Below are 71554 nucleotides of genomic sequence, written 5' to 3'. Positions count from 1 at the left end.
TATCTTCTTTGGCACATTTGCTGATTGTAAGAACAACTTCCGTCTTTTCCAACCATCGTAGAGCAGCCGTGGCACCTTCACTGCCCGCGAACTCGGTTGGTTTACAGGCTAGAAATTTTTTGTAGGTACACCCGAGAGTCATCGCCTTCTTCTTCTTAGGAAATGGGGTTTTGATAATATCATTATTATCACTATTGACACTATGGTTAAAACTATCGTCACGGGTATGCTTACTGTTCATAGCTTTGGTGGGTTCTATGGGATTTTTAACAGCTTTAATTATTAAAGGTAAAGCATTAGCTATTCCTTGAGCTATTAGATTTTCTATAGTATTTTTATCCAAAGGATTTTCATTATTAGCATGAACTTCTGGATTATGTGATACTTCATTCGACATCTGGATTGCAAATATTTTCACTTATTAATATCACAAAATAATTAAAACAAAATAATACCTCCAGGATATTATATGTGCATATTGACATATACATATTCATGTATAACACATAAGTTAATTTGTATTAGTTTCCTAACTTTATTGTTTAGGTATTAAAGAACACCTAAATAGCTTAAATAAGTGGCTTAACTTATACTAAGGCATCTTTTCTTATTCAACCTTTAAATATTATCAGATGTGCTACCAGTTAATAGCAATCTCCTAACTCTTTTATTTAAGTTTAAATATTATTATCACAACACTTATAGGATCAAAGTAGTGGCTTAGCTCTGATACCACCTTCTGTCACGACCCCTGACCCACCCTGGACGGAATCGGGTGCCGTGAGCAGTCCCGTGGTACCGGTGATTATTTTTGAAAAACATTGCAGCGGAATTTTCATCAGGACCGTGAGTTAGGAAAAATATCAGAGTTTAGAAAACACCGGATTTGATTTAAATAGATGGGATAAATCCCTATTTTAAAAAAGATAAGTTTTATTTTATAAAACAATATTTCTTTAATAAGCCATTTCTTGATGCCTTTCAGTGCCGTATCCAACCTTATGATAATTACCTGAAACATGTTTGAAAAAGGTTTTGTCAGCGGGAAATGCTAAGTGAGATCATTCCATTTTTATAAAATATATTGTTATACCTTACAGTATTAAGGTTTTATATTTATTTGCATTTACCTTACTCAATCAGTATTTTGTCACATAATGGCAATTCCAATATAACAGCAATAATATCACTCATTGGTTTACTTTCATCCAATAGTGAATTAATCAATTAACTATACTTTACTGTTATTCAATTTATCTGTCATTAGGCGATTCCTATGACTGGGTCATATCACTGTTCATAACACTGTTGATCATTCTTTCAACTAGTGTTCCTGGACATTATCACTGTTGATCATTCTTTCAACTAGTGATTCTAATTATAACACTGTTGATCATTCTTTCAACTAGTGTCTTTGGACATATCACTGCTGATCATTCTCTCATATAGTGACTTTGGACATAATGATGTCTCATAACCTTATTTTGTCAATATATATTATCTATAGCACAAAATCATGCAATCCAGAATAATGACATTTTATATCAATTATTATAACTTATCAAAATATGTTAATTTACTAATTGTAATATCAGGGTATAGTAACCTGACTAAAAGTATTATACTTGACTATTTTATTATGGTATGCATCATTTAAATTTATACATAATAATTTAATGTTAAGAATAATATTAGTTATAATTGTGGTCATGCTAACTTCCTGGGTAATAGTAACGAGAATCAAATAATGTATAATACCTCCCATACCAGTAGTTATTTATAAAATATAATAACTTAATCACTGTAAGTATAACTGGTAACCATTTAGGATTTTAGAAAGCATTTTGTAATATAATTGTTTCACAAAAAGTGATAAAACTGTGATAAAAGAGTATGGACTCACAAACGGTGAGAAAAGAGAAATGAACTCACATTGCAGATTTCTACGGGCAAAGTTTAGTCTACAGATATCCTTGATATATTGCTGATTCAATTTGGGCAGAGTCTAATCTACTGATTAGCCTAATTCACACAAACGGGGTTGTAACTAATACAGCAATTACGACAATTCACGAGATTAAACCTTCACAACGATTAATCAGTGCAATACTCGATAATTCAATCGGATTCACAACGAATAACAGAGCATAGTCCGAATTCGAACAACACACTAATATTCAAGTCGAAATCACGACGAATAATCAAAGTACAAGCTCAATTGAGCAGCACCTGGACTATCGTTGGATAGTTATAATCGATCGGACTTTGAATCGTAATAGCGATCGAGTTATTACCCTGATTGTGGCAGCGATTCGAGATCTGTGTGTGTTTGTGTAGTATATAGCTGATAACTCAGCGTGTATTTTGACGTTTTACGTCGTTTCAACTCTCAAATTCAAGTCCCAGACACCTCTATTTATACACGAAATTTGACCCCCGTCGCGTAGCGCGAGGGGTACCCCCATGGGCGTCGCGCTACGCGAGGGGTCACCCTACTTCATAGGGTAGCCCTTCGTGCATGTAGGCTGGATGAGTCGACAGTTTCTTAAAATTCGATTTTGACAGATAGTTATTAAGATAGTCGTTGGCTAGGGTTTATTCCCCCCTGAGTTTTAGGGGCCCTGATCCTGATTCTGATTGTTCTGGAAATTTTAGGGTTAGTGCAGAATTACTTGGGTTTCTTAATTAGGGTTTCCTTAATAGCTAATTACCATCCTAATTATGGATTTTAGTGACAGTTGTTACACCAACCCCCTTCCCCGCCCTACTGGCTAAAAACATTTAAAAACTGTATAGTCAGCTTACACATTATAAAACAGTCAATTTTTAAGGCTATCTCTTATTGGCTTACGCTTATTCATTTAACATCACTACCACCTTAAAAACTAACTGTTATCTCACTGATATACTACCACCACACAGTGGCGGATCCAACCCTATTTTGCGGGTTTATATGAATCCACTCGGTTTGAAAAAAATAGAAAAAAAAATTAGTGAAAACTCGTATGAATTGAAAAAAAAATAGTGAGAATATATCAAAACGAACCTACTAAAAAAATTTATGAATCCGCCACTCCCACCACACTTCCATTCACTTTCTCTCACTTAAACCTACTATGGTTTTACCTCTTTACTAATCGATACCCTTTAAAATAATTTTGATATTAAATAAACTTAAAAACATTAAAATAAATAAAATATTTTGATTGGTTGAGAAAGATAGGACCCACCACAACACAGCCCTTCACGCCAACCCCCTTCCCCGCCCTATTGGCGGTGTGCCCCGCCTTCCACGCCAAGCCCCTTGCGACCATAAAATACAACCTAAAAACATCAAAAACATTGCGACATCAACACCACTTTCACACTCCTAGCACGCAATTGCCGATTCATTAAAGTGCCATGTCGTGTCTTGTTGGCCTACGTAAGAACTCGGAAGCGTATATTTTACATACCGTTTCGCAGAAATATTCTAGACACTCGCGGGAAGTCCTTTCGGCCATATGTAAATACTCGTCGTTCTCGTCTAGAGGGTTACCGGTTGCAAGTTGTTTAATTGTCGATGTAACTTTTTGCAACGGTGTAAAACCCTTCTTCATTCTCGCATCTATGCCCTCTTCAAACCACGGGATATTCGCTTCCACGCCGTTCACAATTTTTAGAAACAAACAATTTGACATATGCCCTCTTCAAACCACATCACCCATTTTTTTTAGTTAAACCACTACACTATTGTGAATGTGTACTTTAGTTAGAGGCCCAATGTCTACATGGCATGAGCTTTCACATTTTTTAGTTAACCCACTATACACAGTCTAACGCTGCTAATTTTCTGAAAATTCAAAGGTAAATCCAAACATAGTAGTACGCAGAGTATATGGGCTAGTAAAATTGATGTTCAAGTATAAGAAGGAAAGTGTGAATAGATGGCTAGTTAAGTGGAAATTAAAAGAAAAAAACTATATAAGAAATAGTAATTTTTGGAGTAAAGGATAGAAAAACCATACATAAATCACTATGTTGTTACTAGCGGATATTATTAGGTTTAAACCTGTTTGTATCAACGGATCATGAATGACATATATGCTTAAGTGTCTGAATTGGTTTTCCTGCAAAATGTATAAGGAAACCAATACTGATTCATATTTGCAAAATCGCGATTGTTTGGTTTCTCGTCACGGCTTTGATGGTGTACGGGGAGGACCTTCGCACAAGGCCCGCAATTTCGAAGGGCATGCGATTTTAAAAAAATTCGATATATATACATTATTTTTTTTTAAAGTAAACACATACCAATTCCAATATAGCCCCATTTACAAATCACTTTTTATGGTTTAGTATTTAACCCACTTGGCATTAGGTTTATTGAGCCTAATACTAATTTGATTTTTTTTAAATAATAATAAAACATTACGGAAGGCACATTTTTTTCGAGCTCGAACAAGATACATGAATTATCAGAGATGCCTCTGTTTCTAATTAACATGATCAAATCCATTATAGGTTTTTGAAAAGATATTAAGAGAACCTAATCAACAGTCGAATTTAGAATCTAGAATGATCTTTATTTGGTTCTTTTGTGTATTTGTTTTAGATCAAGGTTTCTACAACGCGTTAGTAGTAAATATACATATAGACATTCCTATAGATATCATCAATTTTTAATCTACATATAAATAGATATTCCTACAAATATCATCAATTTTTAATCTCTAGTTTAAGATACGCATGTGAAAATGACATAAATAAACAATAACAATAACATGTTATCATCGCGTGAGATTATCATGTTTTCTAATTAGGGTGGAGGGTATCTTTCAATCACTTAGGGTGTTTAAGTTTTTTTCTAGCCAATAATATCATGTCATGTCAAGTCCTCATTTCACTCCTCATTTTGCACTCAATCACTGACAATGGTTCAAACACCTAGAGAGTGGTAAAAATTTTTTTAAAAAATTATGATTGGTTGAAAGGGGTTGGACCCACCATTAAACCCCCCCTCTTTCCTCCTTCCCTCCTCTTCCCACATCGGTGAGTTGTCACCAAAATCACCACTCCCCACTCACCGATCCACCACCGGCAATCGTTCCCCGTGCAGCAAACCCCCTCCCCAATCAAGCTCACTAAAGCCATACCATGTACCCTTATAATTTACGAAAAGTATAGTGTGAAAATGACATATAATAAAAAAAATAAATTGAGGATATAAAGTAAATAGAATTTGATTTAATAATTAATATGTACAAAGATTAAAGAAGAAAGGAGAGATGAAACAAGTGGTGGGAGTGGGGCAGGACAAAAGAACCAAACCTTAGAATATACCCTTATCCCACTTTTCCTTTTGGATGCTTTCTAAAGTTTGAAATTTTTAAGGGATCTTTCATAATATGCTCTTCTATCTCATCTATTAACATTATTAACATGACAATATCTTATAATATATATTAAATAACACTACACTAGCTGCAATAATGTTATATTCTTTTGGTTTTGGTTACTTTTTTCATTTTATACTTTAGTCAAATCAAATGAAATGTAGACATTTTTTATTTGATTTTTATAAACTAAATAGGAAATTAAATAGTTATGAATTTTATACTCATATTTTTTGTCCTATGTTTTTCTATCAAATACGTTAAACAATTTGTGTGTTATATTTTCTATACTTATTTTAGAAAGCCACGTGATCTAATAGACGTTTGACATGTGATCCAATCAGATTATGCTAATGTTCAACTGAAATAACAATTGTTGGGCTCATGGGTCATGGGTGTGGTATTAGGGAGCAAGTCGAGAAGCCTGCGTGGCATGATAGGGACCCAGAGAACACCACCCTCCTCCGATAATGACTTGGCACATTCGTGTAGAATCCACCGACTTCTTTCTCCCTCTCTTAGGTCAACCATCGGTTGTTAGGGGAAAAGGCAGGGGAAGGCGCCACACCTCTTGATGGGGATGGAGGATGGGAAGATGATGTGAAGCTTAGGTGAAGAGTAAGGGAAGAGAACGAGGAAGACACCACATTGTTTAGCGTTATTGTAGTAATTCCAGCGCTAGTTATTTACGCTATATATTTTTTGATTTTATTAATTATCACTCCTTCCTCTACAATAATAAAGTATTTAAATCGTTCAAGTGTGTAAACAAAAGCAATTCCATCAAATTTTTTATTTATGCAATCCAGTTACATTTTGGTTTTTACGGTTTGACATACTACTATTCCAACCCATGATTTGAATCTTAGAACATGCGTATAAGCCGAACTGATCACTTACCTTCTTATTATTTAATTTTTTTATTTCTAAAATATAAAACTATTTTTAACAACAACCTAAAGTTACAATATTTATTCACACGGAGACTTGAACCTTCATCAAATTAAAACCCCATATATGTATCAAATTAGTGAAAACCATCTTTATCAACTAAAAATTTCTAACTCTTTTCCAAAATTACAAACCGCACCTTCAACAAAAATATTTTCATCAAAACTAGCCAAACCAAACCGTTAACCAAACCGCTTAAACATAAAAATATATAGAGTTAAATGTCATTTTAGTCCCTGTTGATTTGGGCCATTTTGCCAGTTTAGTCCAAATGTTGCATTTTTTCGTCCGTGGGTTCAAAAAGGTTTCACCGTTGCCATTTTAGCCCACTAGGTTAACTTTATTCATTTTTTCTGTTAACGAGAAGACAATTCGGCCATTTTATATGGTCGAATTGCCCGTCTAGTTAACGGAATTACATATAAAATGACCGAATTGCCCTTCTCGTTAACAGAAAAAATGGATAAAGTTAACCTTGTAGACTAAAATGGCAGCACTGAAAACTTTTTGAACCTATAGACAAAAATAAAATATTTAAACTAAACTCTAAAAATAGACGAAACCTAATGAATTAAAATGACATTTAACTCGAATATATAAGACTATCCACATCAAGGATGTTTGTAGGTGATTCTTGGTCTATGTGGAGAGCATTTGTGAGAGGGATGGATTAGTGGGTGTTGTAGAGGATGACATGGAGGGTGTTCATTCTTAAGGATTCTTGGGGAAGAATTGGGGAATGGTGGGTCCTTTCTTTTTTTTATTTAGTTTAAATTTAATAAAATAATTATAATAAGGTTGTTTGTGGGAAGGATATATATGTTATTGTTGTGGGTAAAAAGTGTTTGTGGGAAGAATAAATGAAAAGCTGATGTGGCATGCTGATTAGGCCTGTTTGTAGAAAGGATAGCCTTTCACTGATGCGGATAGTCTAACTAAGATTAAAACATTTTTATAACATTTTAAATGTTTAATAATAAAAAAAACCCACCATCACCACTTGATTCTCTCTCTTCCAAGAGAATAAAACCACAAATATTCTCCAGAATATGCTTTTTATCCCCTCTCTTATATTCCACCTTCATCTCCACAAACAACAAATCAAAACTCATTTCAATTCCCTACAACAACAACAAACAAACAATAATGAAATTCGGTAAGAGTTTAAGCAACCAGATTGACGAAACGCTACCTGAATGGCGAGACAAGTTCTTATCCTACAAAGAGCTCAAAAAACGCTTGAAACTCATCAGATCCGCTGACGATTCTCACCGTCCGACCAAGCGCACGCGGTTTTCCGACGAGGATTCCGCCGGTGCTGAAATCTCCGACGAAGAGGCTGATTTCGTTCAGTTGCTTGAACAGGAGGTTGAGAAGTTCAATTCCTTCTTCGTTGAGAAGGAGGAAGAGTATATTATTAAATTGAAGGTATTACAATATCAGATCTGGATTCGTTTCACATTTTTTAGATTGTTTGCGAATGAATTTTAGGCAAAATGTTGTAATTAGGTCATTGAATTTAGGTTTTTGATGCGTAGTGTGCTTATAATGTTATATCGTTAATGTTGAGTTTATTGAATTAGATTACTTGCTGCTATTCATCATTAGGTTATGATTCTGGTATTGTGTTGTGAATTCGGTTTCCTATAGCTTAGTGTGCTTATGAGTTATAATCTGTTGAACTGTGTTCGTATATTGATTATTTGCCAGTGAATTTTAGGCGAAATGTGTTATGCGACTCATCGTTAGGTCATGTTTCTGTTAGTTTGTGTCTGAATTCAGTTTTTGATGCGTAGTGTGCTTATAATCTCATATCGTCACTGTCAGGTTTGTTAAACTGTAGAGTGTAGATTATTTGTAGCGATGGTATAAGATTATACGCTCACTATGCATCAGAAATTGAATTCAAAACATACTGACAGAAACATTTTCTACGATTCATCATTAGGTCATGTTTCTATTAGTATGTTCTGAATTCAGTTTCTCCGATGTGTAGTATGCTTATAATCTTATATCGTCACTGTCAAGTTTGTTAATGATGAATCGTAGAAAATGTTTCTGTTAGTATGTTTTGAATTCAGTTTCTGATACATCGTGTGCTTGTAATCTTATACTGTCACTGTCATTTCTGTTAAACTGTGTTTGTATATAGATTATTTGCAAATGAATTTTAGGCAAGGCGTCTTCTACGGTTAGGTCATTTTTCTATTAGCATGTTCCGAATTTAGTTCATGATGCATGGTGTGCATATATCATGATCATCACTATTAATCGGTGATTAATAATTTTAGAATACTGGGAAGAATTGCATGACAGACGGATACAGGGCTTCTAGCTAGAGGCTAAAAGCATTCATGTTTATGAGAATATTATAAATTGCTTTTTTTTCATTGTTATCTTATTAAAGGAATTGATGCTATGGATATCAGATTCTCCCTTTTTTGGTATTTTTAATAATATTTAAGACAAAAGAGGTTCTTTATGTTGTAAACCACATTGGCAGCCCCTCAATACCTTCAAGTGGTGGATATAAATATGATGTGATATGAAACTTTTGGTCAATTCTAAAAGTCAAAACATGACTTTGAAGTCAAGACTTGATTGTAGTTAAGCATGTTTGTTTTTGCTTTTGGCTTACAGGAATTTCAAGACAGTGTTATGAAAGCTAAGGATTCGAACGAAGAGATGATCAAGATACGAAAAGAAATAGTCGATTTCCATGGAGAGATGGTATTGTTGGAGAACTATAGTGCACTTAACTACACAGGAATAGTAAAGATACTAAAGAAATACGACAAAAGAACCGGGGCCCTCCTTCGTCTACCTTTCATTCAAAAAGTCCTACAACAACCGTTCTTCACCACCGACTTGCTTTACAAGTTAGTGAAGGAGGTCGAGACGATGCTCGACCACCACTTCCCGCTAACCGAACTACCACCTCCATCTCAAGAAGCCGACAATGATACTTGCGGTGGAGATGGTGAGGGACCCTCCATCAGTGCGGCCGACGTCAGTGATGCACCGTTGAAAGCTAAAGAACTAGCGGAGCTAGAGTACATGAAAAGCTTGTACACAAAAAGTACCATTTCGGCTTTGAGGGCTTTGAAGGAAATAAGAAGCAAAAGCTCGACGGTTAGTGTCTTCTCGTTGCCCCCTTTGCAAGTAAGTGGGATTGAGGAAACTTGGAATAAGCTTCCTCTTCATGAGCAATTAGCAAAATGACATGAATGTGTTGATGTTGTTTGTTATACATTGAGTGCACAATGGTGCTTTAAATTAGATGCTAACTATGGTTGTAAAATACATAGATAATGATAATTAACCACAAAGATTTTGCACCTTTTGGCTTCTTGGTGCTTGTATTTGTGTTTGTATAAAGGCTTGATTAGTTGAATCATATTGATGGTATTAATGTGTTAGATTATGATAACTAAAATCATACCGTTATAATAATATAACATTTACATTACATGCGCTAAAATACATTATATTTTTTTATTTATTTCATCGTTGTCATCATCATCATCATACTCAGTACATCCCATCAATAGCAAAGCTAAGGTAGGGTCTGAGGAGGGCAAGATGTAGACAGCCTTACCTCTACCACGTAGGAATTGAGAGACTGCTTCTGGTGAGACCCCCGGCTCGATAATATTTTTTATTTATTTATTTATTTATTTTATTCAAATGGCCTATGATAAAGGTATAAAACGAGTTAAGAGGCGTGAAGGACAACGAACGAATGCCTAGTAAATGGTAGAGCTCAAGGGGTTACCGATGAAGTTTGTAAACGTTAATGGTGTTGATTACCATGTACCGACGTGTACAACTCGACTATAACTTTTCGTCAAAAACAAGTGAAAAGGTACTAAGGTTTCAACGTCGCACATCTATGGTTACAAACTTTTATGAAAAGGTGATCACTTGAATTCATGTTCGGTCATTAAATTCCTCTAATTTATTAGAACTAAAGAATTCCATTTAAACATCTTATTAGTCACAACTTTAGTTGAAAAAAGCTTATTTGAATTAGAATCTGGTCATTCACCGGGACCCACTAAGCATCCATGGCTAAATGGTTAAAGCACCAATTTTCACACCGTAAGAAGTGGTTACCTGAGCGTATCTAAGTAAATGTTATGTTTACATGGATCAAAATAAAAAATTTCCTTGAATCATGTTGGGATTAAAATCATTACAAAACTCTTCACACAATGTCCTCTAACAACATCAACAAAGACCAAAATTTGTAACCAAATCAAAACATAACAAAATTGCATCAAATCTAAGAACTTGACTCATTCTTCCTTGATCCATCATCACCTCTATTTTCCTCCAAAAGCTTCCCAGCCTCTTCAACAACCTTCTTTTCGGCTTCTTTCGCCTTAAGCGCTTGCAACTTCGCATGATTATAATAAGCAACACCCAAAAAAGCAATCCCATACCCAAACAAATTAACCGGTGTAACCGTATCCTTAATCACAGACCAAGAAAACGCGATCAACAACCAATCTTTAACCACACCCGCGACATTCATAGTCAAAGCCGACGTCTTCCCAACAAGCAAAAACACCGCGAGATTCAAAGCAAACGCACAAAAAGAATTCGTCCCAAAAACCACAAAATCCAATTCAAAATTCGACATCTCTCTTAACCTCGGAACCTCAACAATAACCCAAGGTATAGTTAAAAACACAAGACAACACGGCGCAACATAGTACAACGACGTAATGGGATTAAACGTAATCCCTTTACTCGTCAACAAAATTTGAATCAAAACGAGTCTAGTCGCTTCAAAAACCACCGCACCAAGCTGCAACATAACCCCCCATGTATTAAACCTCGCCTCACCGTACGCAGCAATCGCCACACCAAACGAAATGGACGACATATTAACCATGGTTTGCGATTTAAACCCTTCTTTCTTAAACAAAACTCCAATTGAGTAAACCGCAACAGGCATTAACGCCTTGAGCATTTGAATAAACGAAACGGATAAGTAAATGTACGCCGAATTCGACAGCCATAAGCTGATAGAGTAAAGCAACCCGATGGGTACGACGGATTTGAAATAAATATCGCGGGTCATTTGAACGGGCTCCACCATTTTTAAAATTGTGACGAGAAAAAAGGCGATCGAAGAACAGAAACACATGTGGATCATGGTGAGGGAGATTGGGAAGGGCCAGTTGTACATTTTGCGGTCGAGGATGAATTTGTTGTAGATGATTACGGTGAAACTGAGGAAGATCCAGATGGTTACGTAGGTGTAGGAGAGGATTATGTTTTTTAATACGCCTTCGCTTAGTGATCCGCCTTTTCCCATTGTTCGAATTTGATCTGATTGATTGATTTAGGTGGTTGTGATTGGTTGAGGTGATTGAAATGAATTGAATTGGGTGTTTGTGGGATGAATTTGGAGTTTGTGATCAAAGGGTTTGAGTGGGAGAAACAGAAACAAAGAAAGAAAGAAAGAATGAGTCTGTGTTTGTGAAAGAAAAACGCGGGAAAGGTGGCGGTTAGTTTGGAAGGGGGAAGATGAAGTGTAACTAATAATATTAGAGTTGAATGTGATTTTAGTCCCTCTGGTTTAGCTTATTTTGACGGTTTAGATTAAAGGTCTTATTTTTCGTTTGTGGGTTCAAAAATGTTTTATCGTTGCCATTTTAGTCCATTGGGTTAACTTCATCTATTTTTTCTGTTAACGAGAAAGGAAATTCGGTCATTTTATATGGCCGAATTGCCCTTCTAGTTAACGTAATTACATATAAAATTATCGAATTGCCCTTCTCGTTAACAGAAAAAATGGATGAAGTTAACCCAGTGGACTAAAATGGCTACGATGAAACCTTTTTGGACCCACGGACGAAAAATGAAACCTTTGGACTAAACTGGTAAAATAACCTAAACTACAAGGACTAAAATGGCATTTAACTCATAATATTATTATAAGTTTATAACAGGGGAATTTCTGTTTTGAGAGTTAAAAAGACAAAGATGTTACCCAAAATAAATGGAGAGATGTTATTGAAACATATAAAAGCTTTGTATTCAAAGATAAAAATTATCACCATTGGTTACAAAATATGTCAAATTCATCAAGAAGCCATATAGCCGATTTATATATAAACGCTTAGTATTCAAAATCAAACTTATTCAACAACTTCTAATCATTGTTATGAATTATATTGTTATTATCGAAACTGATACCATGAAAGGTTGTATAATTCCTTGATCTTTCTCATTCATAATGATCGTATATAAAGATTACAAGAGATCTCCTATTGTGGGGAGAATATTTACATACAAATAAACAAATATGGTTTCCTATTATATATCAGCTATTAGTTTTTATGGTTTACTGTCGACATTGGTATCAACGTTGTTATTATGGTTTTCAATGTAAAACTCATTCTTTTGCGCACATCATGACTTCAAACCGAATGCCAATACCATACCCATCACAAACCGAAACGATACCAACTAAATTCCCGTCACTACGCGCGAAGTAATCCTGCTAGTTAGATACATATGAAGTAATTTGAGCTGAGACACGCTGACTATGTTTTGTAAACAAGCTAAACCGACCTGGCTAAGTTTTATAAATGATCTGAATCAAATTAGCTTAATTTACAAACGACGAGCTTCAGGTCAATGTTTTAAAATCCGGTTTTTTAATCATACTGGATTAGGCACAAAAATGGTTTAACCGGGTTGTGTCGGGCGGTTCAACCGGGTTGATTAGTTAATTGTATAATTTCATAAATTACAACATTAACTCAAAAAATAATCCAAAATTGGATTAAAATGGAAATCTGGAACGAACGATGAGGTGATGGAAGTCTGAAACAAGTCACGAATGATGGAGTGATGAAGCAAGTTTTGAAATTTGGTCGATGGAGATAAAATATTAAAAGCTGTTAGGTTAAAGCTAAGAGTAAACATGGAGATGGGACGATAAAAAGTAAAATCTTAACACAAAAACAGATCTGAGACGGTACCGGTATGACGGTTCAAACCGGTATACCAGATTTAACCGGCGGTACAAAGTCTATGCCGTTTCTCCTACTTACCGGGGTGTTTCGGACCGGATTTACATCCGAAAACGGTAATACCAGTATAACCAGCCGATATTTACCGGTTTTTAAAACATTGCTTCAGGTTACGGGTTTTCAACTAGATTTATCACATGTATTGTCATCAATTCTTTATGATTTATTTTTTTTAATTTTTTAATCATGAGTATAAATAACCCTAACAAAGTTGTGAAGGTACTAGGTAGGGGTGTAAACAATCTCAAAGACTCGAGAGCTACTCGTTATTGGCTCGGTTAAAAGCTTGAACGAGTCGAGCTTTAACGAGCCCAAGCTCGAGCCTGAATTAAAAAGCTAGTTTAGGCTCGCGAGCTTAAACAAAAATTTAATTATTTTATATATAATATAACAATAATGATAAAAACATTGGCGAGCCGAGCTCAAGCCAAGCTTTAGCTCGTTTAAGAGATATTGAAGGGAGCTCGAGCCGAGTTTTTAGCCTGTCGAAGGTTGTTCTTAAAATAGTTTGAGACGAGCCGAGCCGAGCTGAGCTTTGGGTTTTACCCGCGAGCCGAGCTCGAGCTCAAATAAGTAGGCTCGAACTGAGCCGAACTTGAGCTAGAGCTTCATAAAAACATAAAAACATGACGAGTCGAGCTCGCTCGAGCTTCATGAAAAAAGGTAGATATGTAGTCAAACACAATGCAACTTCACTACCCGTCAGAGCCAGAGCCTGTTTTTCAATTCACAATTCTCGACGATCATAAGTTGTTCATATTGCTTCCCATTCATCATATCTAATCCCCTTGCAATTGCCCTAATTTACCCATACCCATTTTTCTTGAAACAAATAGATGAACACTTTCATTCCAACAACATCTGAATCCAAACAAAACACACCCATTAAATTCATTATCATTTCTTTATCCTAATCTAATGATCACCCGCCAATTATTTTTCAAATATTTCCACACTAAAAGTCCATTAAACTCCCATTCATTTCACAATGCACACCAACTGTTCGACAGAATGCCCCAACCAAACTTCCCCTCTCTACACCACTCCATGCTCGATCTTTTGCACCAAAACCGCCCCTTTCAAGCCCTTAACATGTTCAATAAACAGATTTACGAAGCGGGTGTTGCTCATATCGATGAAGTTTCGACCGCTCTTGCTGTCAAGGCATGTCGTGGAGACCCGAAACTCGGGTCTCAAATCCACGCATTTGCATTGACATCTGGGCTCGATTCGTTTTTGTCTGTTTCTAACTCTTTGATGCACATGTATTCGAAATCCGGACAGCTTGATCGCGCGTTGGTGATCTTTAACAAGTTGTCTAACCCGGACACTGTTTCTTGGAACACGTTGCTCTCGGGGTTTAAAGATAACAGCGACGCGTTAAGTTTCGCTTGTCGGATGAATCGTATAGGGGTTACTTTCGATGCAGTGACGTACACTACTGCATTGGCACATTGTGCAGATTGTGAAGAGTTTATGTTCGGAACTCAGTTGCATTCGCTGGTACTGAAAAACGGAATGCAGGGTGAAGGTTTTATCGCGAACGCACTTGTGACGTTGTACGCGAAATGGGAGCGTATAGCGGATGCTGAAAAGGTGTTCGATGAAATGCCTAGCAGAGATTTAGTGTCGTGGAACGCTATCCTTTCGGGGTATAGTCAAGAAGGAAGTTACGAGGTGGAAGCGTTTACGACGTTTGTCGAAATGGTTCGATTAGGATTGAAACTTGATCATGTTTCGTTCACAAGTGCGGTTTCCGCTTGTGGGCATGCTAGAAACTTACGGCTCGGGAAACAGATACACGGTTTCGCTATTAAAAAAGGATACGGAACACATGAATCGGTATGCAATGTTTTAATCTCGACGTATTCGAAATGTGATCACGTCGAAGATGCAAAATTGGTTTTTGACGGTATGGTGAACCGTAATGTAGTGTCGTGTACGACTATGATATCTATAAGCGAAGAACACGCGGTATCTTTATTCAATGACATGAGAATGTACGACGTTTATCCGAACGAGGTTACGTTTGTCGGCTTGATTCATGCTATATGTGCGAATAATGCGGTGAAAGAAGGCGAAACGGTTCACGCGTTATGCATAAAGTCTAGCTTTTTCGAAGAGTTAGTCGTTGCTAACAGCTTTATTACAATGTACGCAAAGTTTGAGTCGATAAACGACGCGATCAAAGTATTTCACGAAATCGAAAACAAAGTGATCATTACATGGAACGCGTTAATCTCCGGGTTCACTCAAAACAAAATGTTTCAAGAAGCGTTGAAAACGTTTTCCTCTACGATCATGGAATCAAAACCGAACGAATACACGTTCGGGAGCGTGTTAAGTGCAATCGCGTCTTCCGAATCTATCTCGTTAAGATACGGTCAATGGTGTCACTCGTATTTGTTTAAACTCGGTTTAGACAAAAACCCTATCGTGTCGGGAGCACTTCTCGACATGTACGCAAAACGCGGAAGTATAACCGAATCGTGTAAAGTGTTCGACGAAATAAAAAACAAGAACCAAGTCGCATGGACCGCAATCATATCTGCTCATTCGCGACACGGAGATTACGAATCCGTCATGAAACTATACGACGACATAACAAACCAATCTTTCGAACCCGATTCGATAACATTTTTATCCGTATTAACCGCGTGTGGAAGAAAAGGAATGGTCGAAAAGGGGAAAGAGGTGTTCGAGTCAATGATCAAACTACACAAAATCGAGCCGACCCCGGAGCATTATTCGTGTATGGTCGATATGTACGGGCGGGCGGGGCGGTTAAACGAGGCGGAAGAGTTTTTGACCCGTATACCTGGCCGGGTCGGGCTGCCCGTGTTGCAAAGCTTGTTGGGGTCATGTAAAGTTCATGGGAATATGGAAATGGGGAAACGGGTTTCGGACGCTTTGTTGAAAATGGAGCCGAAAGAATCGGGTTCGTATGTGTTGATGTCGAATTTGTATGCGGAACGAGCGGATTGGGATGAGGTTGCGAGAATACGAAAAGGGATGAGGGAGAATAATGTGAAGAAAGTTGTCGGGTTTAGTTGGGTCGATGTGCATAATGTTAACGAGTCGACTCATGCGTTTTCGTCGGATGATACGTCTCATCCACGGACGGATGAGATTTATCGAATGGTGCGGTTTTTGGGGTCGGAAATGAAGTCTGTAAAGACGGACGATGTGATCGAGCAAGTTCAAGTTTTGTAGCGATGAACAGATTTGAAAACATGAGTTTTTTGTTACAGGAATTGTTGAAAAATATGAGTGTTTAAAGTGTTATGATGGGAGTTGGATGTTTTTTTGTTAATAAGTTATGACTATGATTAGGGGTGTAAACGAGGCAATGGCTCGAGAACTACTCAGAATCGAATAAGTAAAAAGCTTTAACGAGCCAAGTCTTAACGAGCATGAGTCCGAGCTCGAGCTTGTTAAATATTAGAGTTAATTGCCATTTTAGTCCCTGTGGTTTGGGTCATTTTGCCAGTTTAGTCCAAAGGTTTCATTTTTAACATCTGGATCCAAAAAGTTTTCATCGTTGCCATTTTGGTCCGACTGACTTAACTCCATCCATATCTGTTAAGTCTGCCAAGGGCATTTTTGTCATTTCATTTTTCTTTTTATTAACCCTTTTTTCTTTATTGCCTTTTCTTTTAAATGAAATGACAAAAATACCCTTGGCAGACTTAACAGATATGGATGGAGTTAAGTCAGTCGGACCAAAATGACAACGATGAAACCTTTTTGAATCCAGATATTAAAAATGAAACCTTTGGAATAAACTGACAAAATGACCCAAACCACATGGACTAAAATGGCAATTAACTCTAAATATTATTTTGATAGATAATATATCTGCCAACTATTAAAAGAACATTTTAAAATATAATAGTGTTTTAACTGTTTATTCTTCAATGTTTATTTAATGATGTCACGTATGATGTTATGACTTTTACAACATCCTAAGGTCAATTTGGTAATTTCCACTCCCTTTACCCTAAATTGTTCACCGCTATAAAAGAATAAACTAACCAATCGCCCCTTCTACAACACACCCACTTCGGTCTTTTTAGCCCACAATACTTTCGATATTATTGAGGTTCTGTTTCGATCTAATTTTGAGTTGATTATTATGCAAACGCTTGATGGAAGTTGGATCTATTGGTTTTGGGGTTCGATTTGAAATGGGTCCGGTGGATAAGTTTTTAGAGATGGTTTTACCTCCGATCGTGTTTTCTCTGTTTAATTTGGAAGTTGTATTTGGTAATAGAGTTGCATTTCGGTTTCTTGGATTTCGATTCCTTGAGAATCTTTTTCAAGAAAAGCAGAGTTGGATTTCGGTTCCTTGTGAGAATCTTTTTTCAAGAAAAGCTTTAACCGTGTACCCCTGATACTCCTTATCTCCTTCCAAAAAAGCGTGCAGACGGGTTTTGGATTTGGATACAAATTCTTCGACTCTTTCAATCTCCTCTAAAGGAAAACTTTAGCATGTGTCAATTCAGCAAGAGCTGTGCGTAGTTCCGTCTGTCTTTTACCTGATTGACTTGTTCCAGAGGAAATGCTCCCTCTTGACCGCAAACTCCCTTCTAAAGTGGATGGACGACCGACACCAAAAATACGATTCAGTTGATTCAAAAATGGTGTCAAAGGAGCAGGAGCATGAGCACTATAAAAGTTGGTGCTCTGCATGCATAACCAATGTTAGATCAAAGAGAGAGAGAGAGAAAGAAAAAGATAAAAGATAAAGGGTTACTATCATATTTAATATTACCGTTAAGCGCTTGTGAGTCTTTCTCAATCTCTCGCAATATTGCTGACACGTAACTTCCAAGCCTTCCTGGTAATCTGAGCGGGTGTTCCGACACAAAGTCATAGCAAAATTTAACCAGAATTTCCTATTCTTCATAGATCCCTTGGTTCCCATGGACCCCAAGGTCCGGTCAGCGCTTCATTCAACTAAGGTAAAGTAGAAGAAGCATGACTATTGTAAAAATTAAACTCGGATTCTCAAGTTTCACAAGTGATGAACTTGGATGGAAAACTTGAAACTCTGATAATGTGATTATATCTTTGACAGATATGATTGTGGAAGACTTGGTTAAAGAAGACTTGGTTGAAGAAAACTTGGTTGAAGAATACACGGCAAATCACTTTGGCAGCTTTTCAATGAAGATGATTGTGGAAGACTTTGTTAAAGAAGACTGACGATTCTTGCATTTCTTTGTAAGAAAGGTATATAGGAAGATTTGCTTGGATTCTTTTGAGGAGCATGCAGTCCATTGTAAAGAATTATCGGACTTTAAATATCGACATGATTTAGTTCAAGATGTGCTTCATGATTGTCCTTAAAGCGCAGGGACTGGCACAAAAGGAAGTTTCGGTGAACATCAATTAGAAGGGAGATCTACCTACGGCCTGCTGACATTCTTGTTTTTGGGTGGGGAGGAGGGAAACACGCGTGTGTTGATTTGACAGGTGTGTCCCCCCTTGTTGGGTTAAGGGACCACGGGTTTGTGGCGGGTCAGACGATAACCAAGACGGAGGCGGGCAAAGTAGCTAAGCATGAAAAAGCTTGCATCGAGAATCAACACGTGTTCGTCCCATTCGCTTTCAATACCTTTGGCGCTCTCGCCCCTGACGCGGTGCGGTTCCTCAAGCGGGTTCAGCAGTTGGTAAGCAATAACACCGCACATGTTAAGGGGCAGAATTTTGTGATTAGCATGGTAGGGTTTGCTATTCAGAAGGGAGTAGCGGCGCAGCTTGTTGCCCGTCTACCTACCATTAGTCTGTAATTGTCTCTGTTTTTACTGATAAAGAAATCCCACTTTCCATGATTTGTGTCAATTAGACTATTAGAGTTATGTTATTGCTTGTAGTGTAATGGTTTCTTTATGGTATATTTTGATTGTTATTGTTTCTAAATTAAATGAGTTTATCCTAATCCGTGCGTTGAATTGGAATGTTCATTCTAAATTTCACTTGCTAAAATATAATCTATTAAGATCCAAATTAAAATTTACATAATTGTTTGACGAATTGATACTCAAAGTTTCTTAATAATACAAAGCGGAACAGGGATCACGGTTTCTTGCTACGCCTACTGTTTGGTACAAAAAAAACATGACCAAGATTTCAGAATCGGGATCACGGTTTCACAGATGTTTTAATGTGTGTTCTAATGGATGATGTGAATGCTTTTTATAGTATGATGATAAAAATGATAATGAGTATAATTATATGATAGTAATAATAATTTGTAAAAATATATTTGAGTAAATGTTAAAACCACAATAGTCAAATTATAATATCACATACATATAGTGTGAGATTGGGGTCAAAGTAAATGGATACGTGGCTTTTTTTTTTTAACGGGAGGTTCGGTTACAAAAGTGGTCAGTTGTGTAGCATGTGTCGTCGTTCCGATACTTTGCGTTGTATTTAGGAATGTCGGTTGGTTATATTATCTATATCTATACTATATAATAAAAGAAACTCAATTGAGGACACATGTCATTATATGGTGAGTACTCGCCTAAACCCATTATTTAATATATGTATTTATTTAATTTAAAACAAAAGTTATATATGTATTTATTGAATTTTAAAATATCTTTCACAATTTCGAATTAATTTATTAACTTGAAATCGTGACACATTTTTTAGCATTTGGAGGACTTCAAGTTATCTTATTTTTTATTTTAAAATATAAGTTGATTTAATTTTATTATCACTTTAATTTAGAATTATTTATTGTTTTCACATTTTAACCGTGACACATCTTTTAACATTTGGAAGGCTTCATGTTATCTTATTTTTTATTTTAAAATATAAGTTGATTTAATTTTATTATCTCTTTAATTTAAAATTATTTATTGTTTTCAAATTTTAAATTAAGTTTCCTTGTTTTCTTTAAAGGCACCTTTTATTTTGTTGATTTTTTAGTTAAAATCTTGAAAATTTTAAAAATCATATCTTCCTTTACTAATAAATGAAAATCTTTTTTAGAAAAAAAAAAGAGTAAACTTTCGTTTTGTTCCTTGTGGTTTGATCGTTTTAACGATTTTGCCTCAGTCATTAAAAATAGTCATTTTCCTCCAATAGTTTGCTGTGTTTTTTTTCCAATCAGCTCAGTTAAATTATACACTTAAAGGAATGGTATTTTGGTAATTATATATATAAGTACTAAATTATTTATTATTAATTACTTAAATATACTTTGTCCTTTTATTTATTGATACTGAATTAAAAAAATACAGAACCTATCTCTCTCTACATAATTAAAACTCATCTCTCTCTCTCCACCACCACCTGCCGAGCACTGCCACCACCAGCATCACCATCCAGCCGCCACCACCATTATCTCATAAAAAAATACCCCAAAATCTGTTCGAATCTGCTAAACTTAAATTACGCCCCAAATGTGTTCAAATCTGCTAAACTTAAATCCAATTTGATGTTCTTAGCCATTACTTCAAAATTATTCAGTATTCACCCTCAAGAACAATAACCTCAAAATCTGAACCTCAAAATCAAACCAAAAAATACCCAGAACCTTGAACCACAAAATCCAACAAAAAATACCCAAATTCACCCAAATCCATATCTTTTTCCCCCAAACCGATCTTCTTAACAGAAAGCTGAAACCAATCACCACTTCACCTTCAAAATCATCACAACCATTAAAACCGAAGATTTGAGATCCCCATCCATCATATATCGAGTATATCGGTTAGTTTTTTTATAAATATATTTTTTATTAGATTCATTCAACCCGTGTAATAAATGAGGTTTTTTAAAGATATAATATTTTTATTATTTACTATACAAATTACATTTATTCAACTCGTGTAATACACCGAGTTTTTTAAAATATAACTTTTTTTTTATTATGTGGTATATAAAATTAGATTTATTCAATCTGTATAATACACATGGTTTATAAAGATATAACAAGATATAAATTTTTTATCGGTTGGTACGAGGTTTTTAAATATATAATTTTTATTATTTGGTATATAAAGTTACATTTATTCAACCCGTGTATTACACGGGGTTCTAACCTAGTATAATATATATATGACTACCATACAACATTGGCAAGACGAGCTTTAACTCATTTAAGCTATCGAAATGAATTCGAACCGAGCCGAAGCTCGGCTCATTCACCTCTCTATGATTAATTCATTATAAAATACAGGTTGATTTAAAAAGGCTGGAAAAGGGTGAGGGCTAATTTTGCAACTGGGCCAATAGTTGAAGGACTTATATATATAGTTTTAAAAAGGCGTGGACGGCAGGATTCGAACCTGCGCGGGCAGAGCCCACATGATTTCTAGTCATGCCCGATAACCACTCCGGCACGTCCACTTTGATGTTACAGGTGTGCTGATTTTCTTTATTATTATAAACATGTGTTTGCAGATTAAAACTATTGTTTTTTTAAAAAAGAAAACTAAAATAACATGAATGTGATCTTTGTCTTGGATGAGTGGTTTGTAAAACTTGATTTAATATTCAAAAATCTCGCGGCTTGAAGCTCGCTCGGATTTAGCTTGGAAAAAGCTTGCTTGATATGGCTCGTTTAGAAAGTAAGCCTAGCTCGACTCGGCTCGTAACGAGCCAAATTGGTTCGGTTTGGCTCACTTGTGGCTTGGGTTAGCTCGAAGTATTTTACTTTTAATATGCTTTATTTTTATATACACATAATATATTATAGATAATTGGTTATTATTTGCAGGTATTTAGGATTGCAGTTAGATATCTATAACATATTTGGGGGTTGACTATGATGCTAATGAACTTATATTATATTTCGTTGAGATTTGGAACTTATTTTGTATTTGATTGACTTGACTTTGGCTTGTAATATAGTAGGTTGAACTTATTTTGGATATGTCAATTTGAATTATCGAATGATATCTTAAACTACTGAATTTTGAAAGCTATTTATTAATATTTATTTTTAAATTCGAGCCAAACCGAACCGAGCCAAGCTCGAGCTAAGATTTCAACTCGGTTTTAAATCCGAGCCAAGTCCGAGCTTGTCCTGGCTTGGTTCGGATCGGCTCCTGAACAGCCCTATGCAATACCAATATGAAGGGCCCAAACGTTTAATGTGAAAGTTTCATATTTATCTTTAGTTTATTAAACTAGGTTAGAACCCCGTGTATTACACGGGTTGAATAAATGTAATTTTATAGTTATTTTTTTTAAAATCTCGTTTATTACACGAGTTGAACAAATGTAATTTTATATAGTAAATAATAAAAAAATTATATCTCTACTGAATAAATATAATTTTATATACCAAATAATAAAAAACTGTATATTGTATGGGTTGAATAAAGCTAATTATATATACTAAATAATAAAAAAATTATATCTTTAAAAACATTGTGTATTACACGGGTTAAATAAATGTAATTTTGTAACCTTGTATACCGCAAGAGGTGCAAATATATACTAAATAATAAAAAAGTTATATCTTTAAAAACACCATGTATTACACGGGTTAAATAAATGTAATTTTGTATAGTAAATAATATGTTATTGGATTCATTTAAAAAATCATAAATTTGGTTCGGTTTAATTCGAATCAAATCACAAACTTGGTTAAGTTTAATTCGAATTGATTAGAACCCCAATTTAAAAAATCAAAAACAGAATTATATTATTAGCTTCTCTTCCTAATTAGTGTTTTTATTTTTAAAGTTTGATCTAATGTCTAATAAGTTATTTTGTATATTTTGTTTGTACTTTAAATTTTTTATATGAGCATATTATTGTTTTTTTAAGTTTAAGATTATTGTTTTGTGTTATTATTTAAAAAATATCTTTAATTTATAACCTTAATTTTAAGATAATATATTATTAAAAAAAATATAATGATTCTATCTGACATTCAAAGTAAGATAAGATTTAATATTAATTGATTATTTATTATTTAATTAATTGATATAAGATAAGTATGAAAAGACAGGAAATTACAAATGTAGACGCCTTCAATGAATGACACGTGTCACTTATTGGTTTCTTTTATTATAGTAGATAGATTAATTGTTTTTATTTAATTAGTTAAATGAAGACCAATAGGATTTGTATTGGTTCAAAATTCTTAGATTTGAAAGTCCTTGTAATTATCAAAGGCGTCAGGCGCGTATGTGATTGGCCTCGCCTGGGGACTATGTATAAGGCGCAAGAAAAGCGAGAGCTGGAGAAAAAAAAACGTACTTAAATGAAAAAAAGAAACTATCTTATATATTAGAATAATAATATTCTTCAAATAAAATAAACAAAAACTATTATATAAAATTTAATATCATCTAATTAGTAACAAAAGTTCTAAAATAGTGAAGATACAAACGTAATTCCAAAACTTAAAAGTTTTATGGCTCTTTCTAGATCACAAATTTGAATGAAACTTGCTTCAATCAGTATAGAAGAAGCTTATTTTGTGAAGATCAATAAGTTTGCATTAAAATAAACACAGTTTAAATCGGTATTTAGTGCGCCTGGAGAGCTGAAGCGAGCACATAGGAATTAGAAATTAGAAGTGCAATTAATGGGCCTCGCCTGGAAAACGGGCCGAGGCACATGAATCGAGGGCTTTTAATAACTATGGTTCTTATTAATAAAACAGAGAAACTTGAACATTTATACATAGCTTGCTGTGTTCCTACTGTTGTGAACCAAAGTAAATTAGTTTGCTTTGATACCATTTTTTGCTGATTCAACAGGTCACATCATGCGTGGATGCGTTGTCGGTAAGGGTGTTAAACTAGTCGTGTTCGTGGGTATGGGTAGATATGTTATTGGTACAACCACTCACATGAAAAAAGTTGTGATGGTCACACCATTGACTCTATGTCATGTATACGCCTCGTATTGGCTCATACGAATTGTATAGCCTTTTTCTCGTGTGGTCTATATACGATATTGTATAGGACTTGTATAAGGCTATATGAGTCATATAAATGCTTTTGTTTTTAATTTAACAAATTATATTACTTGATGTAAGATTCTTCGTTATGTGTGCCAGTTATTTGACATGACATAAGATTCCTCGTTATGTGTGCCAATTATTTGATACAACGTAAGATTCCTTATTATGCACACCAGTTATCTGACATGACATAAGATTCCGTTAAAACTTGCTATATAAATCGATATATGGGTCTTCACTTTTCATTCGCCATGAGGCATACCAATTAGGGGTTCGTGTAATCATCTCCGACGGTGAAAATCATAACAAGTATGCGTCGTATGAACCCAAACCCGCCTCATTAGCATCCCAACCTCTACCGGTCTCTCTCTATTCACTCGCAAATTTTTAAGCATATGCATGTTGATCAACCAATGAACAATCAAATTAGATTTGCTACGACTACACTCGCTCAAAACACACCATTAATACCGTTCGTCAAAAAACATTAACGACAACAAAACACGAACACAAATATAAGAAAACTTGTATCCATCCTAAAATGTTGTTGAAACTTTAGTAAAGAAAAGAAAAGTAGAAGTCGTCGCGTTGACATTACAAAAATGCATAACGCGGACCAAAAATCTCGGTACAATTAAGATAGTTGTTTTAGGAAAAGAAAGATCAAAGCCGCCTCTTAATCGAGAAAGAGGAAGACCCATCACACCGAATTTCCATATTTCATCTTTAGATCAGAAGCTTCTCAATTGCATCCTGCAGATCATAAAAAAAAAAAAAAAAAAAAAAAAAAAAAAAAAAAAAAAAAAACTTTTGTAAGTTTATGCGGCATATTAGGGCAAAATAGTTGCATCGTTAATGGCGGATAACAAGAACCTTGAGCTGCTGTATTTGGGATCTCAATTGACTGCCTTCGTTACTGGTCACCGAACACGCAATCACGGGGCGAGTGACACCGCATGCACGTCCGAGCGCTTGCTTTGAGGGCACGAAAACGTATGGTACATTCTGCGAAACAAAGTCACAAATTATTTGAAAAGTGAAAATTATCAAGTTTTTCTTGTTACAATAATAAAACAAAAAAAAATGTATAGTACACGGATGACGGATGGTCCCTGTGGTTTGCACTTTGTAACGCATTTAGTCCCTAGCTTTTTTCCAAAAGTATGTTGAAGGTCCCTGTGTTTGCACTTTGTAACACATTTAGTCCCTAGTTTGGACCTGCCGAAATCTTTAGATTTGTTGGCTGGGGACTAAATGCGTTACAAAGTGCAAACCACAGGGACCATTAGTGTACTTTTGGAAGGCTAGAGACCAAATCCAAAATTTTGGCATACCACAGTGACCATCTTTGTACTTTACTAAAAAATTAAAGACGTTGATCAATGCCCCAACGTCTTTTTTTCTAACCCTTTTGGACCCTAACACTAACCCCATCCATTTACTTTTAGGGGCCGAAAGGGTTAGAAAAAAAGACGTTGGGGCCAAAAGGGTCAGAAAAAAAGACATTAGGGGCTCAGATGTTAAAAGATTCCTTTTTGGGCTAAAAGGGTAAAAGTGATATAACCACAGGGGCCAAAATCGTAATTTACTCTTTTATAAAAATGCTAAAAGTTTATGAGAGTTGAGCGATACCCACCGGTTGTAATACATGAATGAATAAATATACACATTATATCAAATAATCCGTAAATACCTTATCTTCGGCAAGGAGGGGAAGATGCAGAATAATTTCAAGAGGCTCAGCATCTGCTGCCATCACTACAAACTCCGATATACCCCTGTTAAGAGTCTTCGTAGCTGTAAATCAAAAAATCAAAATTAAAAATTAGAGCAATATAGCCAACATTAAGAAACACCTATATGAAATCCAAATAATAAGCTTTATTTTATTTAAAAAAATATTCTGCCAAGAAAAAGACATCCATGTAAATCCAATATATTCATAAAAATTCGACATTTAATCAACATATTACCAATTTTCATGATTTCATCTACGTCTATAAGAATCTGTTTGAACTTTTATTGAAAACGATAAATCTATGGTTTGTGATTTTATTGACATGGATGCATTCAAATGAAACGAACAACAAAAGCACAATTCTTCAATCAACATATTACCGTTTTCATGATTTCATCGACAATTATAAGAATTTGTATAGAAGAAAACAATAAATTGATTTTTTTTTAATTTTCTTGACAAGAATTCATCCAAATAAAATGAACAAAGCACGATTTCTTCATGATTTCATCGACGTCTATAAAAAGTTGTATATAAAAACAACACAACGATTTCTAATGAATTTCTTGACATGAAGTCATCCAAATATTTACAACAAAAGCACAACTCTCCAATCGACATATAACCATTCTTCATGATTTCATCGATATCTATAAGAATCTATTCGAATTTATAAAGAAAACAATAAATCGAATTTTTTTTTAATGTTCTTAACATGAATTCATCCAAATATGAACAACAAAATCACAACTCTCCAACCAACATATTAACATTTTTCATGATTTGAAAATATCTATAAGAACTAGTATAAAAGACGATAAAACCGATGATTTATAAAGATTTCATTGACATGATATCCACCAAATATAAACAACAAAAGCACAAGTCTCCAATCAACATATGACCATTCTCATGATTTCATATTTTCATCTACATCTTAAAAAAAAAAAAAAAAAAAAAAAACTATTTAAATTTGTCACTAAAACAAGTATATTTCAAGGACCATCTTACTCTATGCAGTTAATATCGGTGATATATCGGTTATATTGGTCATATCGGTCCGTTAGTAAAATATCGGTGTCAAATATCGGTACCGATATTATCGGCGATATTGACCGATATAACCGCTATATCACCGATATTTGACCGATATAACCGCCATATCACCGATATTTGACCGATATAACCGATATATCACCGATCTTTGACCGATATAACCGATATATCACTGATATATCACTGAATTATTGGTGTTAAATAGCTATATATATAAATTCTGCATAATATTAAAACTACCGATATCCCACCGATATCTCACCGAGATAACCTATATTTCAAATATCGGTCCTTGACCGATATCCGATATTTTACCGCATTAACTGCATAGATCTTACTTCACACTAATTCCTCCAACTCCATGAAACATATTCATATAATTAATTGCTTAAATTGTCTAATATTCATGTAAAATCCATAAAACTAACAAAAAACAAACAGTCAACGTTGACCTAACAAGAACCAACATTTGACCAACATACAAACACCAAAAACCAAAAAAGAACCATACCCATATGCCTAAAATCACCAAACACACATCTAAACCTCCAAATAACAATAAAAAAAAACTAGGGTTTGTAAAAAAAAAAAAAAAAAATCAAGATTTTCATACCTTCATTAGCACCCTTTTTAAGCTGCTTGTAATTAGCAGCCTGTTGAACAAGATCCAATATTGTAATGGTTAGCTGAGCATCAGCCAGTGGGTATGCTTTTGGGTTCACAGCTTCTCCTGTCTGCAACAACAAATCAAGATTATCAAGACCCACATGAGAAATATTGAATTTACACATGAAAGATTGCTAAAGATGCATGAATTTTGATGGGGAAGAAGATGAGAGAGAGAAAGTTACCATTTTTAGGGTTTGGGTGGGTGTGGGTGTGAGAGAGAAGAAGATGAAACAAACAGGGGGGTGGCTAGGGTTTATGGTGTGAAGGGTTTAAAGATGAAGCTACTAGGCTTTTGGCTGCTAAGGGCTTTTTGGTCTTTTTGTTGTTGACGACAATTTGACAACTTGCTCATTTTATTGATTCTTTTGGAATATATTTTTGGTGCTTTTCTATATTAATCTTACACACATATTCAATTTTCAACATGAACTATTTAACTTGTATTCAAAACTATCTTTCACATGTTTTTTGAGTAGACTAGTTGTGTTATAAAAGTTCTTTTTCTATTCTAACATGATGTTAGATCATATATGAACTTTAATGTATTATATGGACTAGTTTATTGTCCAAGATTAATTAAAAAACAAAATTAAGAAATAGCAGTCGGATATGCATATTCACATCGACTGGAAATGATGTCGCGAGTCATGGATATGGTTTAATATATAGACAAGAACTTAGATGTTTTGGTTCTATTTGACTTGACGCAACCCACACCTCTTAATTGTATAATTTATAAGACTGCCTCCAATGCTTCAAGTGAAGGGGGTGCATTTGGTGACGTGGAGACTGCATGTGGGAAGGATGCAATGGAGTGGGTGATGAAGGGGGAGGCTTGTAGGTGTGGAAGTGCAACCAAGTGCAGAGAGAGAAGGTGGGCCCATTCAATTTTAAGCTTAAAAAAATAGAGGAGAGAGGGTGCATGTGGGAAGGGAAGGATGGGTTGGAGTTAAAAAGAGGAGAGAGAGTGCATTTGTTAAGAATGAGTAAAAAACTGATGTGGCAGTGATGACTAGGATGCATGTAGTAAAAAACTGATGTGGCAGTGATGACTAGGATGCATGTAGTAAATGCAGGCCGATGCATTGGAGACAGTCTAAGGAAAAAGTAACAACATGGTCATATAGCCTTTCTCTGTTCCACTTCCTTCCTAAATATCTTCCACCACTCTCACCCAAGAGAGACTTGGTATCTCATGGTTTTCTCTATGGAAAATATCTCTTTCGGTTGTACCACTACAATGGTCCCATACTTTTTTCCTTGTATACATGTTTACATGCTTTACATTATTCTCTCTCCTTTGTTTTAATAATTTTTTGTTTTAATGATTTGATCATCGCATGACGTTCTTAGGACTTCAAATTCGGTTTACCACCTCACCTTATTTACATGTTATACCTCATGATCTGGACTCGGGATGTTAAACACAAACTAACATAACTGCAAGACCCGACCCATATTTTATTGTAGCAACAACAAAACTATTGTATATGAGTTTATTCCAAAATATCCCTTTTAACACAATCTTAGAGCTCCAACAAGACAATAGTCATTAAAAAGGTTCTATGAGTATAAAAGAATAATTAGATTCTAAGCAATAACTCAAAACATTCTAAGTATACAAGTACACACATTTCATATTCATCGGGAAAGAAAACCCGAACCTTGGATAAATAATGTCATAAAAGCAAGAGCTTCAAAATACTTCAACCATGCATAATGTGAGAAGCAGAATATAGCTTAATGGCGTTAGTGAATTCCCCTCAATCAAGTGGTGAGGGTTCAAACAATCAAACCTTAATGTGAGTATTTAGGTGGATTTTATATGGTGTAGAATTAGGGAGTGTGTGTCGTTGTTCTAAAAAGATAAGGTTCCACGTTAATGTTCTAGATGAAATTGCTCCATCACATGCCAACAAACATGAGGAAAAATGGAAGCATACTCATACTTGATTGTTTCTTATGTAATCTTGCTTGTTTAATCAAACGATAATCTTACCCAGAACACATCCACCTCACCCCATATGTCAACATTCACTTCAACAATCGTTGTCCCTTTCACGAAAGTGCCCTTGAACAGTAGTGTCTCATACGCTAATCTGATGAGCTAGACAAGGGCGGTATCCCACACCGTCCAACTTAACACATAAACTAAATATGAATGATCACACATTTTTACATATGAATCAAGGGTATATTGTGGTTCTACGTAGGGATGAGCAAATGGTACCGGGTATCGGTACCGTATTCGGTACCGGTACCAAATTTATCGAACCGGGTACATTTTCGGTACCGATTCAGTACCGACTTTTGACATTTTCGGTACCAGTCGGGTACGGTACCGATATTTACCGGTTTTTACACTAAAATACCAGTACCGAACTGTACTGTACTGAATATATTCAGTACTGATACCAATACCCAATTTTGAAGATTTTCGATACCAATACTTTCGATACCGGTACCGGTTCAATACCGATCAGGAACCATGCTCGTCCCTAGCTCTATATTGTATTAGGTCACATTGTCTCATATGTATATCACCCAAACCACTCCATTGCCGCCAAACACCTCTCTCTCCCTCTCTCTCTCTCTCTCTGCAATTCGTATTGAGAGAGAGACCAAACAAGTAAACGAATGAGTGAATTAGCCTTCTGACTTCCATTTTCAACAAACAACTCACCTGGTAAATCACTCTCTTTTTTAACCAAAAATCAATCTAAGTTCTTCAAAGTGTTCATCAGTTAATTTGGGTTATTTCAATTCTCAAAAAAGGTTCAATCTTTATGTGTTTTCCAATCATATGTAAACCCATTTCCTCTTGTTACATTCAAAACCCCCAATTAATCAATAAATTGGGTGATTATTATTTATATTGTAAAGACACTGCCATTGTAATATCTTGGGGTTTATTTTGTTGATTATTATTTTTTTTTTTGTAAAATTGGGTTCTTTAAATTCTTAAAAAAGATTAAACCTTGACTATATTTCTAAAGATTAAATTGGTTTTTATTTTTATTTTTTAATTAGGTGATTATATTTCTAAAGACACTGCCATTGCAATATGTTGAGGTTTTCTTTGTTGATCATTATTTTTTTTTTTAATTAATTTGGGTTCTTTATATTCATTAAAAAAGATTCAATCTTGATTGTATTTCTAAAGATAAATTTGGGTTCTTTAAATTAGGTGATTATATTTCTAAACACACTGCCATTGCAATATCTTGAGGTTTTCTTTGTTGATCATTATTATTATTTTTTTATTAATTTGGGTTCTTTATATTCATTAAAAAAGATTCAATCTTGATTGTATTTCTAAAGATAAATTTGGGTTCTTTAAATTAGGTGATTATATTTCTAAACACACTGCCATTGTAAAATCTTGGGGGCTTTTTGTTGATTATTATTTTTCATTAGATTGGGTTCTTTAAATTTGTAAAAAGATTCAATCTTTCTCAATTTTGCTATCTCATGTTTAAATGCATTTTTGTTTTATCATTTTAAGTTTTAATCAAAACCCTTGTTTAAAGATTTGTATTTCTTCATGATATTCAGTTATTCACCACCAAATGGATTTACAATTTTATTTTTTATTTTTATTTTTTTTTGATAAAATTTTGTTTCATTCCAATTATCAGGACAAATTACATAAGGATAACAGGTAGACGAGCAACAAACTGCGCCGCCATCCGTTTCTGAATATTTAAAAAAAAGATTCTACATTTCTTCTAATTTGCTATCATTGGTGTTTGTTAGCATATTCTTAGCTTAAAGACACAGCCATATGTTAAGGTTTATGTTACTAATTATTGTTTCATAATCATGTTCTTGTAGAAAAAAAAATACATTTTTATCGGGTTTATCGAGTTTATCGTAATCTTGGTGGTGAGTTGAATGGATACAAGAGTTTTGTTAGAGAACAATGAAGATGGGTTATTCCCAAATTCGGGAATCGGGTTTCTTTGGTGTTCTAGAGATGATCATTTTTCGCAATCCGGAACCTTTTTTGCAAGTGTCGGGCAAATGGGCAGTGGCGGTTTTGCAACTGTAAACCGTAATTCACCGAATTCGACAAAAACCAACGATAATGAAGGTGTCGAACATCCATGTTTATCCAAGGTTGTTTCGACACCCGAATCTCGTTTAAAGAAAAAGGGTGGGTTGAAATTGAAGATCAAGATCGGGGATCCGTCGCTAAGGAGGTTAATTAGTGGTGCGATCGCAGGGGCGGTTTCGAGAACTTGTGTTGCTCCGTTAGAGACTATAAGAACTCATTTGATGGTAGGCAGTTGTGGGCATTCTAGTACTGAAGTGTTTCAAGATATTATGCAGACTGAAGGTTGGACCGGGCTCTTCAGGGGTAATATGGTCAACGTCATTCGTGTCGCTCCAAGCAAAGCAATCGAGGTATGACTTGTTTTCGGTCAATCTTTATATATACACACTTTAATTTAATCGTATTTGTCGTTGTTTAGTGTTGGTTTTAGTATATTTAGTTGCTGTTTGGTATCAAACGTGTTATGTTCGATAGTATTCGGTACCTTTTGTAGTTGCCAATTTGATGTTGTTTTAGGTTGATTTCATGTGCTATATTATATATCCGGAAAGTACACGGATGCTCCCTGTGGTTTACTAAAATTTTGGATTTTGTCCCCAGCTTTCCGAAAGTACACGGATGGTCCCTGTGGCTTTTTGCACTTTGTAACGCATTTAGTCCCCAACCAACAAATCTAAAGGTTTTAGCATGTCCAAGTTAGGGACTAAATGCGTTACAAAGTGCAAATCACAGGGATCATCCATGTGCTTTTGGAAAAAAGCTAGGGACTAAATACGTCACAAAGTGCAAACCATAGGGACCATTCGTGTACTTTTGAAAAGCTAGGGACCAAATCTAAAGTTTTGGTAAACCACAGGGACCTTCTGTGTATTTTACTCTAACTGCAGATTGTAGCGGTTTGCTACCGACTTTTTCTTTGTGTGTTTGATGATGTGTTTAACTTTACATGCTACATTTTATTTACTATGAGATCGTATTAGGGGTGTAAACGAGCCGGGCCGAGCTCGCCCAGGCTCGAGCTCGGCTCGCTCGGTTTTTATGGAGCTCGAGCTCGGCTCGGTTCGGTTCGAGCATACTTCTTTGAGCTCGAGCTCGGCTCGCGAGTAAAACACAGAGCTCGAGCTCGGCTCGAACTATTTTGAGAACAACCTTAAACGAGCTAAAAGCTCGACTCGAACTCACTTCAACATCGCTTAAACAAGCCAAAGCTCGGCTCGAGCTCGGCTCATCAATGTTATCATCATTATTAATATATTATATATAAAAAATTAAAATTTTGTTTGGGCTCGTTTAGGCTCGCGAGCCTAAACAAGCTTTGTATTTCAGGCTCGAGCTCGGGCTCGATAACAAAACGAGCTCTATTTCAGGCTCGAGCTCGGGCTTGGGCTCGTTAAGGCTCGGCTCGTTCGAGCTTTTAACCGAGCCGATCACGAGTAGCTCTCGAGCCTCTAGACTTGTTTACACCCGTAGATCGTATGCAATATTTTGCAGTTATTCGCTTATGATACTGTCAAGAAAAGGTTGACTCCTAAACATGGTGAAAAGTCAAAGCCCCGTATACCCGAGTCGTTAATCGCAGGTGCGGTTGCTGGAATTAGCTCCACCATATGCACATACCCTCTTGAATTACTCAAAACCCGACTCACGGTTCAGGTAAAAAGTTAACCCATTTTACTTGCATTCAAATAACTTGTGGTCTTTTGTTGCGACTCGTTTCGACTCGTGTTCACGTGGTCTTGTTTTTCTTCAGAGGGGCGTGTACAAGAATCTAGTAGACGCGTTTTTAAAAATCGTGAAAGAAGAGGGCCCCACAGAACTCTACCGTGGCCTCGCACCAAGTTTAATCGGTGTAGTCCCGTACGCTGCGGCAAACTATTTCGCATACGATACATTACGAAAAGCATACAAGAAAATCTCGAAAAAAGATGAGATTAACAACATTGCAACTTTGTTAATCGGGTCAGCAGCAGGCGCGATTTCAAGTAGCGCAACGTTCCCGCTTGAGGTGGCGCGTAAACATATGCAGGCGGGTGCTGTAAACGGGCGGGTCTATGATAATATGCTTCACGCGCTTTTGAATATTCTTGAGAAAGAAGGGGTTGGAGGATTGTATCGTGGGTTGGGTCCGAGTTGTGTTAAGATAGTTCCGGCTGCTGGCATTTCGTTCATGTGTTACGAGGCGTGCAAGAAAATATTGGTTGAGAAAGAAGACGATGAACCGTAAGAACCGGGCCGGGAAGGGGAAGTTGAGATTTTTTGAAAGATAATAAAGATTTAAAAGATTTGGTTTTAGAGGTTTTTTGTTCATGGGAGACTTTTTTTTTTTACATAAGGATGAGGAAGAATTTAACATGTTTGGCAAAGGGATTTTTTTTTATGTAGATGATAGATTCAGAATGAGAAATTTGCATTTTGGAATGAGTTGCCTTTTATCAAATGTGTAAGAGAAAATAATGAACTTACCATTATTGCAAAAATAAAATAAAAATTTTCAAGAGTTACATAATTATAAACGACAAGTAAAATTTGTCTTGCAAAAATTCTTTTATTCCCTGCCGTCCATTATTGAGAAATTGAAATTGTGTATAATTGATCTTTATAGACGTCATTGCATACGTCTATTAAAAATCCATGTGGTGATCCGGGATTTGTATCAAAATCTTATGTATTTTTTTCATTAACGATATGATTAAGGGGCTGTTTAGTAGCCTCTTAATGACCATTCAGATGCTATCTCTTAATGGTTTAAAACCTCTGAATGAATAAGAGGTAACCTCAAGTCTGAATGGTTAAGAGATAACCTCTAAATGGTAAATCATCACATGTCACATTCTTCTATCTTCTCATTGGTAAAGTTCTTAATGGTTCCATTAAGAGGTAGCCTCTTAATGACCATTCAGAGGCTACCAAACAGCCTCTAAGCCCTAAAACGACAATAATGTGATCACAATTCCTCGAGATTGGCCCTCAACGTGGTCGACAACATTGGAAAATTACTGATAATTCTTATAATTTCAAAAGTTAAATAACCAATACATTTATTCTACTACAACTTACCACCAACCCAAGTCTCACCACACAAGGGCAAAAACCATACACTCACAAGGCGAGTCAAATCGTACACATCCACCAAATCGTGGGTATTGTATTGACTCGTTCTCGGTATGGACTCAAAATAGTTTTTAAAACTGCTCTTTGTGACAAAACTTATTCCATTAACTTTGTTCTAAAATTTGTAAACCATATCTTCAGTGTATCCAAGCTCCTTAAGCACACCGCTCACCTCACCTTGTGTCCAATCTTTCGCCTTCCCGCCAGACACATGTTTCATCATTCCAGGTGGACCACAAACCTAAGACAAACAACCAACAAAGTATTTAGTATTATGATTTATGTCATGTAAGAATTGTATTCAGATAATCGGTGGTCGTATTGGGTTATGAACTTATGATTAAATCTTACGAGTATAAGTGTATCGTCACTTGGAGCAGGTAACCCTTTTGAGGCCATATCTTTTGATATGTAACCTGTACCTCCAACCCAGTACTTCGATGGACTGTCGACCGTGTAAAATACCTGAAATTTCAAATTTACAAAATAATAAGAATATATCTAACAAAACATATTAAAAGATTGGGTGTTCGAGAAACAAAAAACGCGGTACCTTTAGATTGGGGTGGCTAGCAGCAAGCATATCAAGTTTCTTTTTCAGCAAAATGTCATCGGGTGATACGTTTGCGTAAATTAAAGATACCTGAAATTAAAATCAGCGCTAAATTACTTTTTCCATCCTTGACATGTGCACAAACCTTAACACTTAACCGAACCGAATTAAACGATAACCAATATTAACCGACGGTCATGGGTAATGCTATTTGATTAACCAATAAGTCGGTTATGGATATGATTAAAGCGTCCCATAACCGAACTGAACCGAAATGAATTAAGACGTGCTTTTAAAATATATATTTAAATTATACATGTTCAAGGAATCAAAGTATCAAACTCTATATACATAAAAAACATATACGAAAGCTTTTTATGTTATATAATTAGTTTTAAAATGTTTAAAAAATAATTATTGTACAAAATTTGACTCATTTTATGCATGTGTATATTTTTTTTTATCTTTTTTTTTTTAATTTATAAAAACGGTTGTAACTGAGATAATAATTGTCTAATATGTTCATTTAGTTTAAATTTTAGTTCAAACTTAGATCGGTTTATTAACCGAAACCGAACCATAACCAAGTCTCATAACCGATTAAGTAACCAAACCGAAGTTTGGTTTTTGTTATGGTTATGGTTAAGGAAATTCCATAACCGAATCTAGCAGTTAAGGATATGGTTAAAGGTAAAAACCAAACCGAACCGCCATTTGCACACCCCTACATCCTAATCATCTCCAATCTCTATTTTCTTCTTATATTATTAAATAAAAAAAATAATAGATCGAAATAAAAACCAAAAACATCTAAAAACCAACGCTAACATGCTAATACAAGAATAAAGAATCTCTTACTTTAGTGTTATCGTCGGGATTCTTAAGAATGGCTTCAATAACCTGAAGCATTGGGGTGATACCCGACCCACCTGCAATCTGGAAAAAATAAAGTTATTACACGCTTCAAAATAACGTTCATGAGAACGAACTTAACAAATTACGCTCACCATGCCAATGTGTTTCTTCATATTGGGTGTGTATCGGATCTTTTCAATGGGTCTGCACAAGATCAATTCCGTCAGTTGTAAGTAAACACACAATTTACTGACGATTAGAGAGTTCTATATTAGCTTAATTAGATGGTTTACGGTTTACCCTTTTACTTCAACCACATCGCCTGGATTTAGTTTATCAAAATGTTGGCTCATTTTTCCTTCAGGATAAATCTGGAAAAAAAATCGTAATATAATTAATTAATTATATAAGTGTTAAAACAAAATTTCGCAAAAATTTAAATCAGTATAAGTTGGCAACTCGGTATGACATACCTTGATCATCAAATCAAAGTAACCTTTAGAATCTGGATCTGATATCGGGGTGTACCTGAACATACACAGGTCATAAGAAAACATAATAGGATTAATTAAATACATAAAACCATCTATGATCAACTTTAAAATAATTATATTCAGTTACGGAAAGAGCAAATATCATAAAAGTCACTCTACAGTTTTTTGCACATAAAAAAACATTATACTTTCTGTTTTTTTCTCACAGAAGTCACTCAACGGTTTCATCATTTTGAATCCTTTTTTTAAGAATAAAAAAAAAAAATATAAGCAACGTATGACACAAAAGAACACGTGTACACGTGTTAAGTTCCAAATTCCATGTTAACATTCTTTATTTTCTCGCACTAGCTGCAAATTATTTTTTTAGAACATCTCAAGAATTCATCTAAATTTTGAAGACGAGATTGAATTGTTTAGACCTTTGTAAATCAAATATATCAATATAGCTAACTATGGTTTTTTGGATAATCAATATTTTCTGAATTTAAAAGTTTTAAGTTTTTTATTCTCTTTTAAATCATTTACATCTTATTTGGCTATGAGTTAAAAAGTTAAATGTCTTTTATGCATAAAAAAATATTGAGTGACTTTTGTGAATTTTTTTTAAAGTATAGTGTTTTTTATATGCAAAAAAATTAGGCCTGTAAACGAACCGAACGAACACGAACATAGGCATGTTCATGTTCGTTCATTTTACTTTAACCGAACACGAACATATAATCGAACACATTTTTTTTGTTCGTGTTCGTTCATTAAGAAATCGGGCATGTTCGTGTTCGTTTATGTTCGTTCGTTTAAAGCCTAAACGAACAGTTCATGAACATAAACGAACACAAACGAACATAAAAAAATTAAATGAACATATTTGAATAAACATAAATTAACATCATTGAAGAAACAAGTCTAATATATTATATTTCATCCGAAAACACATCTAAATAAGGGTTCATAGATATATTAATTAGTTATATTTATATAAGTAGTTAGAAAACCTAATATTTATATAAATGTAACTATTTATGTATTTATTAAAATTTAAACGAACGTAAATAAACGAACGTTCATGAACATAAATGAACGAACATAAAAGAATGTTCACGAACATAAATGAACGAACACAAGGTATGTTCATGTTCGTTCATTTAATTAAACGAACAAATTTTTTGTTCATGTTCGTTCGTTTATTAAATAAACGAACATAAACGAACTTCCCGCTGAACAAGTTCATGAACAGTTCATGACCAGTTCATGAACGTTCGGTTCGTTTACACGCCTAAAAAAATTATGGAGTGACTTTTGTGAGAAAAAAAAATTATACTGTTTTTTATGATATTTGTCCATACAGGAACTATGCACATTTTCATATAAAACTTACGGGCGAACAACATATTTTGTTTTCCCTTCAGCATCTTCTCCCAATGGAGCCCTACATATCAAGAATAAAATACATCGGTGAGGTGTGTGAAGTTTATTTCTAGAACCACGTAGTTAACCCATATTGCTAACATTATATATTTTGATTTCATAAAGGTGTTCACAAACTTGCCTTGTAATGAGACATGATGCAACATCGAGTCCCAATTTGAGATTTGGATCAAACGAAAACCTACAATTTTTTAGAACAAAATATTACCACAGAGAAAGTGATATCATTTTTAAATAATTTTATTATAAGAGAAGAAAGAACTATGAATGTAACCTGTATAAGTGGGTATTGTGGCTGACTTTAGCCTTCTCTTGAAGCTTAAACTCTACCCATTTATCAGGAATGAGAGCTGAAATACAAAAAAAAAAAAAAAAAAAAAAGCGTTTGAGTTAACGTCACTGGTAGGGTGGTAGTCAGCGGTTTTAGACGAGATGAGAAAAATGCAACAAAAACCTACCGGTTTTGGGGCCTGTGTCCTCGTTGATTTGATCCAAATGAACCTGTAAGTGGAGAAAACCATTTGTCAGTGATCCCATTGTTGGATATCGCTATCTCTATATCTGTCGTTGTAATCTCAACTGCGTATCCTAGGAAACACACAAACCTAAACAGCAGAATCCTAGCATCTAATTTCCGACAAAATGCTTAAGAACCACATTTACAGCCATTAACGGATCAGCTTCCCTAACGCATACATCACATATTCCACACAACGACGTAAAATCATATATCATTCACATATCAAACTAGAAAATAAAATCATGAAACCACCAATCAGATTATCAGATCTATGCAGTTAAAGCCGTCCAAAATCGAATAGCGGTCAAGGTCCGCTATATGATATATAGGTTATAGCGGTGGTATAGCGGTAATTTTTATACCATGCATAATTTATGTATTTATATATATATATATATATATATATATATATATATATATATATATAAATATATCTTTGAAAAATATTAATAGTAATATCAAAATTCATAGTAATAATCATTCCATTATCAAAAACCCGTTGCAAATCAAATACTAATAGTAACTTTGATGAATTTAATTTAAGAATTAACACAATCAAACACCGTTACTGCTATAACCGCTATAGGCCACCGCTATAGCACCGCTATAGCGGTATTTAGCGCCGCTAATAGCGGAACGGCTATAGGCCACCGCTATTTGGACCGCTACACACCCTGAGGTCCGCTAACTGCTATAGCACCGCTATAGCACCGTTATTGACTGCTTAGTATCAGATCCAAAACAAACAATCAAAATAACCAATTCCTAACTAGCAAACACACAAACCAAATCCTACCATCTCAAATCAAACAAAACGCTTAAAACACCACATTTCAGACATTAACGAATCAGCTTCATCAACACACACATCACATATTCCACACGACATATCATCAAATCATCATACATCATTCCGTTTTGCACTAACTTGTCCGTTACCTAACACGCATATCACATTATCAGAACAACACATATCAATCAAACAAACAGTTCCTAACTAGCAAACACAGAAACCGAAGCAACCGAATCCTAATATTTCAAATCAAACAAAATGCCTAACACACATCAAATTAGAACATAAAATCATGAAACCACCAATCAAATTACAAGATCCAAACAAACAGTCAAAATAACTAATTCCTAACTACCAAACACACAAACCTATACAACCAAACCCTAACAACTCAAATCAAACAAAACGGTTAAACTACCGCATGTCAGACATTAACGAATCAGCTTCATCAACAAGATAACACATATCAGATCGAATAATATGAAGAATATTTACCAAATTAGGCTCAGAAAAGTAATAGAAATAGGAGATTCCACCGGAGATTGCAGCGATCGCTCCGACTGGAAAGCGGAAATGCGATGAAGACGATTGCGATTGAGTACGGAATGCGTGGGAGAATGCGATGGGTGTAGCTTTGCTTAATCTTCTGAAGAAAGTCGACATCTTCGGTGATGGAGTGACGACGAAAGTGAGATTTTGAGGGTTTCTAATTTGTTCAGTCTTATTACAGACAGGTTTTCAGGGGAAAGCAGAATAATCGTATGTGATGTACTCCATCGTAAGACTATGGGGTGTTGGGGTCGGTTGGTTGGGGGCATTGCTCGACACGTGGTATGCTCCATCAGACCACCTCAGAAAAAGTGGGGTGTGGAAGCGGCGTTGGGGTGCCATGTTGATTTTTTTTAAATAGTTGACATCTCCTACCAGCCAATCCAAGCCAGCCACCTCAGACCTCCCCCGTCCAGCGCCAGGCTTCAAAGCCACGCTAGAGGGGCAACGTCATGGCCAACATTGGCACGGTGTGGATTAACCGGTGTTGCTTGGCATCCCCCGCCCCAACCAACGGCCCACATCCACTAGTCTAAGGGTCTGTAGACTTGTAAAAAATGACTCGAGCCGATTCGAGCCAACTCGAGTTCTTTTCTCAAACTTGACCATATAATATTTAGTTTTTTTTATCATAATTTTATATTTTATAATAATTGTTATATAAGTATATATTTGGTATATTAACTAAAAGTTATATGTATAACAAGTCTTGTTTAGCTGGATTGAACTTGATAAGTGAAGTCGAGGCCCATGTTTGTTTATTAAACAAACTTGTTTTTAAACTTAAGTTTGGGTTTGAAGTGGAGCTCGTGTTAGCTCGGCTCGATTCTAACTTTTAACAAGCTGGTTTTGAATGGCTCACAATGACTTTGTTTGGTTACACTCCTATGTAATAGGATCCTATGTAATAGGAGTGTTCAGTATGAAAAATATTAATAATATTTAGAGTTAATTACATAAATGGGTCCTGTGGTTTATACCTAATTTCGTCTTTGGGTACTAACTTTTTATTTTAACAGATTTAGGTTCTATGGTTTCAATTTTGTAACACCTTTGGGTACTAACACCAAAATTAGTTAATTAATGACTAAAATACCCTTGCATTTTTTTAAGTTTATCAATGTAACACATTTGGGTACTAACACCTAATTTTATGTAAGTTTAAATCAATTTTACAAAATCTATTTTTTTTTTAATTTTCATCTTTTTATTATATATCTTAATTAACATAAAGTCTATTTATTTTTTTTCGTTTTCATATTTTTATTAAATTTCTTATTTAACGTAAAATCTACTTGTTACACAAGTATTTTTTTAATTGATTTTTTTAAATAAAATCTACTAGCTATATAGTTTTATGTAAATTAAATTTCTTACTAGTTTTAAATAATGTAAACCTTACTCGTTTTGAATTTTGTATATATACGATTGATAATAATAATAATAATAATAATAATAATAATAATAATAATAATAATAATAATAAATATCTTTCTTGTAAAAAAATTAAGCCTTTTTTAACTCGTTTTTTGTTCATTTACATTTTACTATTTTAGAAAGATATTTAATTTACATAAAATCTACTAGTTGCACCAGTAAAATCTACTAGCTATATAGTGTTATGTAAATTAAATATCTATTTTACAAAAAAAAAAAACGAGTTAAAAAAAGGCTTAAATTTTTTTTAGCTTTATCTAAAATACCTAGCTATATAGTTTTATCTAAAATACCTAGCTATATAGTTTTATGTAAATTAAATATCTTTTTAAAATAGTAAAATGTAAATGAACAAAAAAACGAGTTAAAAAAGGCTTAAATTTTTTTACATGAAAGATATTTATTATTATCAATCATTTCAATCCAAAATTGAAAACGAAAATTTAATTTACATAAAACTATATAGCTAGTAGATTTATTTAAAAAATCTATTTAAAAAAATATTGGTGTAACAAGTAGATTTTATGTTAAATAAGAAATTTAATAAAAATATGAAAATAAAAAAAATTATGTTAATTAAGAGATATAATAAAATAATGAAAATAAAAAAATAAATAGATTTTGTAAAATTGATTTAAACTTAAATAAATTTAGGTGTTAGTACCCAAATGTGTTACATTGATAAACTTAAAAAAATGCAAGGGTATTTTAGTCATTAATTAAATAATTTTGGTGTTAGTACCCAAATGTGTTACAAAATTGAAACCATAGAACCTAAACCTGTTAAAAAAGAAAGTTAGTACCCAAAGGCGAAATTATGTATAAACCACAGGACCCATTTGTGTAATTAACTCTAATATTTATTTTCAAATTGTAGAAATTTTATATTGTTTTGTAAACATCTTAATTCATAGTGGTTTCATACTTTCATCTATCAATTGCGAGTGATGTGTTAATACTAAACTCAAGTTCAAAACCAGCAAGTAGAGCCAAGAGTATGATAAGAGTCAAGTGATCTAGATAATTATTTTTAGTGTCATCTAGCATTTAGTTCTCATTTTTTATGTGTAATATACGAATTGTAGACTCCGATTAGACACACATATTCGAAGAATGACCCACTAAAAATATCCTGATCCGCTACTGGTTGAACTCTTCTCATCTTGTCGTCACCATCAAGAAATAAAAAAGGGCCAAAAGATCTCTCCTTTTAACTCACATCTCTTCATTACTCAAATTTATCAAGATCATACAATGGTCTGATTCATAAACTAATGTTCTAGTAAATCAAGCAGATCGTTAATCGATTTATAAATCAAATCTGTGTGCCGATGAGACTCGTCTCTAACAATGAAAACATGAACCTATCATCAATTTCAATCCAACTTCTTTCACCACCCCATTACACTCATCTTCTCTCTTATCTTCTTCACCTCACCCCACATTCCCTTGTTCGCGTAAATTCTATAAAGCAATATATACAAAATCACCATTTCTGCAGCATATATACCAGTTTCAAGATGCCCACAACTCTACACGCGCTTAACAAACTCCTCTGAAGGGGTATGGTCCTAAATCGACCATCACCCGTATCAAACAAACCCCCACCAGCAATGAACCGCGTCCATGCGTTCACATCCTTCGAATCCAATCGGTCAGAGGATGAGAAGCCTTACCTTGTGTGTGGAAGCAGATGAACATAACGATGCGGCTGACACCGCATCATATGGGCATTTTCGTCACGACAAGGGATGCAGACAACACTAACAGTCTCCACGGACGACGATGCGGCTGGCACCGCATCTCGCGTATTTCTTGATCACAAGTATGAGACGCGGTAACATTAAAAGTTACCGCAAGCAGCGATGCGGCTCGCACCGCATCCTGTGCGCTCAGCAAGTGGGACTGACACCACAGTGCAAGTAGCACCAATGACAGTCACCTGTCAGGTCTACGTAAGCGACAGACTGACGTGGCGTTACCTCCACGTCCGACAAGCCTGACACACCTGCAAAGGTGCAGCATGTTGTCAGTCCGTCCAGCCACCTCCTCCTTCACTCCTCGGCTATAAATACCAACCCCAAACCAGGTTTGAGGTATCTCTTCACAACTCTCTCACTACTATTACTATCATACTTTGCTTCCCAAGCAGACTACTGATTCTCACGCCAGAGAGTGGTAACAAGGAGCACCCCCCACCCCATCCTCCTTGTTACGAGTCACAGTTTGTTTCCTTGTGCAGGAGATCAACCCACCGGTGATCCAGCCAGCGATCCTCGAGAGGAAGGGATTAACCCTTCTTGACGAGACCAGTGAGTTAACCCTGCCCGGTTAACCATTGTTTCATCATCCTCTAGATCATGCCAGCTCGAGGTATTGGTAATATTTCAAAAAAAAAAAATCTTTAGGTTCATACAATTTCTCAGCCCGACCCAGAAGTGAAACCATACACGCATAATATTCCAACCTTGGTTCGATTCCAAAGTTAGTCATTGACACAAAGCGGTCAAACCCATCTGTTACTAGACCCACATGGTCACAAGCTGAAAGAACAACTACAAACGTGACATAGTTGGGACAGATTCCCTCATTTAACATTCTTTTAAACAACTATACAGATTCTTTAGCATCTCCGTGTTGTCTGTGTGTTAATATCATCGAGTTCCAACACACAATGTCTTTGCAAATTGTGGGCTCAAATACATTTTAAGCGTCTTTTGCTTCCACATTTGGCGTACATGTCTAATAACGTGGGGTCAAGGTTTAAACCGGTTTTTAAAAGTTGTGTATTGAACCGGTACCCAAACGGAAGGCTAGCAAGGTTGCGATAACTAGTGCCACAAATGTGTACTCATTTGATTTCTAACATGAGAGTTGCAGTTCTTGTTAAAGTTTGAGATTGGTGTTATTATAGATATCTGGGTATCCCCGAAAAGCATCACGTTCCATAACATAATATCTCTTTCACACATTTCATCAAACATATAGCGTGCATCTAATATGGAAGAACATTTTGAGTATACTAATATAAAGAGCACTGCTTACATACATGTCCATTGAGACACCAAAATTGGGTATAAATCCATGAATTTGTTTGCTCCGTTATAAAGCGAGTAATGAATCTAAACGCCACGAAGAGTAACAAAAGTTAACAGGCTTGGGTCAGTGTTTTAATAACCAACCTATGTAGCTGAGAACCCGTAATTACACTCCCTGACCGTGTGGCAATGCGAATAACACTCGCTTACATCCTTGTTTATGGTTTCATTAGATTCTCTTCGGAACATAAGATACATCACTCAAGCTTCTCATCTGTATGCATGTTATGTTTCTCTCAGGCATTTCATCAAACAACTTCCGTGCATAGGCTAATTGGTCACTTTTGAATAATCATTAAAGAGTAAAGACTAACCATGAATTAGTTTTGTTATTTCCAGATTTCACATTAAAAATTGCTTCAAATAATTACGGAATTTTAAGTAAGTAAGAGCAGTCTCAATTATGACCATAGATACGACGAATCTCCTCCCAGGTCTGATCCGAAAACTTGGTGAGTTCTCTCTTGCAGTAATCAGGGAACTTGAAGTTGTGCCTTTCTATGGCCCTCAATTTCTCTCTAAAAATCTTGTACCTCTTTTCCTTCTCTTCAACCGTCTTGTAGGATTTGCCATGTTCAACCGCCCATGCCTCAAAACGCCTCTTTATTATTTCTTCTTCTTCGCTGGGGGAGAAGAAACCTCCTGCATGCGATTTTTTTATTTATTTACTTGTTAACATCCCCTTTATTTATTTATTATTTAACACATGAATGAGTGAATGAATCGAAATACATAAATAAACTTACTTACCTTTTGAATGATAACGACTAATCGGAGTCGGAGTCGGAGGAGGTAAACTGAGCAACCGCCGCCCTCCCATGAGAACCGACAATGATGATCTCTTCCATAGGGCCATTATTGCCGCCTGTGTGATTGATTAGGGTTTTTTTAGGATCCCTTTCTTTTCTTATAAACCAAGCAAATTTCTTTCTTTCTTGTACATAACAACAAACATATTTAGAAATAACCCAGTTTTTTTTTTTTTTTTTTTTTTTTTTTTTTTTTTTTTTTTGAGTTAATTACTGTTTTCGTCCTTGTGGTTTGTCAAAAATTACTATTTTAGTCCATTAGTTTAAAAATTGCGATTTCAGTCCCTGTTGTTTCACTTTCGTAACAATTTCAGTCCCTGTAGTTTCACTTTCGTAACCATTTCAATCCATTTATTCTGTAAATACAGGGACTGAAATGGTTACGAGGTGGACTGAAATGGTTACGAAAGTGAAACCACAGGGACTGAAATCGCAATTTTTAAACTAATGGACAGAAATAGTGATTTCTGACAAACCACAGGGACGGAAACAGTAATTAACTCTTTTTTTTTTATAACCGGTTTCGATTTTAAAACCGGTTTCGAAGATAAATATCCTTAACCGGTCTACAACTGGTGGTTCGGTTCGGTTCTAAAACCGGTTTCAGTTTTTCCCCGGTTTTGGTTCTAAAACCGGTTTTTTTGTACACCTCTAGCTATACCACATCTACACCAAAAAGAGGTTGTGTAGACATTTTTTAATGAAATCTTTTCTGAAAAACAAACACTCAGACCTAAACGTCTGTACGTGGTCTGTGTAACGTAGACAAAAGAGGCCAAAAAGAGCTTTTGTGAAAAAACAAACACCCCCTTGTTAAACATAAACAACATTTTCAAATGGGATTTGTTAACAAAACCAAATTTTATGTTGTTTTACTTTTATCATTAAAGAATGAAATGTTGGTAGCTACTAGTGGTCGGTCGGTTGGTTGGTTGTTGCTTATCATGAAACTAAACTAAAGGAGAGAAATGGAACAGCTTTATAGCATTTCCAGATTTTATCAAGAATCGGCAGGTTAACAAACAAAATCAAGAATGCTTCCAATTTCATACGACCGACACATGAAGTGATTTTTTTCCAGTGGTTCACTTTCTTTAGATGCTCTAATTTCATATGACTGAACATAAAAAATTTTGAATCGGGTAAGGTTCATCACATAATAAAAATAAATACGATACTATAATGAAAAAGAACATAGTTACTAAAAATTTAAAAAACACGTAAACTAAATAAAGATGATAAAAAAATACATTTATATTGTCTTATAAGAAAAAGGATTAAAGATCAGAAAAGTTTCAAAGACATCATCTCTAACCCAAATAGTCCGAACATGGCTGACTCATCTAACTCATTTATCAAGTCAAAATACAAAAACATTTATGGTTTAATGACCATTCAGATGCTACCTCTTAATGGTTTAAAACCTCTTAATGAATAAGAGGTAACCTCAAGTCTGAATGGTTAAGAGATAACCTCTGAATAGTAAATCATCACATGTCACATTCTTCTACCTTCTCATTGGTAAAATTCTTAATAGTTCCATTAAGAGGTAGTCTCTTAATGACCATTCAGAGGCTACCAAACAGCCCCTTAGTCTGAACAAGACCCATTGAATTGTTTATAGATGCATGTAGAGGTAAATAAAAGTGAAATACAAAATCAAAATCCAAGAAACACCAAAATGGTAATACAATTAAACCATCATTACTTCAAACACAGCATAAAGTCAATCCCTCACAATTCTTTTAAACACAAAATCATTGATCATCTACAATTTGAGGAGCAGGTTCGGCTCCTGCTGTGTACATATTGAGATTTTAGTATAAAGTTGTGCCTGGGCAGGGTTTAAGAGCTTGTCTCGTCCTGTGGGGTAGTGGGTCCTTTGACCCCTACAATTGCCGTTCGAAAAAAATAATATAATTTAAACTATGATCATTACTTCAAACAAAGACCACTACGGTACACTTGGCAACCCACAAGAAGTTTAGGATTTCAAGCACGGACCATTCACAACTAGAAATTGACAATTAATCATAGTTTAAAGCCTACTCAAACATAAACATGATAACACGATAACATCATTCTAAAGCCTATTGATAACAACAACAAGAACATTCATAGTTTAAAGTCTATCCAAACCAGTGCTTTTAAAAGGGTTGGACCGTTTTTTTTTTTTTTTTTTTTTTTCGGATTGAAAACTATCAATTTTTATGATATTTACGACACCTCCCGGTTCTTACATCCGGTTGGCCCCGTGAACCGGTAAGGAGACCGGTTTGACGTCCGATCCGGTTCTGAAAACATTGATACAAACACAACAAATTTAAAGCTCCTATTAAGAAATCACATAGTCTTATTACCTAAACCAAAAGTACAAATCTGGTCATTGACTCATTCAAACAGTAAATCAGTAAATTCATAACATCACCACCTGAGAGACTGAGGCGCGGCAGGTGTATAGGACGACGGCGAGCCGGCGAGGGGTAGTGGAACTCGGAAGGACGCAGTGTTTACTTTTTAAGTACCAAACCCTAACTTTGTTTTACATTTAAATAAAAAAATAATAAAACGGTGATTACCAAACCCTAACTTTGTCTTACATTTAAGTTTTTTTTAAAAAAAAAAAACGGTGATTATGGTTTACAAAATTAAAAAACCGTTACTAACCATATGATGGTTTACTGTTTAAAATAAAAACCATGAAAACCGAACCTTGACCACCCCTATATATAATAAAAAGTATGCATTAGGGTTAATCATTTTATTCTCTCTCACTCCCTATCTTTGGTCGATGATCATGGCCCTTCTGATATGGAAGAAGTCAGTTCCAGTAGTTCCCCTCCGAGGATTATGGCGGATTAGTCAGTCAAGAGGTAGGTATCGATGTCATAACCACCACCTTCTTAATTAATTTCTTGACGTATTCGATGATTCTGTTGTTAAGTGTAAACCTAGTTCTAATCCGATCGCAGATTACTCCATATCAAAGGATGACATGAAGGCTCTTTTTGAGGAATGGGCTAATCGCTGTGACAAAGTCTACAAAACCGTTGAAGAGAAGGAGCTCAGGTTTTGGTTTTTTAAACAATCTTTCGAGAGGGTAAAAAAACACAACATCACCGGTGATAGTTCCTTTAAGCTAGGACTCGTTGAATGCTCCGATTGGACCCCTGATGAGCGTGAGGCTTGCAAGCGGCCTTTCCGAAGACAACGCCCTAAGCCAACAACAAGGTAACTGTTTGTTCGTTCGTTTCATAGATAGAATGTTGAATCTTGAATTCGATTTTTTTTTTAATCAAAACGTTTTCAAACACAAAGAAAAATCATGTGAATATTTACAGATTGATGCTTGCTTGATACTAGGGGTGCAAACGAGCTCGAGCTCGATTAACTTATGAGAGCTCGGGCTCGAGCTCGGCTCGATTCGAGCTTTGTTTTCAAAGCTCGAGCTCGGCTCGTTTGTATTTTATCAAGCTCGAGCTCGGCTCGGGCTCGGCTCGTTTATTATCTATTAATTAGTATATTAAATAAAAATAATATAAATAATAGACTTTTTAGGCTTGCGAGCTCGATAAGTAAAGGTTGGGCTCGGGCTCGTTTACTAAATAAGCTTATTTTTAGGTTCGAGGTCGGCTTGTAAACAAGTTTAAATAAGCTCGGCTCGACTCGGCTCGTTTACACTAAGGCTCGATAAGGCTCGACGAGCCTAACGAGCTTCACATGTGAGGCTCGAGCTCGGGCTTGATAAACAAATGAGCTTTGTTTTGAGGCTCAAGCTCGGCTCGGGCTCGATAAGGCTCGGCTCGTTTCCAGCCGATCTCGAGTAGCTCGCGAGCCGCTCGGCTCGTTTGCACCCTACTTGATACAAACACGGACCAATTCTTGTTACATGTTAATTAATACTCAAATATTGCAAATTCAGAATACAAGTATGTACAAAAAATTGGGTTTAAACTATAAGAACATTATATTATTTAAAATAATTAAGAGATTCAACCTGTAAACGCGAACCCAAATCATTTATTTTAGCATGTTCACACAAAAAGATCTAACTGTTTGAATCGATATTGAAGAATCATAGGGCTGTGCAACGGTTCAGAACTGACAGCGAACCGAAACCGTTAATTGCTAAATTTAAGAACCGGAACCGTATTATAACGGTTCCGGTTCGGTTCCGCACCGGTTAAACGGTTCTCGTGTAAGCGGTTCTCGTGGGAATCAGTTGACAATGAAATCGTAAAATTAACAATTCAATAAAAACAAATCAAACCATTTAAAACATTAACTAAGAGTTGCTACATTCAAAGTTCAAACCAACCAAAATAAAAGTAGCAAAACAACAATAAAAATTTCAAGCCATAAAACAAATTCTAAATAAAACTATTACAAGTTACAACCATCGTGTTAACAATTAAAACAAAGATCTTCAAACTTCATTCAATCTTCTCATAAACATCTAAATGAAACCAAGTGTTAGCAATTAAAAAAAATAAACGAATAATGCATCTACTGTATTTGGTTCACGTGAATAGATTGATCAGTAATGCATCTACTGTATTTACCAAGCGATACACTATTTATATACACATTTTCAATTTGATTATTTTTGTTCAGTTTTTATTTTCACATACAGAAAACTATATGTATCAGAAAGCAAACATTGAAAATTAACCAACTGGTGGGGATTTCTTTTGATGGGTGGTTTGTTGTTGCGGACTCTTGATGCTCATGATCCCCATTTCTTGATTATGCTTTTGATGATGTTGAATTTTGGCTTCTTTTTGTGGGCCTTTGGGATCGAAAGTAAACAAGGGTTTGATTCGTTTTTGTCGGTATTTTGGATCAAAAGTAAAGATGAAAGGGTTTGATTTGAGAGACATTTTCAGAACCGGACCTAATATCAAACTCGTGAGTTAAGGGTTTACAAGTTATGATGATTTTGGCTTTAATTTATACGAGCCGAATGTACAACCCTATTACAAGTTGTTAAACCATAAAAATGTTACATGTGTTTTAAAGCTTGGTGACTTTGTTATTTTAGTCCATGGCATTTACCTTACTGCTAGTTACATTCATTTTTTTTTGGCCTAAGGTTTGGAGGGAGGCTTTCGACCACTTATGCAAATGCTAAAGGCCTTGCGTGATCGTTTGGCATGGATAGGCCTCACACTTGGTGGTTGGAGTGTTTGAATGGTTTTATTTGATTATGGGTTGTTATTTTGGTTAGACAACTTTTTTTTAAGTTTATTTACTACTGTTAGACTTTCGTTGTGGTTTATGTTTGAACTATGGTCTATGATGTTTGTACTTTGGATTTCTGAATTAAACCTGCGAAATATGTCACATGCTCTCGTTTTGGGGTGTGACATTAGTTATGGGTAATTGCAATGTTTTAAAAACCAGTTTAAACCGTTCGGTGCACCCGGTTGAACCATTTATGAGCCCAACACGGTACGGTATAAAAACCGGTTTTTAAAACATTGGGTAATCGTGTCATATTTACGGTTGCATGGTGTGGGGCTCGTGTAAGGCCACGGGTTGGGCGGCGTGGCAGGTAACACCGCCACATAGGATGCAGGTTCCGGTGGCGGGTTGGGTTCACGGGTTGTTGAAACTTGAGGAGAAGGAAGGAAATAGTTGTTGCTTTTTCACTGTTGGTTGAGAGAGAAGGTAGATGTTGGTGTTTTTAAATGATTTCAAACACCAATGGTGAACACATCTTGTATTTTAATTCGTGTTAAAAATATTAACTATAGACTGCACACACTTAAAATCGTGTAACATGAACATGAACTGATTAACTTATTTAACGTGTCAAACGAGTATATTGGTTTAAACCGTTATACCGGTACTGGCCCAAGTTAGTTTTTGGGTTTGGAATTTTACTTTTTATTGGCCTATCTTAGTGTTTACTCCCTAGTTTTAACTTAGCAAGTGCCGAGTAGCGACTTTCAATCTTCCTTCTCTGTCGATCAAAACTCAAAATCTGCTTCATCACTCCATCGTTCGTGACTTGTTTCAGACTTCTATCACTTCATTGTTCACTCCATTGTTTGTTTCAGATTTCCATCATCATCCTCCAATTTTGTTCCAAATTTCCATCTTGATCGTTTGTTCATAGTTTATCACCCCACGCGATTGGTAGCTCATTTTATTTTTTGTTTTCTTTGAATTTTGTTGTTGTTGACAGTAGTACGATGTGTTTATATACTATATAGTCTTAGTGAGTTAACATGTATACATGATGTATGTGTATGCTACTAGTTAGTGTATATAAATCTAGATGTATGTGTGTAATTTATAAAATTATAGAGTTAACTAGTTAAACCAGTTGAATCACCAGGTACAATCCGGTTCAACCACTTGTGTAATGATTTCATAAAATTCCATTGTTCACCATGCATTAAAATAATAAAATAATATATTTAATTTAAATAAAATAAAGAAAAGTTGGAAAAAGGAAAAAAAATGTGATTGGTTGAAAACCTGGCCCATACACTTTGTTTACATTTCTTTCCCTCTTCATGCCATGAGAAGGCTCACGCGCCGGTTACACGCGAAAAGCTTCCACGTTGGTAAGGGCATTACTCTATAACACACGGTCTAAATGTGTTATTAGTTGTGGCATTGTTTTGCAATTTGCTATTCTCTTGTGGAATGAAAAATTTGCTCTTAGAAAAATAGTTATACACAAGTGATAGTTTGGAAAAGGTTAATAATATTTTTCAATTTATAAATATTTTATATTATTTTTTAATATCTTATATCATAATATGATCGGTCATTTTTTAGTGATAGTGTTATTATTAGAATCAAGTTTGATATCTTTGACATGTCTCAGGAACCTGGGATCAAGTGATCCAACGAATTATATTTAATCTTATACGGTTTCAAATTATTGTTTTTATGTGTCATAAATGAAGAGTGGAATCCGATTAGCCACACATATTCGAAGAATGACTCTGGTGTAAAAATCTTAATATATCGTTGTTTGAAGTTATTCACGTCTTATCGTCACCTATTCATCAAGAAACAAATTATGGGCCCAAAGATCTCTCCTTTTAATTTATGTCTTTTTCATTACTCAAATCATTTATCAAGATCATACAAGGGTCTGGTTTATAAACTCATGTTCTAATACAGTCAATTAGATTATTAATCGCTTTATAAATCAAATCCGTGTGCCAATAAGATCCGATGAGATCATCTTCACCTCACCCACATTCCGTTATTCGCATAAATGCTAGAAAGCAATATATATGAAATCAACATTCCTACAACATATATACTAACTTCAAGATTTCCCACAACTCTACACGCGCTTAACATACACATGCCAGCTGGAGTATTGGTAATCTCTCAAAGAAATCTTTAGGTTCATACAACTTCTCAGCCCGACCCAGAAGTGAAACCATACGCGCATAATATTCTAACCTTGGTTCAATTCCAAAGTTAGCCATTGACTCAAAGTGGTCAAACCCATCTTTCACTGGACCCACATGGTCACAAGCTAAAAGCACAGCTATAGTTGGGATGCATTCCCTCATTTAACATTCTTTTAAACAACTTTAAAGATTCCTTAGCATCTTCGTGTTGTGTGTTAATATCATCGAGTTCCAACACACAATGTCTTTGCAAACTTTGGACTCAAATACATTTTAAGTTGTTTTTTTTTTGTCTTCCACATTTGGCGTGCATGTCTAATAACGCATTTGTGACAAACGGGTCAAGGTTTAAACCGGTTTTTAAAAGCTATGTATGGAACTGGTAACCAAACGAAGGCTAGCAAGGTTGCTAGATGCTATAACTAGTGCGACAAATGTGTACTTGTTTGGTTTCTAACATGAAAGTTGCAGTTCTTGTTAGACTACTCCCATCCATGACCTTTTCCATATGTGGGTTGCCAGGTGTAATAAAATATAATTAGAAAATCAATTTTTTATTTCCAAATCTCACGACCTGGCCTCCATGGCAAGTTGCAACCTAGGTTGCAACCCCATCTTTTTTGTCTTTTTAGCACATATCATTTTTTAATTGGTTGGTTATTTATCAAATAAAACTTATTATCTAAATATTTAATTTAACATTATCCTATTAAATAAAAATAACCCAAAATTTATGATTTTTTTCTTTATTTACTAACTAACAATTTGTTTTATCTTAAAGTTCTTTTTCCCAATAACTTATTATACTTGGGTGTTCTTAAAAATCTAAAAACTGTCAGTTTTGTTTACGAATTATATTTAACAAAAGTTTTTTAATATAAAATATAGCATTTTCTTAACTTTTTTTTATAAATGTAAATATTTTTAATAATGCTATATTTAATATAACATGTTTAGAAAAAATAAAAATTTTTATTATTTACAATGAATTTTTTTAAAATTAATTAAAGCTTAAGTCAGATTTATTTAACAAAAATACAATAAAAATAGTTTATGTTGGGTTGGTAATGGTTGTGAAAGATTAGGTTGGGTTGGATTGTGTAGGTGGAAGAGAGAGAAATTATTATTTTATTAAAGGTTGGGTTGAGAAGGGTTGTGAATAAGGGTAGTCTTAAAGTTTTGAGTGGTTGTGTTTTCTGATATCTGGGTATACCTGAAAAGCATCACACGTTTATCACAATATGTCAACATTGCTTTCAGACATTTCATCAAACATATAGCGTGCAACTAATATGGAATAACATTTTGAGTATACTAAAATAAAAAGCACTGCTTGAATATTTTTCCATTGAGACACCAAATATGGTTATAATCCATGAATTGGTTTGCTTAGTTCTAAAGCGAGTAACGAATCTGAAACGCCACGAAGAGTAACAAAAGTTAACAGGCTTGGGTCAATGTTTTAATAACCAACCTATGCAGCCGAGAACCCTTAATTACAGTCCTTGACCGTGTTGCAATGCAAATAACACTCGCTAATACATACTCATTTAACGTTTCATTAGATTCTCTTTAGAGCATAAGAAACATCACCGTATACATATTGTGTATTAGCATAAATCATCTAAAGACCAAGTGCTTATGTTTCTCTCAGGCATTTCATCGAACAACTTCCGTGCATAGGCTAAATGGCCACTTTTTGAATAACCAATTAACCATTAAACACTAGCCATCAATTAGTTTTGCTATTGCAAGATTTCACATTGAAAATGTTTTTCTAGTGGGTTCCTATATAGGTTTTCACTACAAATTATATATGTTGTATATAGGTTCTTACTAAAGATACCAAACCGAGTGGGTTCCTTGGAACCCTGTCTTTCCATACTAGATCCGCCCCTAAGTGCGGCGGAACTAGAGCTTCTTTATCGTGGTCATCATAGTACTCTTTTCACTACCAGCTACAACTAAAAGGTCCGAATCATGTTTTTTTTTTCTTCTATAAAAGCTTATATTATTTTTACATAAAAACCCAACATATTCCTATGGACGACGGATTAGCAGACCCTCTTGACCCGTGGTTGCGCCCCGGTTACTTGCTTTCTCATTAACTAAATCAAATGTCCATCTTCACTTGCTTTTTTATAATTTTAGGGTGTTATACTTTTCATAAAATAGCATAATAATAGAAGTGTGAAGAGATAAAGTTATTGACTGTGAACATGTGAAGATAATAGATATTCACATTTCTAAAGCAATATTTGTCACGTGACTTGATATATTCTTCAAGTATTATTGCAATCCACAAAATGAAAGTGTGCATGGGCTTTTTTTTTTTTGCTTGAAGTGGTCATGTTTAATATTCTTTACATTGGATGCATAGTATGTTTGATACCATATTTTATAAAATGTTTAGGATAATTACAACTAAAGCAACAATTTCTTGTCTTATTTATATTTTTTTTAAAGTAATGAGCTTAGCAAGGGTTTAACATGTCATAAGACTACTATCTACGTAGTAGCAACAATAAATTTTTCAAAGTTTGGTTGCCAAAATTTCGCTTTAATATATCGGTAAACTAAACTCTTGATAACATAGCACGTTGACGACTTCATGATAGTAAAATAGTATGTTGACGGCTTGAAGATAGTGTTACAACATTTACAACTGATAATATCTTATGACGGAGATTGAGGAAAAAAGAAGAATAGATACACTAATGCAATGTAGTCGCGCTTTTGTGAAGAACTTAGGAATCTTGTAGAGTGATCATTACTACCTTTGAAAACTATATATACACACACACTTGGATTAAAAGCTTTCTTGTAAGAACACGAGTATAGAACACCATATTTGTTGTGTAGATAGTATATGCACAATGCACCAAATCTAAGGAAACTTTTGTATATGTATTTGATGGCTTATCCATTTAATATAGGCTTATCCACTACCAACTATCACTTTGACTCTCACCATTCCCAATAGTTTAGAATGATAAAATCCAATAACCCTTTAATATATATGCACCAATGGTATTAGGTTGATGGATACAAACCACTATGATTTGATAGTCTAGAAGAGGGACAATGTTTGTGGGAGTTTTTTTTTATTTTGCGGTTGAACTAAAAAACCAACGAGTTGGGTCGAACCGGTTTTTGCGGTTAGGGTCAAGCCAACTTGGTTTTGCAAGTTGATGCGGCTTGAACTTGGTTCAAAAAGATGGTTTAAGGATAAAATCAAACTTAAAAAGTTATAAATGTGAGTCTCAAGTTTCAAACTTTGAGACATTTGATAATTACCAACTTATCTACCATCATAGCTATGATCTATATGTATACATACTTATATGTTTATCATAACATATGTAGACATATAATTAGCTTCATTTGAGACCACCCATCGAAACATAGAAAACAACCACATATTTTGAAAATGATCGGTTTTGTTCTTGATCAAGATGACACATTGTCGGGTCAGCACTTACAAATCCGATTATAAATATATATATTTAATTAAGAAACAGTATAACCGTTGACATATAAAAAGAGGAATTTAAGCAATGTGTTGCATTATGAGGAACTTATTCTAAAATTGAAGACAATAAAATTCTGTATGTTTTGATACTTGTTTCTTGGTGCATATGAACCTAACAAGTGTGCATATGAATAGGTCTATGTGTGTATGCAGTGTATGCTTACGTGGAGTCCATGTCATCCACAAGTGGGCCATCCATGTGAGAAAGAAATGGATAATGGATATATAAACCTTTTGGTTATATATAATGCAAAAAGGGCATCATGTATATAGGGGTATTTTAGGGAAGTTTGAACCAAGAAATATATGAACTTTAAAGAAAAACAAAAATAGATGATAACAATTTGAGCCCTTTATTGTGCTGTGCCTATGGGACAATAATCCACCAACACTGATTTTAAATTTGGGCAAACTTCTACATTTACATCATATAAATAATATAAATAAGTAATATGTTGGTGGTGTTGTATCCCATGCTTAGGTAGTTTGTCAAAAAAAAAAAAAAGTTGATATTACATTTTTAATCCACAACTATTTGAATTTTTACTTTTTGGCCAAAAGTTTTCATCTTTTCAATTTAACCTCACAACATTTTACTTTCAACTTTGGTCCCATATACTTTTCATATGTGGCAACTTTTTTCGTTTTACATTTTGTTCTAGATTTTACGAGTTAACATGACACAACATACGTGCTTGGTTCAACGTTTTTACGTTTCGTTTTACGCTTTTTCCTAAATTTTGCGAGTTAACATGACGCAACGTGCGTGTGTGGTTCAACATGTTTACGTCATCTATTTTTTTCCACTTGACAGGTTCGCCATAACACGCAGGTCTTAAATGGACTTAGTTATTATTTTCTATATTTTACGTTTCGGTCGAATTTCTTCGCAATAACAAACCCCAACTTTAATGTTGGTGATTGCTGGCGATGGTATGACATTAGTGCTATTTGTCACGGTTTTACACCCTCGCCACAACGCGGGGGCCTTAATACTAGTTTCTAATTAAAGTATATGTCAAAAGAAAATATGTGGAGTTATTTAGTCATGGCAAGTTGGTAACACACAATCACACATGAATGCGTTGGGTTTATTAAAAAAAAAACAGTGATCTGCGTAGATGTTAGCTAACTCATCTTGCGTTCTATATTTTATATTTAATTGAGAATATTTCTTCAGTTTGTATGGTCCCTATAAGATGATAAAGATCATTATATGTGCGAATCACATCACATTTAGATAGTAGAAATCACATAGTAATCACTTAGATAATAGAAATCATGTATATGTAGTAATCACCAACTATCGTCCATCTAACATGTTAGAGATCACCAAATGTAAATGCATGTTTTACATATGTTGTATGGGGTGCTAAACGGGTTGTGTTCGCGGGTTGACGGGTCCAACTCGAATAAACCCGAAAGTTTTACACGAACCCAAACACGACCCGAACCCGAAAATTATGTCAGACATGGCACTTTTAATCCGAGTTTTTTGTTGTTTATTTTTTCCGGATATTAATATTTTACAATTTAGATTATACAACAAAAAATACAAATGTATATAAAACAATTACATTTTAAATATAATGTTAGATATCTCGTTTAAATTATAGTTATAACATAAAATGCCCAACCAATTATTTAACTTATGACATAAAACACACTTTGATAAAAATAAAATAAAATATAAATAGGTTAAACGGGTCAACCATTGGGTTGACACAAACCCGAGCTGTATAGTTAAACGGGTCACAAGTTCAACCTGGGACTGACCCAAATCTATTTTGAGTAAACCAAAATCCACAAATTTTGTGTTAAATTCATGCCTTGTTTTCATGTCATATTAGAAATTCACACCATAATATTTACAATCAAGCTCACACAACATATATGATTTTATTGCTATCTTCGATCTTCAATCTTAGATCTTGAAATTTGAATATACATATATACAAAAATATGATCACTTAAGAAATAGCATACTATCATTTTTGTTTTTACAAATGTTTCTTTCGAAATGTACAATTGTGGCCTTTAATCCTAGAAATTCTTTTCTTATTTCACAGATTTGTACCATATTTCTTTACTTAGAAGGTTGTACTATATGTAATTTAACATATCTTATCTCAAAATATCGTTGTATAACTTTTAAATCTTCACTACTAAGTGTTAAAAATTTCCTTTATCTAGTTCGTGTAATACACAACTTTCTAACTAGTGTGTATATATATATATATATATATATATATAGGCTAATTATAAGCAGAAAACCCACTCCAGTTGACTAAACCCTGGAAACCTATATGTGTGGTTAGGATCGAACCACGTCATATGCACACCAAATGATAAGAAGGGTAAATGAGTCTTTTTACATTAGAGGGTAGAGAAGTGTTAAGACATGGCAGACATCACTTTCAATTCACTTTCTGTCACTATTGTTTTGACATTTTGAACCATTTCTCAAATGAAGAACATATCACTTTCTCTCTCCTATTTTTTCTTTTTTGAAAGCATTTCTTAAAATGAAGAACAGATCCATGTTTTACCTTCTTTCCTTCTTATTACATGTTTTACCTTCTCTCCTTCTTATTACATTTCTCAAATGAAGAACAAATCCATATTTTACTTTTTTGAAGCATTTCTCAAATGAAGAACATATTTTACCTCCCAAAAATCCAGAGAGATAGATGGTAAGAGAGAGAAGATCAGATAGAGAGAGGCAATGAGGATCGGTGAGAGAGGCAGTGAAGATAGGAGAAAGATCAGAAGATCGAACGAGTGTTCCATACAACATCAGATTCAGATCTGGTTCAAGTGGTGGAGGTGACGGTGGTTCCTCCTGCCGGAAAACCACTTAGTAGCTACTTGGCGGTGGGTCCATGGTTAGTTACTTGAATTCTCGTTTCCATTTTCAGGTCTCGATTTATTTTTGGAGATGATGTTTTTTTATCCTAGTTTTTTCCTTTCTTAAATTGGCCTTAGATCTAGTGTTTTTAACAGAAATAAAGAAAGTTGGTCAAAAATGTGTTCACCGGAAAAGTTTTCCGATTGCTGTGAGACATGGAACAATATTTTGGAGAAGATGATCTTTTTAGTTAAATAGGGGCATTTCTGTAATTTAACAGGTCCATTAAAAAGTGTTGTTCCAAATAATTGGTGAGACGTGCACCTTTTTATCTTCAAAAACTAGTTGCACCATCTTCAATTTTTATTTTTGTTTTTCTTTATAACACTGAAACATATTTATTAATTGTGTTACATTGTTTTTTATTTTCATCTGAACCGATACGGGTTCATATGAAATACTTAATATGCAATTCTGGATGAATCCGTATCTGTCTTTGGTTTTTTTATCAGTTAATATGAAATACTTAATAATAATAAAATAATTTTTTTGTTTTACCACACTTATTATTTTACACTTATTTAAATTTTTATTAGGCTAGCTTAGAAATATGCGTTTATATATATAAGGATTAGATAAAATGAATATGAGTTGTGAGAACGAAAGGAACTATGGATTGTCCAAATTATATGAATTTTAGTTTTATTATCTTTTTTGAATTTGACCCGACCCGACCCGATCCGATTCGCTACGAACCGAAAAAATATTATATATCCTTAGGGGTCTAAAACTCTTAATAATTTTCCGCAGCCTAGAAAAATTTCTTGGGTCCGCCACTGTTGATTTTTGTAGAGTGACGTGAAGCATGGTGAGGTTCATATGACGGTTCGATGTTTCAGATTACAGGGTCGATGTTGAACAACTGGTTAAGATCTGAAGCATTTTTGTAATTGCATGTTGCATTTTTTGCTCATGTAAAAAGTGGGTCTTATTGTTCCAGATCTAAAAGATGATCTGAAATCCAAAAAGAGGATCCAGTTCCAAGATGCTACCAGATCCAAAAGATGCTCCAGATCCGGTTGAAGATGTTCGATGTTGAAGATGATATTCCATATAACGGTTCGATGTTGTTTTTTATTACTGATTTCTTTATTTTTTTTTTGTGTAAAATTCGTTTTCAGATATGAACAAATGGAAACAATATGATTTAAGTTCTTATGTATTGGATTAAAATCTAAGTTACTTTCTTGTTTATTGTTATGATGATTGAACCCTGATTTTAATAAGTAAATGTATGTTCTAATCGTGTTTTATCCCCATTATTTTAATGTAGCCTAGCAACTGCCCTTTCATTGGTTGGGTCGACCCACCGATGTGCTTACGGTCAACTAGGATCATACCAGGTCTTTTGAGGAACATCAACAACCTGCAAGCTGAATTGTTACCCGTGAGCAAGAAATTCGGAAGAAGAAGAGGGTTATATGGTTACTAATATTAGCGTTAGTGATTGGCAGCTTACTTGTTAGCATTGTTTGTTGTGATTAAGAAATAGGTGGTACTTAGTTGGATTATCCTTCTTAGTATGTTAATGACATTTGTAGTATGTACTTGTTGATGTTTGGTTGAATCTGAGAATTTTCTATGTTATGGATTTTTTGGTTTTGTTTTTACCATGTTACATTTTTTTCCCCTCAGATTTATGTAGACTTTTGCTGTGTTGAATCTGAGAATTTTATATGTTATTGATTTTTTGGTTTTGTTTTTACCATGTTACATTTTTTTTGCCTCTGATTTTTGTACATTTTTGCTGTATCCGAGTTACATTTTTTTTTTCACTGAGATTTTTGTACATTTTTGCTCTATGTGTGTTTGATCATGTGTCTTTGTTGAAGGTTGCTTGAATATCTTTTTTTCCCCGACAACGTTGTATGTTTTTTTTAGATTTGATCACGTGACTCTTTTTTATTTATTATTTTTTCTTAAAGTGTGTAACTCATGTAAGCTTTTTTTTAAGATATCATCTTTTTTTTTAAATCATATAATAACGACACGATTTTGTTTTTACATTGGTCGGTGTATTGAAAGTTTTTTGTTTATTCAAAGCCCAAATGTGTACGTGGTGGGGAATCAAAGCTTAAATAAACGCCCCTTTGTTTTTACATTGGTCGGTGTATTGAGAATTCCACAGCTTAATTAAAAAGTTTAATTTATTTTTTGTTTTATCAAATCAAAACCCTTATGAACAAAAGTCACATCATTTTTTTCAACAAAATATTTTGTAGAAATTTTAAAACCCCAAAAACTTTCTTCTCGCATTTGTCAAAACCACATGTTTATGTAACGTTTACATGTTTTATGTTATGTTTTTGTGTATAACATTTCTATGTATTATTTTATGCTGGTACATTTATCTTTGAAAAGAAGTTTAAAACGAGAGAGAGATAGTATGGGAAAATGAGTAAGAGAGAGAAATTAGCAAAAGTTGACTAGTACAGTGTACTTCCATATAGTCACATCAGTCTTTATTAGTTTATCTTTTTCAATCACATTTTTAATAGAAAAATGTGTATCTTTTGTTTCTTGTTAAAGTACACAAAGACTTTTTAAACATCATACAACCATTTACCCAGTATATAATAAATAAAAAGTGTTAATTACAAAACAAATTATTTTTTCATATGTTATATAAACCCCGCCACTTGTCAATTGTTGCATTAGCTATTTATCAAAAAGTAACAAATTTAACAAGACAATAGTTTATGAGCATTAATTTTACATATATCATGCCCCCCATAATTATGATACATTACATATGTATATCATAATAAAAACTAAAACAAGAAATAATGACATTATTATGATCACTCAAAATAGTAAGAATTTTATCCGACTACTCCCCTTGAGTTGCTATGTTTTTCCATTCGTTTACTTGTAACATAATATATCTTCATTTTTTTGTAACAAGTCTTGTGCAAAAAAAAAAAAATAAATAAATAAATAAAGCATGTCACGGTACGCTTTTTTGGTGTAACAAAATTTGCGCTAAAAAAGTTACAAATTTATCCGAATGACAGTTGTTACATTGTTTTTTTTCTTAAGCGAATACATGTTACAGTACATAGCAAAAAATGTAACAACACATTTTTTGTTTTTGAAGAAATGAATAAATGTACAAAAAATAGTTAGTTGATAAAGATGACACTTTTTGTGATTTTGTTGGATTTTGCCTTTTTCCTTTTGTAGTTCATCCCTGTTGTTCTTTTGCCTATCTTCAATCTCCTACATTGACATGGTTATAACAAGAAATAGGTTATAACAAAAGTTTCATTTTACATTTTTTACATTATACACATGGGCGTTACACTTAAAATATATACCCAAAAAATGTAAACAAGGTTAGAACCATATCACACTTTTTTTTATTTTAAACTTTTTGTTAATCCACACATCAACAACTTAGTAAAAACTACATTTTTTTTTTTGTAATTTCCATACCCTATTCTTTTTTTTTTTGTCAAAAACTACAATTTTGTAATTTCCAACCCAAATTTTTAACAAAATATCTTGTAGAAATGTTAAAACCCTAAAAACTTTCTTGTAGCATTGTCAAAACCACATAAAACCCTTTCTTTTTAGCACCTTTAAAACAACAACAAATAAAAATGATACCAAAAAAGGCTGATACATCTTTTCAGTTGTGAGATACTATCAAATGCGATATCGTCACGGAATGGTGTAAAATAAACAATCAAAAACGGATTTTGCATATGGTAGAAATAAATCCCAATAGATCTCCAAAAACAACAAAAAGAAAGAAAAAATTAACTACTTAAGTCGACGTACCGGAAATTGTAGATTAATCCCCACGAAGGTTGTTGCTAAAGCTTGTGTGTTTTTCTTGTGGAGGAACATGCAGATAAATTCTTCGAACTTCCTCTCGAAGATCAGTTGAAGGGGAGAGGGAAATTTTGTGTGTATTTTTTGATAAAAAATGGAAAGAAGAGGAATATTTTAGTTTTGTACTGGGGGTTTGAATTTTGAATGTTGTAGGGTAGGGTGCATGGACCTTTTTTATTTTCTGATGGATATGACCGTAATGTACATGCAACTACATTTATCCCAAGACACTAATTTTTACTTGATGCCAATAATGCCCTTGCATGCACTTTCTCTTACTAAAAAGGACAAAGTAACATCAGACTCACACCAAAAATGATCACAGCTGTTGATCTTTTTTAATCAATGGTAGATCTTGGGTTTTCAGGGTTTAGTCAACTGGAGTGGGTTTTCGATTTATCCTTCCCCTATATATATATATATATATATATATATATATATATATAGGACAAAGATCCATTAGGAACCACCCTTTATTGCGAGAACCGCGAGAATCAATGCGAACACAACAAAAATGCCTAAAAATAGCTAAAAAACACACAAATTTTTTTTAATATTTTTTTTTATATAAAAATCGCTACTTTTAGTAGCAAAAAAAAAAAAAAAAAATTTTGGCTACTAAAAGTAGCGATTTTAACATAAAAAATATTAAAAAAAAATTAGATTTTTTTTTATTTTTTTAGATTTTTTTAGGTTTTTTGGGTGTTTAGTTTTTAGCATTTTAGCTTGGGGGTGGGGGGGTTAGGTTTTTGGGGGGTGGGGGTTAGGTTTTTTTTAGCTATTTTAGGTTGTGTTCACATTGGTTCTCGCGGTTCTCGCATGAACCTTACCCTATATATATATATATATATATATATATATATATATATATATATATATATATATATATATATATATAGGGTTAGGTTAATATACAAATGCCCTTATCGTACATTACGTACGCTACAATCTCAGCCGTCAGATCATCTTCCGGCATTGAAATCGCATGTTGTTTTTTTGTAACAATTTCGCATGTTTTTTTAACATGCGATTTCATCAAAATTACCACATGCCAAATTGTTACAAAAAACACAACATGCTATTTCATCAAAATTATCACATGCGAAATTGTTACAAAAAACCAACATGCGATTTCATCAAAAATTATCACATGCGAAACTGTTACAAAAAACCAACATGCGATTTCTATGCGGGATGAAAGATCTGACGGCTGAGATTGACGCGTACGTATTGTACGATAAGGGCATTTGTATAGTACACTTTCCCTATATATGTATATATATATATATATATATATATATATATATATATATATATATATATATATATATATATATATATATACAGGTTAAGGTTCCTGTGAAAAGGGCTAGTTGCGTGAGAATTGTAAGAAGGAGCCTGGTAATGACATGTGATGCTAGTGTTATGTTTAGATTAAGGGTAGTTATGTAAATTTGATCAAATTCAATTTAATGAATTAGATAATGTCTAACCGTTTTTGAGATATTTATGGAAACAAGGTATTTTATTTTCATGTTCAAATCATGTTCTTCTTACGATCATACATCTAGCGGCATGAATCGTAATTTACTGCTCCAGTACATGGTGTGTTACGATCAGTTGCTCCAGTTCAGTTATGGTGTTTTATGATCAGTTCAGTCATGGTGTTTTACGACCAGTTGTTGCTCTAGTATATGGTGTTTTACAATCAGTTCAGACATGGTGTTTTACGACTAGTTTTTGCTCGTATACGGTGTTTTACAATCAGTTCAGACATGGTGTTTTATGATCAGTGATCAGTTGTTGCTCCAGTATATGGTGTTTTACGATCAGTTCAGTTATGGTGTTTTATTTACAGCAGTCATAAATGTTGTAAAAAGATGATGTCAACAGGTGTAAGGGGCCAAAAACATCATTTTTAATTTTTTTAACACTGTCTTTGTACATTTTAATCTATGGGTGTTAAAAAATACGTGCAAAACTGGCACCCGAAAGCGGAGTTCTCTAACTTCTACAACTCATATAAGTTTTTCCTTGATCCTCATCTTATATGTGTATATATATATATATATATATATATATAGGTAAAGAGTAAAATACAAATGCGCTTATCATACGATACGTACGCGATCATCCCAGCCGTTCGATCAGGTGCAGATTTGGTGCGAATTCAATACATATCGCATGTGAAAAAATGGTTAGCATGGGGTAGTGTGAAAAATGGCATGGGGTGTGTAGATGGACAAAATCGCATGTGGAATATTTGAATATCGCATGTGAAAAAATGGCATGGGGTAATGTGAAAAATGGCATGGTGTGTAGAATCGCATGTGGAAGATTGAATATCGCATGTGAAAAAATGGCTAGCATGGGGTAATGTGAAAAATGGCATGAGGTGTGTAGAATCGCATGTGGAAAATTGAATATCGCATGTGAAAAAATGGCATGGGGTAATGTGAAAAATGGCATGGGGTGTGTAGAATCGCATGTGGAAAATTGAATATCGAATGTGAAAAAATGGCTAGCATGGGGTAATGTGAAAAATGGCATGGGGTGTGTAGAATCGCATATGGAAAATTGAATATCGCATGTGAAAAAATGGTTAGCATGGGGTAATGAGAAAAATGGCATGGGGTGTGTGGATGGAGAAAATCGCATGTGGAAGATTGAATTCGCACAGCTCGTACAGTTCGCATGGAGGTATTAAATCGCATGGGAGATGAAGATCTGACGGCTAGGGTTATCGCGTACGTAATGTACGATAAGCCCTATTGTACGTTAACCGGCCTCTCTCTCTATATATATATATATATATATATATATAGGATTATGTTCAAACGTGAACAAAATCCCAAGAGTGAACTGCGTGAACTGATCTGGGCCTTTGATTTTTATGATCTTGAGATTAAAGTGAGTGGCATGATGGTAATTATTTGGTTAATTTTTTCCATTTAATTAAATACAAAAAGGGTATATGTGTAATTTCAATCTTAAATTGATTGCTTAAATCTCTCACAAATCAAGTAATCAATTATCCTCTTAAATTGATTGCATAAATCTCTCACAAATCAAATCAAGGATTAGGAAAGATGTAACTTAATTCAATTATTAAAATAATTATTTGTTTAAATGCGATGTACACATGTGTATTCTGATTTTGCCCTCTTTTTAATGCGATGTACATACGTGTATATCGTCTGTTTTTGTGATATCTTAGAATTTTTTTTTTGTATTGAATGTTGATGTACACCTGCGAATTACTGTACACATATGTACGATGCTGAGTACACATGTGTACTATTCTATTTATATTCAAGTACACATGTGTATACCGTTGAAATATGAAGGTTACGCGGATCTTAAAAATCAAAATTTGAATTCTGATGATGAAATCTGAAATAAAAATTAAAATTGAAATCTGGTGATTTGTTGTTTGTTTTGATAATTATCTTATTAATAAATAATCATAATGTGGATAATGAATTTAAATTAGAAAAGATGTAACTTAATTCAATTATTAAAATAATGATTTAAATCTAATTTTTTATATAATTACAATCCTACCCTTAACAACTAAAAAAGAAATAAAGGGTCCATATCTATTCACGTAGTTTACTCTTGGGAGGTTGTTCACGCTGGAACCCTACCCTATATATATATATATATCACACGGGTTGAATAAAGACGATATCTTACATAAACCTGTGTAACATACGAGACTATACCCTACTAACTTAGATGATAATAATTCATAATTATAATAATATAATAATTACAAGAGTGAATTGCAAGTTTTGTCCTTTATCTTTAGGCCATTTTGCAAGTTTTGTCCTTTATGTTTAAATTTGACGAGTTTTGTCCTTTATGTTTGAAAATCAATCACGTTTTACCCTTTGGGGCAAAACGTGCTTGATTTTTAAGGACAAAACGTGCTTGATTTTTTAAACATAAAGGACAAAACGTGCTTGATTTTTAAACATAAAGGACAAAACGTGTTTGATTTTAAGGCCCAAAGGGTAAAACGTGCTTGATTTTTAAACATAAAGGACAAAACTCGTCAAATTTAAACATAAAGGACAAAACTTGCAAAATGGCCTAAAGATAAAGTACAAAACTTGCAATTCACTCTAATTACAAATAAATAATAATAACAACAGCAATAACAATTTTTCTCATCTGTCTCTCAGGTTTGCTTTTTTTTTTTTTGCCATTTTCATCCAGCTCATTAACTTTATCAAAAAAGTTAGTTAAATGAGGGACGTTTTTTTCTTTTTTTATTTATTTAATTTATTATTTTTTAGTCCAAATAAAACCCATTCCATTAATTTATATCACCGGTCAAATATGAACTTAAAGAGATATGTAAATATTTTCTACAATAATGAGATTTAACTTAATTATTGTTGATATTAAATTACAAAAATAAATTAAAATATAAACTATACTATATAAAATATAATTTAAATTTTAAACCATATACCATATTCGTTTTTATAGGTTTATGGACATGGCGGTATAAAATTCGGTGAATACGGAGTTATATTTATAAAGTATTTATTTTTTGTATCGGAAACCACATGTTATATTAATAATAAAAATTGGATATCAATCTAATATATTATTAATAAAATAATAATATTGCAACATTAAGAGATACCTATGTGTAGTTATTCTCTAACAAGTATATAACCTAATTTGATTTGATCCACAATGATTAAAATATAAAAACTTTATATCATATATGAAAATAAAAATAAATAAATAAATAAAGTACTACAATGATATAAGATAAATATATTAATGTGTTACGTATTTATCTATAGTTATGTATAGATTAATAAAGTGGATATATTAATATGATATAATAATAATATGTATTTATTTGTTGTTGTGTATAACTTAATAAATTGTATATTAATATGATATAATAAATTGTATATTAATAGTAGGAGTAGGAGAGAATGCCACATGGTATTTTCTAAGATAAACTTAAAGAAAGAATGCCACGTGGCATTAACTTGATTCTTTTATTAATATTATATATATATATATATATATATATATATATATATATATAGGTAGAGGATCCTGTAAAAAGTGCTCAAAGTGTAAGAAGTTTGAGAAGTGTATTATAACACTATATATAATGCTATATAACACTATATAAACACCGTATAACAATATGTAACACCATATAATACCATATAACACTATGTAACACTATATATTATTATATAACAAATATAACACTATAGGTTGTCTGATAGCATGTCTATGATAGAGGGAAAGATAAATCGAAAACCCATGTGAGTTGAGAAAACCCAAATAAACCCTATGTAACATTTTTATTTTTTTCTAAAAAAAATAGGGAATGTAATATAAATGTACACGGACCTATTTATGAAAAAAAATGTAAAAAACGCTTACTATTTTTTTTTTAAAAAAAATGTTGAAAATTTGTATGTTACATTTTTTTTGGACATATATATTATGTAACCTGAAATTTTGTAACATTTTTTTAAAAAAACTACTTGGTGTTTTTTTGTGTTTCTTTTTTAAAAATGTTCAAATATATGTATATTACATTTCCTATTTTTTTAGAAATGTTTCTTGAGTTTAAATGGTTTTTTTACAAAAGTTTTCTGAGTTTTCTCAACTCAAGTGGGTTTTCGATTTATCCTTCCCATATATATATATATACACATAAATAAAGAATATTCCAAAATTGAACAAACAACGGCTATTTGCCGCATTGCATGACTTGTAGATTCTAAATAATTATTGAAGGACAAATGGCTCAATTTATTCTTTCAAACTCCCTCTATCTCGTTTCTTGAAATATTCATCTTGTCCAAAGATTGCTGCTGACTAGGATTCTTCCACACCCAATCCTAGGTTTACACTCAACTCTTGGAATCAACTTAAGCATTACAATTTGCATGTCAGCAGCAAAACTTTAACAAGTTGATGGGAACCTTTTTAGTGACCATTTATTTATATTGGTCCTCCATATAAGTATATTCTGATTTTGGGAATCTTACAATCAACAAAGACCCATAATTAATTTCTCTTGTACCCACAAGGGAGGTATGGCATACCCATAATCACTTGCAACATGAAAACAATATGACCAACACTATGGTGGTGTTTGTTTTTTCTGCAGGAAAAAGTCTGCAGTTTGCGGATCACATCTGCAGACATCTGTAGGAGAAGAGGTGGACCAAAGGTCTGCAGTCTGCAAGGAGAAGAGTGTTTGTTTTATAAAAACAAAAAGCTCTTCACACACACACAAACCTCTTGTCAGACACTCCTCTCTCTCTCTCTCTCTCTCTCTCTCCCTTCATCTACCACCACCACCACAACCATCCGCCACCACCTCAAGAACCACCGTCCACCTGCCACCACCACAACCAACAACCACCGTCAAGCACCACCGCCCCCTGTCTCCTGCCGCGAAGCCAAGAACCACCGCAAACCCTAGCCCCCACTCCAGAGAGAGGGAGACGTCGGAGAGAGAGAGAGAGATCGACAGAGAGAGGGAGACGTCGGAGAGAGAGAGAAACAGAGCCTTATGTCGACGATTGCGGCACCGGCGGAGGTCGATGGTTCAGGTGGTGTGTCGGAGGAGATGACGGCTAGGGTGGGTTGTCGAGGGGCTGGTTGGGTCGTCGAGGGGCTGGTTGGGTCGTCGAGGTGGTGTGGCGGCGCCAGAGCTAATGGCGGAGGTGGAGATGGTGGAGAGGAGATGCACAGCGGCTGCTTGTTCTTTGGGGTGTTTCTTTTTAGGGTTTATTTTGGAGGAGAAGTGTTTTGAAGAGGCCAGCAGACTTGTGTCTATGTCTGTGCGAAAAAGAGGTCACGAAGAGGTTTTTTAATGAAAAGACTTCTAAAAAACAAACAAGCTGCAGACCTTTATGTCTGCGCGAGGAAGAGAAAAGAGGTTCAGAAGTACTTTTCTAAAAAAACAAACACCACCTATATGCATCTCTCTTTCTCTCTCTTCAATTATATACACACACACGTATGACCAACACTAACTACTACTAACTATTATGCTACCTTTTTTCTTAACGACAAATTTCTTTTAATCCCTGTCATCTGTGGGACTTGAATCTAAGACCTCGCCCTCCTAAACTCATGTTTTTAAAGGCTATGTCTTTACCAATTAACCACCACTCCATTGTTATTATATTACACTACCTATATTCATTAATACGTGTTTTATGCTTTAAATTCACCGATAATATGGCGTGTGTTTTGATAGTTTCAAAAAAAAAAAAAACATATGTATGTGTGTGCAAGTATTCATGCACAAATACAATTTCATTTATAAATTATAAATATAAGAAAGACGATTTAGACTTATATAAAAACCAGTAAGTTAATGTTTTGCTCGCATAGAGTGAATATTTAAGGGAACTTGAATTATTGACATTAAATAATTGCAAGTGAAAAAGAATAGAATCTTGTATTGGTGCATTGTTGTTCCATAAAGAACTTATTCTCATAAAGAAGGGGAGAAATAACTTTAGATTGTTTTAATCAAATATTAACCGCAAATAGTCTTAATTACTTGGAACTATATAAACCCACATAGTGTTATAATGTATGAAGATATATGAATATACATGTCATCTCATGAGTGGGGCCATCCATGTGCGAATGCAATGGGGGAGGATAAAAGAAACATAGATGTATCATGTACATCTCACCTTCCTAATTAATATTTTGATTGCAACAATCTAGCCATCTAAATATTTAATCTTTCGGCGATGTAAGTGAGGTTCGAGTTCTTAACCTTACACTCTTAACTCTAATGACATCTAAATATTTAATCTTTCGGCGATGTAAGTGAGGTTCGAGTTCTTAACCTTACACTCTTAACTCTATTAATGACTTCGTCATTAAATTCAACCCCACCCTTTTTACAAATCATTTAGATATATTTGTTTTTAAATTGCTAACAATCCAACATACATACAAGAGTCTAGCCACTAGAATCTTAATGCATGTGTTGAGATTCTCACTTCAATGTGATTGTGAGAACTTCACACAATTTTCTTCGAGATGAGTTCATAGTCCCACCAATCACATTGAGATGTTCTCCAAGTCCCAAAATTTATGACAAGATAGTGAATGGATGTCATGTTCTTGAATAGTTTGCTAGATCACAAAAGGTTCACCAAGAGATTTCCTTGTTTTGATTTTTTCCATCTTACTTTTTTTGTTATTTTTTTTTCTTGAATTGTTGTTGAGTTTTATACCGGTAAAAAATAATTCTACCCAAAGTTCTTACTTTTATGAATTTTGTTCAACCTTTTAATATTAAAACTTTGGAATTTAGTGGCAAGATTTGCAAACAAAATGTACAACACAACAACATGGTTAGTCTATCTGGTCAT

The 71554-nt window shown here is 34.2% G+C and overlaps 8 protein-coding genes, 2 long non-coding RNA genes and 1 other non-coding gene across 12 annotated transcripts; 6 read left to right on the top strand and 5 right to left on the bottom strand.

Moving 5' to 3' along the window:
• The first annotated feature begins 7341 nt into the window (after positions 1–7341).
• LOC110893852 (SPX domain-containing protein 1) lies at positions 7342–9745 on the top strand. The gene is made up of 2 exons (XM_022140998.2): positions 7342–7754; positions 8967–9745. The coding sequence occupies exons 1-2, from the start codon at positions 7473–7475 to the stop codon at positions 9546–9548; spliced, it is 864 nt and encodes a 287-aa protein (XP_021996690.1). The 5' UTR covers positions 7342–7472; the 3' UTR covers positions 9549–9745.
• A 756-nt stretch (positions 9746–10501) lies between these two features.
• LOC110896301 (probable sugar phosphate/phosphate translocator At5g25400) lies at positions 10502–11820 on the bottom strand. The gene has a single exon (XM_022143734.2). It carries the CDS (start codon positions 11650–11652, stop codon positions 10612–10614), a length of 1041 nt encoding a protein of 346 aa, XP_021999426.1. The 5' UTR covers positions 11653–11820; the 3' UTR covers positions 10502–10611.
• A 2230-nt stretch (positions 11821–14050) lies between these two features.
• On the top strand, positions 14051–16691 carry LOC110893853 (pentatricopeptide repeat-containing protein At4g32430, mitochondrial). Its single transcript, XM_022140999.2, has one exon. The coding sequence runs from the start codon at positions 14297–14299 to the stop codon at positions 16589–16591; it is 2295 nt and encodes a 764-aa protein (XP_021996691.1). The 5' UTR covers positions 14051–14296; the 3' UTR covers positions 16592–16691.
• Positions 16692–18353: 1662 nt separating this feature from the next.
• On the top strand, positions 18354–19217 carry LOC110893854. Its single transcript, XR_004874369.1, has 2 exons — positions 18354–18613; positions 18738–19217. It is a non-coding gene; the product is annotated as an uncharacterized LOC110893854 (long non-coding RNA).
• A 2449-nt stretch (positions 19218–21666) lies between these two features.
• TRNAS-AGA lies at positions 21667–21748 on the bottom strand. The gene has a single exon. It is a non-coding gene; the product is annotated as a tRNA-Ser (tRNA).
• Positions 21749–24770: 3022 nt separating this feature from the next.
• On the bottom strand, positions 24771–28115 carry LOC110893855 (NHP2-like protein 1). Its single transcript, XM_022141000.1, has 5 exons — positions 27969–28115; positions 27731–27851; positions 26017–26120; positions 25197–25328; positions 24771–25076 (listed from the first exon to the last, which is right to left on the bottom strand). Exons 1-5 carry the CDS (start codon positions 27969–27971, stop codon positions 25050–25052), a joined length of 387 nt encoding a protein of 128 aa, XP_021996692.1. The 5' UTR covers positions 27972–28115; the 3' UTR covers positions 24771–25049.
• A 2204-nt stretch (positions 28116–30319) lies between these two features.
• On the top strand, positions 30320–34264 carry LOC110893856 (adenine nucleotide transporter BT1, chloroplastic/mitochondrial). Its single transcript, XM_022141001.2, has 4 exons — positions 30320–30472; positions 31621–32193; positions 33335–33496; positions 33594–34264. Exons 2-4 carry the CDS (start codon positions 31681–31683, stop codon positions 34065–34067), a joined length of 1149 nt encoding a protein of 382 aa, XP_021996693.1. The 5' UTR covers positions 30320–30472; positions 31621–31680; the 3' UTR covers positions 34068–34264.
• A 564-nt stretch (positions 34265–34828) lies between these two features.
• Positions 34829–40343, bottom strand: LOC110893857 (NADH-cytochrome b5 reductase-like protein). Its single transcript, XM_022141002.2, has 12 exons — positions 40093–40343; positions 38743–38785; positions 38559–38634; positions 38406–38465; positions 38235–38285; positions 36836–36890; positions 36663–36733; positions 36515–36566; positions 36366–36443; positions 35508–35597; positions 35306–35419; positions 34829–35195 (listed from the first exon to the last, which is right to left on the bottom strand). Exons 1-12 carry the CDS (start codon positions 40258–40260, stop codon positions 35070–35072), a joined length of 984 nt encoding a protein of 327 aa, XP_021996694.1. The 5' UTR covers positions 40261–40343; the 3' UTR covers positions 34829–35069.
• Positions 40344–44947: 4604 nt separating this feature from the next.
• On the bottom strand, positions 44948–45601 carry LOC110896302 (probable cysteine protease RDL3). Its single transcript, XM_022143735.2, has 2 exons — positions 45432–45601; positions 44948–45323 (listed from the first exon to the last, which is right to left on the bottom strand). The coding sequence occupies exons 1-2, from the start codon at positions 45535–45537 to the stop codon at positions 45079–45081; spliced, it is 351 nt and encodes a 116-aa protein (XP_021999427.1). The 5' UTR covers positions 45538–45601; the 3' UTR covers positions 44948–45078.
• A 2632-nt stretch (positions 45602–48233) lies between these two features.
• On the top strand, positions 48234–50784 carry LOC110893858 (cysteine protease XCP2). Its single transcript, XM_022141003.2, has 3 exons — positions 48234–48363; positions 48463–48721; positions 50583–50784. Exons 1-3 carry the CDS (start codon positions 48282–48284, stop codon positions 50632–50634), a joined length of 393 nt encoding a protein of 130 aa, XP_021996695.1. The 5' UTR covers positions 48234–48281; the 3' UTR covers positions 50635–50784.
• A 9272-nt stretch (positions 50785–60056) lies between these two features.
• Positions 60057–60909, top strand: LOC110896303. Of its 2 annotated transcripts, XR_004874368.1 has the most exons (3): positions 60057–60180; positions 60256–60374; positions 60589–60909. It is a non-coding gene; the product is annotated as an uncharacterized LOC110896303 (long non-coding RNA). The 2 variants fall into 2 exon arrangements; XR_004874367.1 differs by having other exon boundaries at positions 60063–60374.
• Positions 60910–71554: the final 10645 nt, after the last annotated feature.

The sequence above is a fragment of the Helianthus annuus genome, chromosome 12 (assembly GCF_002127325.2).
Source record: "Helianthus annuus cultivar XRQ/B chromosome 12, HanXRQr2.0-SUNRISE, whole genome shotgun sequence".
Lineage (NCBI taxonomy): Eukaryota > Viridiplantae > Streptophyta > Magnoliopsida > Asterales > Asteraceae > Helianthus > Helianthus annuus.
This window is presented reverse-complemented; position numbering and strand designations above follow the sequence as displayed.

Bases quoted from the DNA above. Each gene is read 5' to 3' on its own strand.
- LOC110893852 (XM_022140998.2), top strand. From the start codon at position 7,473: ATGAAATTCGGTAAGAGTTTAAGCAACCAGATTGACGAAACGCTACCT. The intron at 7,755-8,966 runs GTATTACAATAT...TTTGGCTTACAG, and splicing joins AGTATATTATTAAATTGAAG to GAATTTCAAGACAGTGTTAT.
- LOC110896301 (XM_022143734.2), bottom strand. From the start codon at position 11,652: ATGGGAAAAGGCGGATCACTAAGCGAAGGCGTATTAAAAAACATAATC.
- LOC110893853 (XM_022140999.2), top strand. From the start codon at position 14,297: ATGATCACCCGCCAATTATTTTTCAAATATTTCCACACTAAAAGTCCA.
- LOC110893855 (XM_022141000.1), bottom strand. The intron at 26,121-27,730 runs GTATGAAAATCT...TTTGATTTACAG, and splicing joins TAAAAAGGGTGCTAATGAAG to CTACGAAGACTCTTAACAGG. The intron at 25,329-26,016 runs GTATTTACGGAT...TTTGTTTCGCAG, and splicing joins CCCTCCTTGCCGAAGATAAG to AATGTACCATACGTTTTCGT.
- LOC110893856 (XM_022141001.2), top strand. From the start codon at position 31,681: ATGGATACAAGAGTTTTGTTAGAGAACAATGAAGATGGGTTATTCCCA. The intron at 32,194-33,334 runs GTATGACTTGTT...AATATTTTGCAG, and splicing joins CTCCAAGCAAAGCAATCGAG to TTATTCGCTTATGATACTGT. The intron at 33,497-33,593 runs GTAAAAAGTTAA...GTTTTTCTTCAG, and splicing joins AAACCCGACTCACGGTTCAG to AGGGGCGTGTACAAGAATCT.
- LOC110893857 (XM_022141002.2), bottom strand. From the start codon at position 40,260: ATGTCGACTTTCTTCAGAAGATTAAGCAAAGCTACACCCATCGCATTC. The intron at 38,466-38,558 runs GTTACATTCATA...AAAAAATTGTAG, and splicing joins CACAATACCCACTTATACAG to GTTTTCGTTTGATCCAAATC. The intron at 36,567-36,662 runs GTAAACCGTAAA...GATCTTGTGCAG, and splicing joins GATGTGGTTGAAGTAAAAGG to ACCCATTGAAAAGATCCGAT.
- LOC110896302 (XM_022143735.2), bottom strand. From the start codon at position 45,537: ATGGCCCTATGGAAGAGATCATCATTGTCGGTTCTCATGGGAGGGCGG. The intron at 45,324-45,431 runs GTAAGTAAGTTT...AATCGCATGCAG, and splicing joins TAGTCGTTATCATTCAAAAG to GAGGTTTCTTCTCCCCCAGC.
- LOC110893858 (XM_022141003.2), top strand. From the start codon at position 48,282: ATGATCATGGCCCTTCTGATATGGAAGAAGTCAGTTCCAGTAGTTCCC. The intron at 48,364-48,462 runs GTAGGTATCGAT...ATCCGATCGCAG, and splicing joins GCGGATTAGTCAGTCAAGAG to ATTACTCCATATCAAAGGAT. The intron at 48,722-50,582 runs GTAACTGTTTGT...TTTTGGCCTAAG, and splicing joins CGCCCTAAGCCAACAACAAG to GTTTGGAGGGAGGCTTTCGA.